Here is a 72,089-nt window from a genome sequence, read left to right on the forward strand (position 1 = left end):
CAACGGCAAAAACTACCAACATTGGAAGATGCAGATTGAAGACTATCTCTACCAGAAGGACCCTCTATTTGCCACTAGGCGGTCTTGCGAAGAAGCCCACAACAATGGCAGATGAAGCATGTATTGTCCTTGATCGAAAGGCACTGGGAGCAATCCGGTTAAGCTTGGCGTCAACGGTGGCCTTCAATGTTTCGGAGATGAAGACCACGGAGGACTTAATGAAGTCACTTGACGACTTCTACGAGAAACCATCGGCATCCAATAAGGTATTTCTTATGAAGCGCTTGTTCAATCTAAAGATGACAGAGAATGGTTCAGTTGCAGAACACCTAAATGACTTTAACACAAACAGAAGTCAACTTCGATCATGAAAATCAATATCGATGACGAAGTGAGAGCTCTCCTTATACTATCATCTCTACCGGATAGTTGGGACAGCCTTGTGATGGCTGTAAGTAATTCTATCTCTGGCACAAATACTCTTAAGTTTGATGATGTTGTGGGTGTTCTCCTAAGCAAAGAAATGCGAAGGAGAAGCACAGGAGAATCATCGAGTGCTGCACTATCAGTGGAAACAAGAGGAAGGCTTAAGGAGAGGTTCAAAAACCAAAAGGGTCGTGATCGCTCAAGGCAGAGCAAGTCACGCATAAAGTCAGTTCTTGAATGTTGGAACTGCGGCAAGAAGGGCCACGTCAAGAAGGATTGTTGGTCCAAGAAGAAGAAGGAAATAGAGTCTCAAGACAACAAGCCAACATCGGAGGCCAATGTGGCAGGTAAAGTAGAGCAAGATGCTCTAATTCTCTCATTAGACAATGTGTCTAATTCCTGGATAGTAGATTCTGGGGCTTCATTCCATGCGACACCACACAAGCAACATTTCCAAGACTACACCAAAGGTAATTTTGGGTATGTATACTTGGGAGATGATGAAGCTTGTGAGATTGTCGGCAAAGGTACAGTTTCTGTCAAAACTGCTAACGGAAATGAATGGAAGCTTAAAGATGTTAAGCATGTTCCTTCTCTTCGCAAAAATTTGATCTCTACAGGACAATTGGACGATGAAGGTCACAACATTGCATTCTGAAACAAACGGTGGAAGATCTCAAAGGGATCTTTGGTGGTTACCAAGGGTGAAAAAGTCGGTACACTTTACTTGTGTACTGTTAGCACGCAACCTTCAACTTGTGCAGCAACTACAGAAGTTGACAGTGCAGTGTGGCACTACCGACTTGGGCATATGAGTGCCAAAGGAATGCAAATCCTTCAAACAAAGAAGCTTCTACCAGGTTTGAAAGAAGTGGACTTAGAGTTCTGTGAAGATTGTGTTTATGGTAAACAAAAGAGGGTAAAATTTCAAAAATCAGGAAATGAAAGAAAAAATAAAAAACTTGAGTTGGTTCATTCTGATGTTTGGGGTCCTGCAAGTACACCATCACTTGGTGGCTCATTGTACTATGTAACATTCATAGACGATGCGACTAGAAAAACATGGGTTTATGTCATGAAGAATAAATCCGATGTATTTTCCATATTTCAAAGGTGGAAAGCCTTTGTGGAGAATGAAACAGGTACCAAGGTTAAATGCCTCAGATCCGACAATGGAGGCGAATATTGCAGCCAAGCGTTTGAAAGCTTTTGTGCTAACAATGGCATTCGGAGGCAAAGGACAACCCCAAGGACACCTCAACAAAATGGGATTTCGGAAAGGATGAACAGGACAATCATGGAACGAGCACGAAACATACGGCTACATTCAGGCCTACCGCTTGAGCTTTGGGCGGAAGCTGTAAGTACGTCTGTGTACTTAATCAATCGGTCACCCTCAATGGCATTGGATGGGGGAGTTCCAGAAGAGGCATGGACAGGTAAACCGGTGAATTATGCATTTCTCAAAGTGTTTGGGTGTGAGGCTTTCATGCACATAGATAGAAGCCTAAGATCAAAGTTAGATGCAAAGTCCAAAAAGTGTTTCTTCATTGGCTATGGAGAAGGAGACTTTGGGTATCGCCTATGGAATCCTGAAGATGGTAAAATCTTAAGGAGTAGGGATGTAATTTTTAACGAACAAAATATGTACAAAGATTACTTGGAAAGAAAACAAACAAAAGAAACAGGTGATGAGTACATGGAGCTTGAGGACGGTGAAGACTCAAGGACTGCAAACGGTGACAATGTGCAACAAAGTCAACCAAATGAGGAGCCTCAACCTATTCCCCGAAGATCTACAAGAGCAAGTAGACCTCCAGAAAGGTTTGTTCCTTCCTTCAACCATCTCTTGATCTCAGATTCTGGAGAGCCGGAATCATATGAAGAAGCTATGCAACATGAATCCAAAGAAGAATGGACGAAGAGCATGCAAGTGGACATGGACTCGCTACATCGCAACCAAACATGGGAGTTGGTTGAGTTGCCTAAAGGTAGGCGGACACTTCAAAACAAATGGGTGTACAAGCTAAAGGAAGAAGAAGGTGGGAAGAAAAGGTACAAGTCTAGGCTTGTGGTAAAAGGTTTTTCTCAAAAGAAAGGTATTGACTTCAATGAAATATTTTCTCCTGTTGTAAAAATGAACTCAATTAAGCTTGTCTTAAGCCTTGTGGCTGCTCATGATCTAAATCTCGAGCAAATGGATGTAAATACGGCATTCCCTCACGGTGACTTAGAGGAGGAAATCTACATGCTTCAACCAAAGGGGTATGAAGTAAAAGGTAAGGAGAAAATGGTTTGCAGATTAAAGAAGAGCTTGTATGGTTTAAAGCAAGCATCAAGACAATGGTACTTGAAGTTTGATCGATGGATGTTGGATCATGGATTCACAAGATGCAACTCGGATCACTGCGTCTACACGGAGAATTTGGGAGATGGGAAATTCATCATCCTAATGTTGTATGTTGATGACATGTTGATTGCAAGTGCTAACATGCAGGACATCAAAGACCTAAAAGAGGAAATGTCCAAATCTCTTTCAATGAAAGATTTAGGTGCTGCAAAGAGGATACTTGGTATGAAAATATCAAGGGACAGGACGAAGAAGACAATAAAGCTATCTCAAGAAGATTACATCAAGAAGGTACTAGAAAGGTTTGCAATGGAAAATGCAAAACCAGTTTCTACACCTTTGGCTGGTCATTTTACTAACGAAGGATATGTGTCCAAAGACACAAGAGGAGATAGCCTATATGTCTAAAGTTCCATATGCTGCAGCGGTAGGTTCTCTAATGTATGCTATGGTCTGGACAAGGCCAGACATTGCACATGCAGTGGGAGTTGTGAGTAGGTTCATGGACAACCCAGGTAAAGAGCATTGGCAAGCTGTGAAGTGGATACTTAGGTATCTAAAAGGGACAACAACAAATGCTTTGTATTTTGGAGGAACTGATATTTTTCTAGAAGGGTATGCTGATGCAAATATGGCAGGTGACAAAGATACTCGAAGGAGCACTACTGGCTATGTGTTCACGGTTAGAGGCACAGCAGTAAGCTGGGCTTCAAAGCTGCAGAAAGTGGTTTCACTTTCTACCACGGAAGCAGAGTATGTAGCAATGACGGAGGCAAGCAAAGAAATTCTGTGGCTTCACAGATTCTTAGAAGAGCTTGGATTCAAACAAGACAATTGTGTCTTGTACAATGATAGCCAAAGCGCTATCCATCTTGCGAAGAACTCAGCCTTTCATTCAAGGACAAAGCAAATTGAGGTGAGATATCACTTCATACGCACTCTTTTGGAAGAGGGACAACTAAAGCTAGGAAAGGTGCATACAAGTGAAAATCCTGCAGACATGTTTACAAAGGTGGTCAACAAGAAGAAGTTGAGCTTTTGCTCATCTTCAGTTGGCATTCAAGGATAAGAAGCCAGAATGGAAAGCAGTCACAGGTTTGGTTTGGAGATCAGTCTCCAAGTGGGAGATTGTTAAGTATGGAGCCTGATTTACCCTTGTAATTTTCGGTGGTAAAAGCGCACATTTGTAAGGCCCCCATTATGAGGAGAAGCCATCGTGCGTGAAGGAAAATCACTCACTAGAAACCAAAATTTTCACGGACAAGAATCAAGGGAAACTTTAAAGGCCTCGGGGACGAAAGCCCCCGAGGTTTTTTTTTCCGCCGGAATATTCTTTTTCGTCGGAATATTATGGCCGGACGGCGGCTGAAAAGTGGTCGGAAAACAACCGGTCGGTTGGCCGATGGCCGGTAGTCAATGGCCGATGGCCGGTGGTCGAAAGTCAATGGCCGGTGGCCGGTGGCCGAATTCAAAAGCGGACTTGTCTTCTCAAGGGCGGCCACACATGGGCGGATTGGAGGGTCCGATTTGGACTTATTCGCACAAGGGCGGCTACACATGGCTGTCTCTCATAAGAGAGGGCAGCCCTTTTGGCCTATAAAAGGAGGCCATTTCTACACACATTTCATAGTGTGAAGTTGATGCAACAAGGTGAGTGTGAGGTGGTGAGAGTGAAGCAAGGCGGGAGCTCCATTAAGGGTATAATCCTTTTGTAAACTACTTCTTGTTTTGAAGTACTAAAGCCATTGAGTGGCTGCTTTCCCGTGGACGTAGCCCACATTGGGTGAACCACGTATATCGTGTGTACTCTCTCTCTCTCTCTCTACTCTATAATCTCGTGTATATAAATCTGTCTCTCTCCATTAAGTAATCTACTCAATTATCTATTTAGATACGTCTTATTTCCTAACAGCATTGCCTGCTGCTACAGTGCTCACGGCAACGGTCGTGCAAGACGGGTCTTCCATTTAGTGTTTGGAAAAAATGTGTCTCAGCTTAATATCATACCGTTTTCAATTTCAAAAATGCCGGTTGAGGGCAAGGGGAAAAGGAGAAATCTCGCCCCAAAATAGAGAAAAATAGTGTAAAAACTTGCAAAATAAACCTAATTTCTAAATTTCCTCTTGGAAAATGAAAGGAAAGCTTTTTTTTAATGTTTGAAAAAACAATTTTCCAGAACATTGATGTGATTGCATTGGAGGATGATCATTGCAAGTCGAGGGTCTTGGCCTTGGTCTTGAAGTTAGCAATCCTTTGCTCATTTGGATACTCCTTGGTGTTGCATACCTAATGTGGGCCTTTTGCCTCCCCCTAGAAATGATGACTCCGATCTCTTATTGTAGGCTACCTCCATGTCATTTTGCTGACATTTAGAGCCTGTGCACTTTGGAACGGCTAAATAGCCTTCCAGCTTTGTTTGCAAGTCAAGAAAATCGAGGGACTTTTGAAGATAAATGCTTGATTTGACTGAGTGATGAGACAAATCTTGAGCAGGTTCTTGCTAACCAAGAGGGCATCAAAAGTCAACCATGTGAAAGGCTATGCCCGTTTCAAGGTTCTTAACTACCACGATTAGATAGGTAGAGAGAGAAGAGTCGGCTCGTGACCGGAGAAAGCAGGCTCGCTGGTACACGTGACCGGGCTCTTCGCCTCTCACATGCTTCATTTTAATACTACAAACTAGACATGCAGCCTGAGAGAGAGAGAGAGAGAGAGAGAGAGAGAGAGAGAGAGAGAGAGAGAGAGAGAGAGAGAGAGAGAGAGAGAGAGAGAGAGAGAGAGAAAGAGAGAGAGAGAGAGAGAAGAGAAGAATAAGAAGAAGAAGATCACAAGAGACCTAAAAATTGTAGCGATGAACGTTGATTCTTGAACTCAAGGGCTTGCATGCTCACATACTTATACAAGGAGAGGGGGACACAGTGACCTCAAAGGTTAAAGAGAGAGAGAGAGAGAGAGAGAGAGAGAGAGAGAGAGATCATCCTTAAATGTTAGATTGACCTACGGGACCAAGTACAACAATAATGCTTGAAGACTATGGATATAAGGGTGGCCATTGACAAGTTAAATCCAAGAGGTGGCTAGGAGAGAAAGGTATGTAGGCCATGATATGGGCTAAAATGTGGGTAAAGCAAGTTTGATGTGATCAAAAGCTAAGCACTCATGTAGGGTATTATGATCGCACTCTCAAATTGTTAAGGGATATAATTTGTGTACAAAAGGAGACTCTCCTCCATGTAGTGCCTCAATGCTCTGTCTCACATTTAAGGGAGTGGGAGCTAAGCCAAATGACTGCTATCGTATAAAATATGGGTAAGGGAAACCACGTGAATGATTGAATACAATCTGCTCTCTCAAAGAAGAACATTCATGTGTGTGTGTGTGTGTGTGTGTTTTGTAGCACGCCCTTTCGTTTAGCATGATGCCCAAAACTCTTGCAAAGAGAAACGATTGAGTGAAATTTTCTGCTTTCATTGCCCTCACATTTTAAGGTGCCAATGGAAACAATATGCACCTTATATTAATAACATGCTTATGGTCTCAATTGCAAGAGACCTCAACATCCATGCAACGAGTCTTGGTAGATGCAAGTGTACATGCTAGCAATAGCTAGATTGAGTGCAATCCAACCGGTAGATTTTGAAATTTACCCACATGTAGAGACAAAGTTGCTATAGCCATGCAATCACCCCCAGGTCACACACCCATCATGAATACTGTCTTTGAGAAGCAAACAACACACTACTCACCAATCAGTTGTGCATACAAATGGAAAAGTTTCTTCTACTACTATGTGGTGTAATGTTGGCATGTTGGATCATGGCATCCTAAGTGCCAACAAATAACAGTTGATGACTTAGTTGACAGTGATGCCCCAAATGCAAGACCAAAACTACACAAGAGAATCATATGAGAGTTGTCATCATGACCAATGCCTTGATTGGTAAGGATGGTGAGAGGGGATGCTAATGCATCTAAAGAATCGTTCAATGCAAACACTATATCCAAAGAAGGATACCAGCTCTCTATTAGTCTATTTAGAGGGCCACTACCACTCATCAGGGTCCCATATCAATTGTGTGAGGGGGATGTCTCTTGCCTAATCGCAAATTCATTGCCTCCTTAGAGAGAAACATAGAATGTTAAGACAAGACATCATGCGAAGGGAGCCCATTACTTAATTCATTCCCAAGAGACCTCAAATGGACATGGTAATTCTTGAACTTTAAAAAAAAAAAACACACACACACACACACACACATAGAGAGAGGGAGAGGGAGGGGGATGCAGGTTGGGGGGAGGGATAAGCTTTCCATGATTGGGAGGAGTATGTTGGAGCTTGGCATGACCAACTAGAAGGAGATTTGTCATGGGTCAATCCATAAGAATGTGGAGAGTAACTACACTTCATTAGTTGTTTGATCTTACACTCGGAAAGGTAGATATAGTGTTGATCCAAAAGATAGATTTGTGCTTGGTTGATATGAATGTGGAGGGCACTTAGACCTTGTGTGTTGTCATACATTGTCATCTAGAAAGTAGTTATAGTGGTGGTTGATGCACAAGTGTATTCAAGAGATATAAAATCTCACATTAGAATCATATGCATTTGTCCACATCTTCCCTCCCTATGAAGGAAAGGAGAACAATGGTTGCTTCAATTGATGCACATGTAGTCGCGGCAACGCGCGGGTCACATACTAGTAAATGATATAAATCTTAGATATAAAGTAATCCTTGGCTATATGTCCTTCTTTGTGGCACTTGAAACATGGTTTAGTTTTAAAATTAACTCCTAATGGACCTACCCTTGAATTGAATCTCTCTCTTGCTGCTTCTCTTTAGATTGTAGGAAATTAATGATACCATGCATGTCGGGGATTGTGGATCTTTCTCTTCAATAGTGGTAAAAATTTGATCTTTGTTTATTTTTAGAGAACAGGAAATGTATTTTAAAAAAAGGAGCTACAACAATGCCTCACAGGTAGGGAGAGAGGCGTCCCTTAAACAACAACAAAAAATAATACTAAAGATCAAGACATGCAAAAGCCATAATAAGTCTTTCTCTTGAGTAGGTTCTCATCATAAGTTCCTTCCAAATCTGCTATCTAAGCTCTCTTTGGATGAGATACAAAGGGCCACTACCAACTCCTTCATCTGTCCAAGACAAGAGGTAGAAATGTTCTCCTCCATCTTCTTCTTAAATATAGTCTCTATTCTCTGAGTCCAGCAGGTCCACAAATAAGTCATTCTCCACATATTCTAGAGTGGAATATCCATTCTAATACAATCTTCGATCAATAACTCTTGAGCTGAGAATTAAAGTGGATGTACCTCTTTGCAGCTTGAACCCAGAGCCAGAAGTTTGGAGGAATTGGCAGAACAACTTACAAAGAAGTTATGAGGAATTGCATCTCTGACATTTTCCATTCCCAATACCAGCTTTAGGAGCTCTCTGACCAGTCCGGATGCCCTGATGCAATATCAGCCATGCAAGCAAGTTTTGCTTTATTGGAATTGCAAAGCTCCGCAGGCATTCAAATCTATACACCCACTGTTTTGAGCGCCACTTGAGACCCCATTTGTAGTTCAATTTCTTTCTCAGTGCTTTTCTTCAAAATCTGGAATACAAGAGGACTTTTTGTAAGCCTTCCAAGCATACTATTGCACTGAGATAATCTTGCTATGTTTGAACACTGTGTTGTTTTGAAGATGAGCTTTCAGCTCCTCTAGCTTGCTTACTACTTCTGTAAGACATCCATAAAAAATATTGAATTGGTTAGATATCTGATTAGGGGATAGCCAATCTCCATTTTCTTACAGATCCCCCCCAGGTTCTGATTCCTGCTTTGAAACACTTATGGGCTTTGATTGTTAGTTTTTTTCCCAAGCTTACTTGCATTCCATCCCAACCATACAGAATCCTAAGTAAGAACAATACTATCAAACAAAAAGGGTTGAGGAAGATGGAGATACTCTTTGATTTTAAACCAGGAATCCCAAAATCTGACGAGGGAGTAAACCCATTTGAGGCTTTGAGACCAATTTTTTGATGATTAATTTGGGATCCAGTGGCAAGACAAAAAATGTTTAGGCATTCCATGAAACCATCATTTGATTCAGAATCTGCATAGGAAGGGCATTAGTGTCATCTGCAAACATTTGCAAACAGAGATCATTTGAGGAACCAGCAATTTTGATACCCTTCAACTTCCTTTCCTGCATTCTTCTCTTAACAAGACAACCCAAAGCATCTGAAGTTATGGCAAATAGTAGTGGTGTAAGAGGGAAACCCTGTCTTATAGACCTCATCAATCTGATGACTTCTGTCAATGCCCCATTTACTGAATTTCTGGCAAAAGCATTTCCAAACAACACATGAACAAATTTAATAAACCTTTTGCCTAGACCCATATCAAATAATGACTGCAGGATAAATTCCAACTCCATTCTATCATAGGCCTTGTCAAAATCAACTTTGAAGAAGAAGAAATCCTGATCATTTTCCATAGCATGTTCCATGCCCTCCCAGAGGGTGATGATAGCATCTAGAATGTATCTGCCCTTGATAAAACCCTTTTTCTCTTGTAATATGAAATTGGTCATGAGAGGACCGAGTCTCCTACCTAAGGACGGGGCAAACACTTTATATATAGAAGTCAGACAGGTAATGGGTCTCCAATTGTTGAGATCCTCCCTACCTCCTTTTTTATGGATGAGATTAACTACTCCAATGTTAACATGAGCAGGAAGAGCTCCTAGTTTAACAGCTTCTTGCCACACTAGGATCAGATAAGGTGCAACAAATTCCTTAAATTAAATGTAGAACTCATTAGGTAAACCATCAATGCCTGGGGTTTTTCCAGTCTTGAGGTTGATAATAGTTTCTTTGATTTCCTCAAGAGAGATAGCATGGTCCAATAAGTGTGCTTGATTGGGAGCAACAGTCTTCCTTCTAGACTGAGCTATAAAAGCCCTAGCCTCTTGAATAGCTCTATCTCTCTTAGGATGTCATAAAAAAAATATCTAATATCCCAAATGATTTTCTCATGTTAAACTGATAATTTAATATGGGGAAGTACCAGGGGAGTAAAAGCTAGAATATTGGTAAGGCTGCAAGACCGGTCTCTGTTAGGGATCCAAAGGGGGACAGCCTGCAAAGGAGCAATGTGATTCAATGGGGCTTTTAAGACCTAAGATTCAGCTCCATTAAGACTTCCATAGGCTAAGGTTCCAAAAATTAAATCTTTTATCCAATGGCCAAAGCAAAGGGAAATTGGATGGTCATGGGAGACTAAAAAGTCTTCCCACATCCCTAGGAAGGAGGGGGCGAGCCCATATTGTAGGGGATGAGAGAGAAACATACACACACACACACACTCCAAGGCTCCCCCTTTACACAAAGGGAATACTGGACACATGTCAAGCTCCTAGGCGAGTTGCCCCCAACCTGCCCTCAAATCCTATTGGATGGCCATAGAGGTGGACCAATGAGAATTAGGCTAGAGTAAATTTAGTCTAATTAATTTAAAAATTCTTGATAAAAGAACTAATAGAAACTAAGCTCCCTAGAAGATTATTGGACAGTCTACCAAGGGGTCCAATGAGCATCCGACAGCCCAATGGCTTGCCTGATTCCTATTGGCCAGAAGACAAAAAGATCCAATGAGAGTTTAGATTGATTATTTAAATACCTAAAGCTCTCACAAAAGGGGAAAGGGGGACACTTGTCAAAAGGCTATCAACTATGCTTCTAATTTGTGATTGGCTAAGTTTTATAGGAGCCAATGGGAGGCCAACATGAGCATTTAGCAAGAGGGGTCAACCTAGATGAGAGAAGGGGATGCATTTTACTCGAACAATGCTACACATACACACACACAACCCATGTGTGCAAAAATAACTCCATATCCTTCTCCAAGCATTGAGAAGTAGAGGCCTACACCAACAACTATTGGCTATGGAATGCAAATCCAACCAAGAGCCAAGCTTCAATGGCATGCTCATCTCCTCTATCATGCTAATTACTAAGCTAAGCTATGCTATTGGAGTGATTATGTGAGGAGAATACTTCTTTCTTGTTAGATACCTCTTCTTCCTCTCAATTTATCCTCATTCCCTGCTAGCTCCCACCATTATTGAAGGTGTGTGAGATCTTGGGACTGAGGCTAGGGACACTAGGTGTGTTTTTCAAGCATAATTTGGTGTATGAAGCTTCTATCTTCATTACACCAACTAGTTTTATCAAGGAACACAAAGATTGTATTGTAAAAAAGTCTCCTTTGATGGGAGAAGCTATAATACAAAGCCTTTATGGAGGGGGGACCGGCTCCATGTAAATCCGGTCCTCAACTGTAATGTACCCAACATTTTTCAATAAAAGTAATTTATGCACTTTGCAAATATTTAAGGTTCGCATTTTGTTAAGTCATAATGCGTTCAAACGGAACGATCGGATTGAAAATTGGACTTTAGAACTATTACTGATGGTCTTTATTCACTTGAAAACTATAGGTTGATGGGAAACTTAAGCCTCAAGACTGTATCTAGAGATAAGAGTTGACTCTTGGGAAAGAAGGAGCAATTTTAGGAAAGAGAGAGCAATTTTAGGAAAGGAGGAGTATGTTTAGGAAAGAAAGAGGAGGGAGTTAAGTTTAGAGTTCTTATCTTGGAGCCCAAGCTTCTTCTAAAATTGGAGAACCGAAATCATGCATCGGAATCCGTGTGCGATTTTTTAAATTTTTTTATTGGAGCCGCGAACGTACGCGAACTTATTCCTCTATTCTTAGCACCCCCTAGGGCCTATATAAAGGACCCTTCTCCTCTCACTTTACACAAAGACACATCTACAGAAGCGGAAGCTCTCTTGCAACGATGCGCTGGAGGAAACCTCTCCCCCTTAACCTCTCACCTTCAAGCCATCTCCATCTCCAATCGTCAACGTGCCGTCTCCCGGTTTGTGAACACACTCTCTCTCTCTCTTCAACAACGCACTTTTCTTTTCTCTATTACGAAGCTATGGCTCCGAAGCGTGTAACGCGAAGTTCTAAGGACGCCTATGCCGTTGCACCACCAAGAAAGGTGAGAAGAAAGGTGTCTACTTCGAACATATCTCATACGGAAGCATCAACCGAAGAAGAAGTCGAAGTCGCCCAACCTCCAACACAGGAGTTAGCCGCACGCGCTCCAAATCTGATAAGACGAATTTATAATTCTGCATTGCTATTCATGATGACTTGGAAAGTTAAGCATAGGGAACCCCTTAAACCATCCGAAAAACGTGATTTATCACAAGAAACAAGCATATGTTTTCATAGATTAGTGAAAGGACTGTTTGATAAATTATCACTGTTTGTTGAATTGTTATTGCTTAACAAATTGTTATTGTTTGATAAGTGGATTCTGATTGATATGAAGAATTGGTTGATCATGTTTGAAGAATCATTTAAAAAGAAGAGTTTTTGAAAGGATATCTTTTATTCCTCGCGGTTAGCGAAATGATTCTGCGGTTAGCGGAGGTTAGGCTGAGGTTATCGGCTCTCTTTTGTTCCTCGCGGTTAGCGGGATTCCTCGCGGGTAGCGGGATGCCTAGCGGTTAGCAAGTTGCCTAGCGGGTAGCGGGATGCCTCGCGATTAGCGAGATGGGAAGGTTTTACAATTCGCGGTTAGCGAATAAATCCTTTGCAAAGGCTCTGTTGATTAGAAAGAGAAAGTCTGCTAGTAGCGGCAACTCATGAGAATTGGAAAAGTTATGTTTGTTGAATAATAGGACTGTCTTCATTAGGCCTTGTTTGAATTGTTTTGGTATTGTTTGAAGGGCTGTCCAAAAGAACCTGTGTTTGGAATTAATTAAGAAACACTGTTTGTATATGTAAAACAGTGTGGTAAAAAGTGTGAGTGTGGGGTGGAAAGTGGGGGCTGCTTTAGGTTGCCAGTCAAGGATGGGTGGTCTCGATTAGTCAAGAAACTCTCCACTCCCTTTTATTAAGAGAAGTGAAATTAGAGACTCATTGTGCCAAGAGTCGAGATGGCCCAAATCTACGTGACATAAAATTACTATTTAGTTTAGACTAAGTTTCATATTATATTTATGGTTTATGGATGGCGGCCATGCTTTTTAAACCTGGGAAAAAAGGCGTTGTTTATGGATTCTAAATATGTCAATGGAATTTCATCCTTATGTTAGGAAACAACTTCATTAGAATCCTAGATTTATCGACCTGTCTTGTGATGTATGACCCTTATAACCACGTAAACGATGGATAGAGGACTTCCTCTCTTCTGTTGTTCGTATCTTTACTTTATGGAAACAGAGTAGGGTGTCATTAATAGAAAAGGAGAATAAAGGAAGGCCATCTATCAAAGTCGCCCCAATCTTCTCGGGGTTGGAGACCTCACAATTGTTATCAGAGCCTAGGTTAAAAAGATTTAATTGGCGACTTCAAGCTTCCTCATGTGTATGGTTACTATACCCATTATCCGACTTTTAGAGATATTATGCTATGTCGATTGACGTGTACCATAGTTATGGTTGAAACCTCTATTATGTTTTCTCATGGAGAGATCATTTGTAGACCCCTATATGACATTTTGATGACTTTATGATTAGAAGATTGAGTTGATTTCTACAAAGAAATTGTTTGACTGGTTAAGTCATGTAAGTGAGTTTTTTTGTGTGGATTGAATGAGCCATGACTGGTTAAGTCATGTGATTGGATGACCCATGACTGGTTAAGTTATGTGATCGAGATAATCATGACTGGTTAAGTCATATAATTGAGTTTTGACGGACTGGATAAGTCATGACTGGTTAAGTCATGGGGCTAATTTTTGATGGAGTGGTTAAGTCAAGATTGGTTAGGTCATGTGATTGAGTTTTAATGAATCGGATAAGTAATGATTGGTTAAGTCTTACGATTGAGCTTTAAGTGGACTAGATAAGTCTAAGTTTGGAAAGTACCCTATTGATTTGGGTTATTATAAATATTGATGTACACTCAGGGAAATCCTCAAATCACTTCTACGTTAGAAAACCCTCATAACGATGCTATCTATACGGAGATTCAGGAGAAGAAGTTGTTGCTCAAACAAATGCAACCACCTTCTTTTAAAGGAGAGGATGATGATATTGAGAAAGATACAGAAGTATGGATTGAAGCTGTGGATGATTATTTCTTTGCTGCAAGGACCACACCTGCAAATCAAGCGATATTAGGGATGTTTCTTCTCTCAGGAGAAGCAAAATTATGGTGGAAACAACATTGTCGTGACATGGGAGTGTTGGAGAACTCTCAGAGTTGGTGGGAAATAAAATAAGCGGTGAAGGAAAGATACTTACATCATGCCCATGAAGCGATAAAGATGAATGAGTTCTTCAGCTTGAAACAATACAATTTATCCTTGAAGAGTACTATTCAAAGTTTGTAAGGCTTAGACGTTACGCACCATCAACCATAGAGCAGCAGGTAGCTCGCTTTTGCCAAGGTTTAAGAGAACCAATTAGCTCGCGTTTGGAAGCCCTGAAACCTACCACTGTACAAGATTCTTTACTCCGAGCTAAACCTTTGATGAAGAAACAAGGGATTACAAGAAGAATCGAACAGAATCAAAGATTCAACAATAGACAACCACAAAGGGTTTATGCCGCTACTATGCAAGATTATCGACGCTTGAATGTTCGATGCTTTGAATGTGGAGAGTTGGGACATTATCGGAACACTTGTCCACAACTGACTAATGGGGCAACAGTAGAAAGTGAAGCAGACGAAAGAAATCACCCTTTTTGACATAATGATGGTTGCTAGTAATTAAAGTAGGAGTATTCTCACTTTTTCTCGAGATGAAGACATCTTGAATCCCTAAGTTGGGGAGATTGTAATGTATCCAAAATTTTTCAATAAAAGTATTTTATGCACTTTGTAAATATTTAAGGTTCGCATTTTGTTAAGTCATAATGCATTCAAACGGAACGATCGAATTGAAAGTCGGACTTTAGAACTATTACTTATGGTCTTTATTCACTTGAAAACTATAGGTTGATGGGAAACTTAAGTCTCAAGACTCTATCTAGAGATAAGAGTTGACTCTTGGGAAAGAAGGAGCAATTTTAGGAAAGAGAGAGCAATTTTAGGAAAGGAGGAGTATTTTTAGGAAAGAAAGAGGAGGGAGTTAAGTTTATAGTTCTTGTCTTGGAGCCCAAGCTTCTTCTAAAATTGGAGAACCGAAATTGTGCATCGGAATCTGTGTACGCAACCAAAATTTAAAAAAAATGGGAAGCCGTGAATGTACGCAAACCTATCCCTCTATTCTTAGCACCCCCCTAGGGCCTATATAAAGGACCCTTCTCCTCTCACTTTACACAGACACACATCTACAGAAGAGGAAGCTCTCTTGCAACGACACGCTGGAGAGAGCCTCTCTCCCTTAACCTCTCACCTTCAAGCCATCTCCATCTCTAATCGTCGACGTGCCGTCTCCCGGTTTGTGAACTCTCTCTCTCTCTCTCTCTCTCTCTCTCTCTTCAACAACGCGCTTTTCTTTTCTCTATATCCGAAGCTATGGCTCTGAAGCGTGTAACGCAAAGTTCTAAGGACTCCCATGCCGTTGCACCACCAAGGAAGGTGGAAAGAAAGGTGTCTACTCCGAACGTATCTCATACGGAAGCATCAACTGAAGAAGAAGTCGAAGCCGCCCAACCTTTAGCACAGGAGTTAGCCACACACGCTCCAAATCTGATAAGACGAATTTATAACTCTGCATTGCTATTCATGATGACTTGGGAAGTTAAGCATAGGGAACCCCTTAAACCCTCCGAGAAATGTGATTTATCACAAGAAACAAGCATATGTATTTATAGATTAGTGAAAGAACTGTTTGATAAATTATCATTGTTTGTTGAATTGTTATTGCTTAACAAATTGTTATTGTTTGATAAGTGGATTCTGATTGATATGAAGAATTGGTTGATCATGTTTGAAGAATCATTTAAAAAGAAGAGTTGTTGAAAGGATATCTTTTATTCCTCGCGGTTAGCGAAATGATTCCACGATTAGCGGAGGTTAAGTTGAGGTTATCGGCTCTCTTTTGTTCCTCGTGGTTAGTGGGATGCCTCGAGGGTAGCGGGATGCCTGGTGGTTAGCAAGATGCCTCGCGAGTAGCGGGATGCCTCGCGGTTAGCGGGATGGGAAGGTTACGCAATTCGCGGTTAGTGAATAAATCCTTTTCAAAGGCTCTGTTGGTTAGACAGAGAAAGTCTGCGGGTAGCAGGAACTCATGAGAAATTGGAAAAGTTATGTTTGTTGAATAATAGGGTTGTCTCCATTAAGACTTGTTTGAATTGTTTTGGTATTGTTTGAAGGGCTGTATAACAGTCAAGGATGGGTGGTCTCGATTAGTCGAGAAACTCTCCACTCCCTCTTATTAAGAGAAGTGAAATTAGAGACTCATTGTGCCAAGAGTCGAGATGGCCCAAATCTACGTGACATAAAATTACTATTTAGTTTGGACTAAGTTTCATATCATATTTATGGTTTATGGATGGCGGCCGTGCCTTTTAAACGTGGGGAAAAAGGCGTTGTTTATGGATTCTAAATATGTCAATGGAATTTCATCCTTATGTTAAGAAACAACTTCATTAGAATCCTAGATTTATCGACCTGTCTTGTGGCGTATGACCCTTATAACCACGTAAATGATGGATAGAGGACTTCCTCTCTTCTGTTTCTCATATCTCTACTTTGTAGAAACAGAGTAGGGTGTCGTCAATAGAAAAGGAGAATAAAGGAAGGCCATCTATCAAAGTCGCCCCAATCTTCTCGGGGTTGGGGACCTCACATCAACTGTTGTTCTATTTCTCTCTCTTTTCAAGTATCGTCAATGCCAAATTAGCTAGGTGTAAATTGCTATGTTGCTTTCTCAAATTAAGTACTCTATCTATGCTCATTAGGCACTTGTTCTTAATGAAATGCTTGCTATGTTATCAATTTCTGCTACACACGAGTTACTAGTGTATTAAATGTTACATTGGTATCAGAGCCATGGGTTTCTCTTTTCTTGCTCAAGAAGAGAGGTCCTCAAGCTTACTACAAATGTTTGGTGTTATTAATTGCAAAAGAGTAAGTAGAATAGGGATTTTTCATCGTTGAAGCACGCTTGCTTTATGCAATTAACGGGGACACCGTCGAGAGCTATGGTCTTAATAATGGAGTCCTATGGGGCTTGCTTATGGCTTAATCATTATTGAGCTCTTAGAAGCTTGGCAGGAACCGGTGCTCTCTTGGCTCTGTTGAACCCTCTCTTCTATTCCTTGCAATTAATAATATTAAAGCCACAGGTATAGATGCTTAAGTGCTTATCTTTGAAGGTAAAGAGGAGTAGCAACTAGGGCTTGAAGTGCCAAAGTACATGTAAAAGTTTACACCTAAAAATTGCTAGTGTGGCTGACAAAGGAAAAGAGATTGAAATGAATGTTGATAGCTTTGATTTTGCTAATGAAAGAGAAACTAATGATGCCCCTATGCTTGTAAACTATCTTGTTTCTAGGCTACAACAAGCCCTGGGCAACCCATCCCTCCAAGGTGAAGTGCTACATCAATTGCGCATCCATGGTATTCTCCAAACTCCCCACCAAGAAGAGAGAGTACCTAGGAAGCCTCCTAGTGAGACTTCCAAAAGAGGACTCTCTCCGATAAGGGAAGAAGTAGAGGATCCATACAAAGGGCTCAAAAATCTTTTACTCGATGACAATGATGCCCCAATACCCCGCCTATGCTTAGTTTTTGATTTGGAAGTGTAAATTCCTACTTATGATGAAATTAGGCCGCGGGTCGGCAACACCAAAAGCTACAAAATACTGTGATGTGTTTACGTCAATGTGTACAGCTCTTACCTGCGGTTGCAATGCAACAACGCGACTACAATGTGACAACTGGGGAGTGACTAGAAAGCACGAGAAGGAGAGAAGTGAGTGTCATTAACTCATGTTGTGTATTTCATTATCCAAAACTTACAAATAACTTACAAAAATTGGCTTTTATACCTTAGCCAAGGTTTTTGGTGGTCAAAACTAATAATCTAAGAGCTCTAACTAAAGATAGGTAATGACAGGTTGATATAATCTGAAAGCTTGTAGCCCCGGCTCGACTATTACAAGGTTTACTAAAAAAATAGGAGTTACAATATTCCCGATGTATCAAAAATAATAAGTGTTTTTACATGGGAGCTCCGAAAAATGGTATTTGTGTTAGCTTGCTGCTAACATTCCCCCCTCCTCGCCTGTGTCGTCCCTTGACACAGCTTTATGGGCTGAAGTAGTCTTTGGGTTGACAGCTGGCGAGGCGGTCTTTAAGCGCATTTAGTGCGTTTTGGTATTTGATCTTCCTCTCTTTATCTGGCACTTACAAGAACTGCATAGTGACTCTGTTTTTCAGCTCCACCGTTGGGTAGCCTACAAACCTTGATGTGAGGTTGCTGATCACTGGCCCAATTATTTTCGTTCACCAAGTGAAGAACCCTGTGTAGAACGCTTCCTCGAATACCATCATATTGTGAGAAGGTAAAAACATGCACCTTACGTAGAATCCATAGAGAACTTCTTCAGACGGTTGACCACTAAGGTCGTAGCATAATCCTTTACTACCCTCGAGGAATGACATCCAAGGGGCGCCTGCTTGCTCTAGCTCATGGAACACTTCAATGCAGGTGAGCAGCATTCGATATATTTTGTATAACATTGCACATGATAGATTTGGTAGACTTTTGAAGAAGGACATGGCGCCCGTTAGGGTTTTCACCATGTACTCTTGAGTCAAGGGTCCCTTTTCTAGAGTAGGAAATCTGGGGTAATTCAGCCAAGTTGGCCGCTTCTTTGTTAATGCCTCCTGTTCTTGCCAGGTCCTTACTCTTGGTACAGGACAGAAAGTAGGATCCTTTTGTATGACCGTAGGTGCTCTTGTGAACAAAATCAAATACCTTGGATTCTTGTTCAACCAGCTGAGCCTCCACTTTGGGTGGTCTTGATCTACGCTTTCTTCTTGCATATCTTTGTACAGCCTTTCCTTTACGTGGAGCAACTCCACCTTTGTCAGAGGATAAGGCAGGGATTGTTGGTGCCATTGCTCATTGATTTGATTGGGAGTGAGTTTTGTAATGTTGACGAAGTTAAGAACTCTCAGCTCCCAATCCATTGCTGCCTTCCACTGCTCATCTACCTCTTGTGTCAGCCTTTGAGAGCTGGACCATTAGCACTGTATCCGTTTCATTTATGTGTACTTGAAATTTCTCCTCACCACCTAGCTCTTCAGCTGGCTGTGTCTCCATCTCAACAAAACTAACTGAGGGGATCTCTATCTGTGGTTGCTCGGAAGTTCCTGCCTCTTCTTGTGTTTCTAGCCGTCCCTCTTGCAACAGTTGGTTGACTCTTTTAAGTTCAGCTATTTCTTTCAGCAGCTCGTCTTCTCTTTGCACCCGCATTAAATCCAGGTCTCTGCGCTGAAACTGCTCCAATTTTAGCTCCAGCTCGAGGTCCTTGTTCTTTTTCTCTAATGCTTTGTAGACCTTGTCTGTTTCTTTGATCGAGGCTACGATTGGATTTTCTCTGATTTGCCGCAGGAAAATTGCCTGATCATTTATTCTTTGCTTTGAGTACGATAGGGAGGCATTGGCTACATCTAACTGAACCTGAATCTTATGAACTGACAGGGTTGTAGTTAGAAGTTAATTTGTGACTTTTGTCAGCTATTCATCCTTTGCTTTGTATGCATCTGACAATTTCATAAGCAATTCACCAAGCTCCTCCATCTCTTTTTGCTGCTTATCCCTTGCGAGTTGATGTTGTTCAGCTTCCGCTTTCAACTCCTGCACTTGCCTTTGTAGATCAGTGATGACGTTTAGTCGATCGTCTAACTCCCCTTGGAGTGCGTCAATCACCATTGCTAATTCTTTGGCCCTTGTGCTACGGCTAAGTGCGGCTGTTCGAAGTCTTTCCGTCATGTCCTGCATTTGCTTGGCATACTCGTTGACTTGCAGGATCACTTCATCGTTTGATTGCCACTCTTCGTTTTTGGCTAGCTACCTTGGTGTTCTGCTGGTTGTTGTTGTTCTTGAGGCTGTGGTTGATAATTTTCCGCTTTGTCATCCTGAGGCTTCGTGGATGCCTCGGCCTTTTCTTGCTGTGTTGAGGTGGAAGGTGTTTCCTCGGCCTCCTACTCTCTTGGTTCCTCAAACTTTGGGTTGTCCTCTAGTTCAGGACTTGCTATCCTTTCGGGCTCTGGCTCTTGCTCTTTGTGTTGCTCTTGTGTAGATTCAGCTGCGTGTTGTGCCGGTTCAGCTGCTTCTCTTTGTTCAGGCTCTGTTTCCTTGGTGGGCTCAGGTTCTGTGGCTTGGCATGGGGTGATCACTCTGTTCTGAGGCAGGTGAAGAAGGTCGTGGAGATACATCACCTTGATCATGTTGTGCTTCTCCTTGTTTCGTTGCTTCACTGCTTGCTTTTGCTGTTCTGCCGCCTCTTTCGCTTTCCTTGCTGCTTCTTGGGCTTCTCTCAGCTTCAAGGCTTCTGCTTCTTGATACATCTTTTCCAGTGATTCCGTGGTATTTTCAGCCTGTTTCCTGGTATGATGCTTAGTTCTTGGTCCTTTAAGCTCAATGGGTACCCACTTTGTTGGGTCCTTGCCTTGTGCTTGGTGGCTGTGTTCGTATGATTGTTGTTCTCTTTCAAATCGGGCATGTTTTTGTACAGGTTCCTCCTGGTGTGCTGCCACAGCTTTTCTCTTCATTTCTTCTCGTCGTGCTCTTTTTTCCTCGTTATCATAGCGTTCATTGCTGTGCCATTATGGCGAGCTGTCGGCAGACTCTTCATGTGACTTGTATGTTCTCTTGGCAGATCTTGTAGCTCGAGGGGAAGGTTGTGCTGAAACTATCCAAGTGTTATGATGTGGGGCAGGCGGCAAGTTGTCAGCCATGCCAATGGCATGGTACGCAATCCTGGTCAGAACCTCTGGTGCACCCATATATGTGATTTTTCCTTCTTTCTTTGTCCCTTTCAATGCGTATAAAACATACTGTGCATGGTCAATCGGTTGCGGGTTGTTGATTTGAGAACTTGTGTAAAGGTTGTGGCAACCACATGATTTGGTGTTGTATACCTTGGTGGTCTCTTGGTAAGGAAGTGGAAGTGCTGGTGGTACAACCTTGCGGGCTCTTCCACCTGTTTGTGAATGAGATCTGTAAATGTGGCCGCGACGGTTTCCTTGATGAAAGTTTCGGCCGTCTTTCTATCTCTTGTCCTCATTGTCATTCTTTCTGTTGGCAGTTTGAGTGCTTTTGCCACTATCTCCTTGGTAATCACTACTTTAACCTTATTCCCTTGTGGGTCAAAGATTTGAGCGGTTCCCATCTTCTTTGATCGTGGACAAAAGCTCATAGGCTTTTTGGAAGTCCACTCCACACGGCTCTTGTTCACAGAAACCTCTGAGTCCTAGCCTTCGGTTGGCTTCTTTGGTCTCGGGCTTTATGGTGACATCATACACTTTTTTGGTAGAAGTTGCAGCTCTACCTGATGTCCTTCCTCGCTCTTGAATCTGCCGGTGAACATTGTGGTGTTGTGCTTTTCAAGCTATTCCTTTGAGACATAGGTCACTTTGGCATTCTTCACTGAATCGGGGTCTAGTTGATATGGTGGTAGCTCTTGCAGCTTCTCCTTTTGCGAGAGCTTCTTCTTGGCCCTCTCTGCAGCTTGCATGGCTCCTGTTGAGTAAATAAAGTGTCAAAGTTAGCAGATTTGACAGAGTTTCTCTAAAATGTCCTTCAGTCAAAAATGCTGCCAAATTTGGTCCAATTTGCTTCAAATCAATTTTTGAACAAGCATAGATGCATAAAAACATGTAAAGAACAAAATTATGAAGTCCAAACAAAAAATTATAACAAAAGAAAATAATCGCAATTATTTACAACTGAGTAATTTTTTCAACTTTTTGCAAATTTGGCATTCCAGGCTTGAAGTATATACCAAATTGATACTCTGAGTGAAATATGGCCTCATTTGAGTGCATTGGGTGAAAATGGTGCCAGATTTAGGCTTTAGGTCTCTGAAACAGTAGATGTAAAGAGATTTTGAGATTTTGAGATTCAAATTTGTTCAAACTTGGCTAGTGGGCTTAGGGCATCATGTATTTTGGATCTATGATGGCAAAGTTGTAAATTTCTCCCATTTTGGACAAAAAGTAAATAATCGTGATTATTATCTTTTCTACCAGAATAAACATTTTTTTGTACAACTTGGTTCTAGGCATTGTATAGACCTTGTGTATGGGATATGGGGTGATTTGGATCAAAAAATGTGGCTCATAACTCAGAAATTGGCTTGTAAGGACATCTTTACGTTTTTTGGCAATTTCCCAAGTTATAGTTGATCATTTTGGCTCATACTTGAAATTTCGCATGTAATAGGTGTGTACAAGTGATAGGTGAGGTGGTGATGCAACTTTCAAGCTAAATTAGTGCAAAGGTAAATAATCACGATTATTTACATCAGTCACATTTTTCTTGCAAAACTTAAAAGTTTTGACCTAAACACATTCTATACACCTAAAACAAGTCCTAAATTGAATTTGGTAAAGTTTGGTCTTGCCAACATCACTTTGTGCTTTGTCGACTCTAAAATCACCGATTTCTGTGACTACCCTGCCTGTTGAGTTGGTCAGTCACTTTTAAGGCTATGGACTTGTCCGCAACATAGTTGTAAAGCAACTCATTTAATTTTGGCTCATTTGGAGTCAGTTTGACCTCGTATATCGAATTTGACGCTTTGTAACCTTCGAGCCGTTTTCTGCTTTTCGAGGGCTTTGCTTGATTGATTTCACGAAACCAATCATATACATTGTATATAGACCTCGTAGGTAAGCTGTCTTTGGAGTCAGAATGCAATTCTGGCATTTGTCAAAAACCTAGCTTTTCTACTTGGGACCCCCTCGACCCTTGCCGAATGGTCAACTAGTGATATAGAAGTGTTATATTATGTTGGGGCATGCTACAGTTCAAATCTCATCCGATTTGGTTGAGCTGACGGGGTGCTATGGTCTACGGAGGCGTTAGACCACCCATAAAGACAGACTACAAATTAAGCATTGCCAAAGCGGTACAGAGAACTGAGATTTTTACACCATTGTAAAGAAAAATACATGCAAGAGTTTGAATCATCTTGCCCTCTTTATCATTGCTATCATGCCGTCAATATGGACAGGATGACCGAGGTTGGTTTGCATCATTTCCTTGAATGTTTTCGTCTTCTATGTTTTCAATGAGTAAAGAACTTATCCCTCGTGTCTCGTGTGAGACGGCGCTGAAAACGGGTGACTGTAGACTCCGAAAAAGACGGGCAAAAGAGGTTGAAAAGCTCTCTCTCCAAAGGCAACAAGTGGAAATGAGGTGGTTTTAGCCTACCTGGGATATCTATACACGGACTTTCTGGACCATTTTTTCCCAGATTCCCCTGTTAGTCCTACTAGGCCGTGAATTCTATGTTAGACTCAGAAATTTTCCCAATCGGATTCCTGTAGCTCATTCTGCAAGAATTTTGTAAAAGTAGGTCTGGCTGCCTAATTTAGGCTTCCCGCTTCCATCTTTCGATTTCATTGAAATTTTTTGTGCTTGTCCGCCTTGTCTTTTTGATCAGCATCATATCTTCAGTTTTTTCATTGAGCTCCTTGGCTATTTATTATTAATTTTTGACCTGTTTATTGAAAAATCAAAGAAAATAACAGAATGCACTAAAAAAAGCAAAGTGAAAAGCCATTGAAAAACATAGCTTTATTGTTTTTTGCTGGATTTATCCATTTTTAAGTCTCAATATCAAGAAAAATGATGAAAAATAATTGACAGGAGTATTTTTTGATGATTTTCTAATAGTATATATATTATTTACACTCATCGAGAAGATATTAGCAATTGAATTCCCCTCTTGATGATTCATAAGGGCATTATTAGGTAATTTTGTAAAAAAATCACATGTTAACATCAAACTTTTCCTCCCTCTTCAAACATTGCCCTTAATTACTTAGTACTCTTCCACCCCTCCCAGATGGCGTACTCCAGGACGATTGTGTGCATGGGTTGAACAATTGTGTCTATGCATAGCTTTGGTTGGCTCTACCATGCTTTGAAGATCAATACAATTCAAACCATTATGCTATGTAAGAGTTGGGTCTTGAGTAATTAACTCAACGGGTTCTGATGTCGAGGCTTGCTGATGCTGTCTGCCAAAGAGCAATTCTTGTAGCTTGTGTGCTCTTTACTTGATTGTTCCATCAAGATGCTTTAGCACGCTGATTTTCTGAGCTGTTGATATCACTTTTGACTGTTGTCGATCTTTTACTCGCCATTGATACCTTGGTTTGCTTGGTGTAGAACGGTATGGTTGAGGTTTCTGAAGCTTAACTCTCTATTGCTTGATTGGTTTTCTCGTTTGTGGAGAAGATAATTGCTCTTTTTTATGCCAAATCCATTTCGTGTTAGGTTCCCTGCTCGTAGATGTTCGTCTCTGTGTTTTGACCTTTGGAACCATCTTTGGTATTGTCGATGATGTTTTGGGCATTCAGATTTGAATCGGCTTGTCCTTAAGATGTGCTTTCGGTACCCAAATTTTCCTGACTCCTTGCATGCTACCTATAGCATTTGCTTGTCGATAGGATGGAGACGATTGATTACTTCATGGTTTGGTCTGCTGATTGCTTCCTTTCCATTCCTCCTTGCTTGGTGCAATTGGAACAATGAGTTGTCCGTCTTTAGGTGATAGCTTGAGTTGATTCGTATCCCAATCTATTACTGCCTTGTATGTCCGCATCCACAGAATTCCAAGAATCATCGTCTCATTCATGTGTTCATCTGGTAAGCATATAAACTTATGAGGGCATGAACATCTATGTACTATCACGTTTAAGTTGACTACTCTCAATGTTGGTCTTGGGTTCTTGTTACATCCTTTTATTGTCGCTATTCCTGTTGTCAAAGACTGACTTGTTGCTTTCTTGTATGTGGAATAACTGACTGCATTTACTCGAGATCTTGTATCGACCAATGCATTCGTGCTATGGTTGTTGAGTAGCACTTTGATACGAAGGTCCATTCCATCTAACCATTTATCGTCTGTTGACACTGCATCTTTCTGCAACTCCCATTGTCGGTCATCTATTTCCAACGTGTTGATGGGAATAGGTATTTGTTGATTCTTGAGAGCAGCTTTTCTTTTGAGTACCGGAAGTCGAGCTTCTGCTTGGGCTTTATCAATAACCTGCTGTCTTTTTGTCTTCCTTTGCTTAGCTGCATGCATTCGTTCTAGCAATTCATTGGTTAGTGGCAAATTGTAATTCTTTAAATGACATCCACTAATCAAATTAGCCATTGGTTCACCATCTAGGGTGGATAGCTTAATTGCTCCACTTGGAGATACATCTTCAATTATAAACGGTCCATTTTCCTTTTTCTTAAACTTGGGAATGTGTTGCTTAGTCCCCTTTTTTAAAGATTTTTATAATTAGATGGGAATCAAAAAATTATTTTTGTTTCCGCTTTTGTGCGTAGATGTGAGCTACAGCTGTTAGCCTTTGCTCATCTAGCTTCTCTAAACCTTCAAGTCTTTCTGACAATTCATGTCCAGTCCACTCAAGATCCTTTGCTACCCTTACTGTCAGCAATAGAAATTCTATTGGCAGTATGGCATCAAAACCATAAACAAGGTTAAAGGGTGTAACATTTAAAGCTGTTTTGAATGAAACTCGATAAGCCCATATAGCTACATGGAGATTCATTTCCCAGTTTGTTCTTCCTGAACTAACCACTTTAGTCAATACCGAGCTAAGAATCTTATTCGTATGCTCAGCTTGTCCGTTTACTTGTGGGTGATAGGGAGCTAATTTGTTATGGATGACCATAAATTCATTAAGCAAATACTCGATTACCTCATTGAGGAAATGAGTTCCCCTATCACTGACAATTTCTATTGGCAGCCCATATCTTGTGAACACATACTCATATAAGAATGCAACAGTGGTTCTGGCATCATTCTTTTGGGTTGCTTTAGCCTCTGTCCACTTAGTCAAATAGTCCGTAGCTACAATGATATATTGAGCTTGGGTTTTATAAGCAGGTGGCTGTATTGGCCAACAAAGTCTATACCCCATTTTGCAAAAACTCTAGCTCCCATCATTGGTCTTAAGGGCATGCTATCTACTCGTGTTGGCATTTTAGCTCGTTGACAAGCATCACATATTTGAACACATTCTTTGGCATGTGCAAAAAGTGTTGACCACCATATGCCTACCATTAAGATTACTCTTTCGGTCGTCTCACTAGAAAAGTGACCTCCAGCTAATCCAACATGTGCTTGTTCTATAATCGGAACATATTCGTCTTCATTTACACAAAGATGCAAATGTTGATCCTTACCTCTTCGATACAATTGGTTTCCAATAAGAGCATAGTCTCTTGCTTTTGTTTCAATTGCTCTTTGACGGCGTTTACTCATATCCTCAAGAAATGTTTGGCTCAATGAGTAAGTGACTAGATAGTTACTCCACTTAGGAACATGCGACATTTGAAACAATGTTACATGAGGTATGGGTGTTTGTTTTTTACATTGAGGAAAATCCTTTACGAAAGAGCAAACATCACTCCTCATATTTGGCCAAAATACTTCAAGTCTCAAGATCCTTTGTATAGTTTGGTCTTCCGCAAAGTGAAGTCCTACTATGGTAATATGTGCTTGACTTAGGTATTGGTTTTTCTCTTCAGGATTAATGCATAAGAGCAATGCTCCATCTTGGTTTCTTTTGTAGAGCATACCAACTAGTAATTGATACATAGATAGCCGATTGCTCGATTAATCCGACTGTAATAGGAAGTGGTATTTGTGAATCCACTTGAGCTATGGTCATCAATGATACCATATTTTCCGACCATTGAGGTATCATTTCCACGGAGAACAAATAGGCATCTGGTAGATCATCATCTACCCCTTTAGGTGATTCCCCTGAAACAATCCTTGACAAATGATTTGCTCTTTGATGAGTAGTGCCCTTTTTTACAACCACAGTGAAATCAAATTCCAGAAGAATGATGAACCATCTCACTATTCTTCCTGTGCTGCATGGCTTGTTGACCAAGTACAATAAGGCTTGGTGGTCCACGAAGAACACAAATTTGTTTGCTAATAGGTAATGTCTATACTTTTTTACGGCATAGATCATTCCTAATCCTTCCCTTTCAGTGGTGGTATAATTCTTTTTTGCCATGTTCAACTGCCGGCTAGCATAAGAAATAGGAAAATCAATTTTCCCGTCTTCTGGTTGAGCTAGTATACACCCTATGGTAAAAGTGGAAGCATCTACATGTATGTGGAATATCTTATTCCAATCTGGTGCTTTCAATATTGGAGCTGAAGTGGGAGCTTGCTTAAGCTTCATGAAGGATTCTTCACACTCATCAGTCCATTCAAAGCATGTAATCAAGCTATCACATGGGTTTTGCAATTATAGTGTACATGTAAATGAACCGTCTGTAATATCCACAATGTCCCATGAAGGCTTGAACCCCCTTGACTGTTGTTGGTCTAGGAAAATCATCAATAACATGAATTTTATCCATATCAGTAGCTATGCCATTTTTAGACACTATATGTCCAAGAATTTTTCCTTGTCTACCCATGAATGTGCACTTTTCAGGATTTAAGCAAATCCCATAAAGTCTACATTTTTTGAATACCTTTTTGAGGTGTTCAAAATGATCAGCCTTGATTGATGAATGTACGCATAGATCATACATATATGCGTGACTCATCAATATTTGAAATGTGGAAGGAGCATTAGTTAACCGAAAAGGCATAATCCGATAGGCAAAAATACCCCATTTCATTGCAAAAGCAGTTTTATGCTGATCTTTTGGGTCAACCAAAAGTTGATTGTATCTCGAAAAGCCATCTAAGAAGCTGTAAGATTCTTTACCTGCAACTCGTTCTAACACATGGTCAGTGATTGGAAGAGGAAAGTTGTCTCTAACGGTAGCTACATTCAATTTTTTGAGATTGACACACACTCGTAATTTTCCATTCTTCTTGGATACTACCACAATTGAAGACACCCAATCTGTGTGTTCAATTTCATAAATGAATTCGGCTTCCTTTAGTTTTTCAATCTCTTCTTTAATTTTCTTGGCAAATGTTTCATTATATGTGTATGGTCTTTGTCTACTTGGTTTTGCATCATCTCTCATGGGTATGGTATGTTGACAGATTTTTGGATCAACACCCTTGAGATCCTTGTAAGACCAAGCAAAGATATCTCGGTATTCTTTTAGCAAGCTTAACAAAAGCTCCTCTTCTTCTTCTGTTAGGTCCTTTGCAATGTAGGCAGGCCTAGGCTCTTCTCCTGGCTCAACCAAATCTATCTTTTTCACGTTTTCAGGCCCTTTGTAGGACTCTCCCTGTTTTTGTAGTTCTCTAACAGGTTGTTTGACTATGATTATTTGATCTTGGAGAGTATATTTTTGTAATGGGATGAAACACTCATTACATCTTTACCATCCTCTTCTGTTGTTTCCATTTCGGTTGTATACATCTCCTTTAGAGCTTTTTTCAACTCTTGATACTTCTTTTTCCGCTCAACTCGTGTCATGGTTGACTCCTTTTCCTATTTTTTCGGTTATGCTTGGGTATCAATCCTCGTTTTTCTTGATGTTTTTGACATTTCTAGGTTTTTGTTTGAAGGATATGTGCTAGTGATTTTGTCCTTGACACAATCATGTGTATCTATTTGCATCAGGAAGTGTGTTCTATTGGAGATTGATGGCATAGGTCTAGCTTTCATGTTTCTGGTGTCCCTTTTTCGTTTATACCATTTTTGTCTACTTGGTTTCTGGTTAGGAAAGTCAAAAAACTTTTCCTCCCTTCCTTTCATGAGTAGCTTAGCTCCCACATGTTCTTTTTCTGGACCTGAATCTTCTGAGGTAGATGAGTGTTTGGCTAACTCATCTGTTGCATCGTAGTAGAGGTCTGAAAAGACTAGTTGAGCTTTCATCAAGTCCTTGGGTTCCTCAATTTCATCTTCAATGTGGAGGATTGAAATCATTTGGATGGGAATTGTGTCATAGCCGTCCTCATTGCAAAATTGAGTAGGCATAGACGTATTCACATATACATCCATTGTCGCTAAAATTTGAGTCCACTTAAATGGCTCAAATAAATGCTTTGGAAAGGATTCACGCACAAAGGCTTTGTCGGTGCAATTCCTTTCTAAAATACATTCTTCTCTTTTTAAACTCCCATTTTCCGAAGCTCCACACATCCAAATAGGAGTGTCTTTGTTTAACCACGATGGAAGTTTAATTTTAGTCGAAGAGACTGAATCAAACTCTTGTATGGACGTTTTCATGGCATCTCTAGAAGTGTGATCTTTTAGATTAACTGTTGTTATAGATCCCACTTGCTTCAAGTACAAATAATTATTTTTTCAATCTTGGATAAGCTGTACATGTCGCATGAAAGGTCTTCCCAATATGATTTTGTAATTGAGTTTTTTTCCAAAGTCTACTATAGCAAAAGTGTGTTGCTATTCAATCCCACAGGAATTGACTATCACTTTTTCAAGCAGTCCTAATGGTCTTTCAATGTGTCCATCAGCCAATTGCACTTTCATTCGAGTTTGTCTAATGGCTGGCTGTCCCGAGGATTCCCATACTGCTTTCGTGGCTATGGCTATACCTATCCAACTATCCAGTATTGCCATGGTTTCAATGTCATTATATTTCATTGGAAGGGTTGTGTTTCCTTCTTCCCCTTCGTAATATTCTTCGACTTTGTTCATTGGAACATATCGAATTTCTTTGTTGTCCATTTCGTTTTTTGAATTTTTTATTTTTTTTGAGATTAGCCCCGTTATCCCCACCTTCTCTAGGGTTTTTTGTAGATCCTTCTATAAATATGGTCTGAGTTTTAACAGTTCTCCCAAAGTAAGAGTGCATTGGATGGGTGTAGACATGATTGAATGAATGTTGTCTACTTCTAGGGTCTGTTCTGCTCTTTTTAATTGAGTGGTCTTGCACACTATGGATTCATCTTTGTTATCTCCCAAGTAAGAGGGTAATGTTTTCAAGGTCAATTGTTTTGACATTTCTGAAGCTTCAGATCCGCAATCCCCATACAAGTATTGTACATCCATATCCATTTCAGGAGGTAGGTTGTCTAACCAAACTTCCTCTATAGAGAGGCAATTTTTGTATTCTCTGAATCATCAGAGGAGTTATGTTTCTTTTTCTTAGCCTCGGCTCTGGTGATTACCTTGATTGGAACAATCGGTTCACTCTCAGATGACCTACTAGGTATCACTTGGACTACATTTACTACTGTTTTACCCATGTTTAAAGGATTTTTTGGACAATCTTTCGGAAAGTGTCCTCCCTTTTTGCAACATTGTATGCAATAAGCTTCAACCATCTTGAGGTTTTTGTTAGGCTCTGGGCATTCATTCCGATGATCATCTGCACCACATTTATGAAAGTTTCCCGTTCTTGGCTTAACCATGGGTCTTACCATAGGAGGTCTAACACCTTGATTAGCTACATAATACATTGATGCAAGCTCTGGTGGAGCATAAGTCATAGGTTCTTCCATTGGTGGTGGATGTGAATTATACCAATCTCCTTCTACCATTACTGTAGATGGACTAGTCTTAGCATAGGGTGTAACAGGCACTAGTGCTTGTTCATCTATGACTCCTTCTAAATGCATATACTTTACATACGCTACATTATGTCCTAGATACAGAGGTTGTTGGCCCAACACGGTTTGAGGTCTTTCCATACCCATCGGTGGTCTTTGATGTTGTGCCATGTTAGGCTGGTATCTGTACATGGGTCATCCTTGTGGCCTCATGGTGACCATTCCCATCATACTTTGGTTGGAAATAGCACTCATTGGTCTCATGGTTGGTCCATTTACCCTCGATTGCACACCATTTCTGCAGTCTAATTGGTTGTCCCTGTTGAGATATCCCTTGTCCTGGTCCTCTCATAGGTGCTTTTTGCATGTTATTCATCATGTCGTTCATTCTTTTGAGCATGCCTTCTATGGCTGAAAGTGGTGCTGCAGCAGCTGTTTTCACTTGAGCTAGTTTAGTGGATGCTGTTTTCTCCCTTTGGTTATCCTTGGGGACATCTTCTTTGTTGATATCACAATTGTCTCCCAAGTCAATAGCATCTGACACGCACTCTTCTAGAGTTGTATGTTTCTTGCTATACAGTATAGCATGAAGTTCTTTGTTTAGTAGTCCCTCTATAAACAATGACACTAGTCGTGCTTCTGCAGGTATTGCTAGCTTGGGCATCTGCCAATATATTGTTTCATTGGAGTTGCACAATCCCTAACTGACTCACCATGTTTCTATTTAAAGCTGTAGATTTGAGCTACTGTATTGTGTTTGATCCCCTTTTTAGAACAACCAGCTACAAATCCTTGAGCTAATGTGTTCAGGTCCATGATTGACCTCGGTGGAATGTTTTGGAACCATGTTAATGCTTTTCCTTCTAATGTCATTCCAAACCCCTCGATTTGAGTATGGAAATCAAATATGCGTTCGGCTCTTAGCACTTGCTTAAAGCTTGCTAAGTGGTCGTATGGATCCCCAGATCCACTGTATTCTCTGACCCATTTTTGAAAATCAGCTGGTCTGACGTGTCGGCTTGGTTTGACTCCCGATCTCCTGGCAGTTGATCCTGTTCCGAGTCCTTCAAACCAGTCTGTTGGAAATAGTGACTCATGTAGCCCTGGACTGGCCTTAGTGTCACCCGGTTTTCTTCGTGATGAGGTGGTTTCTTAACATTACTCTCACATGATCTCTCACGATGTTCATCTCTTGGAATTGCTTTTGGTCCTTGTCCCAATATCCAATCCCTTATGGAATACCCTTGGTATTTGGTTTGCTCTACCTCCTCAGGAGTCATCATAACAAAGTTGTTGTTATAACAATCCCTAAACAGGTAGGTTGGTAGGTCTGCTGATCCCTTATCCTTGATCTTGAAGATATAAATGATCTTCATGGTCGTCAGTTGTCCTGATTTGGCATGCGAAGTCCACAGAAGGTCTTTTACGTTTCTATCCTCCCAACAATAGACTCCGATCCTAGGATTATCAATACTAAGCTGTTTCAAAGGCTTCAAATCAACGTGATTGTATCCCTTGAATTCTAAAGTTGGTGGTCCTTCTTTTGCGACCATATCTAGAATTATGGTGTTTACTTTAAACCCCATTTGTCTATCACGTCAGGGTCTTCGACTTGTAAATACTGAGTTTCGTTTCTATCCTTGTACATTTTTCCTTGTTTGTTTGCCCTGATCTCTTCTTTGAACTCAATACCATGGTCATCAATGCGAATAGCATACTCTTCGTTAGGATCCAAGTATACCTAAGCTCCACGGCGATTAGTCTTATAAAAAGAGAGTATATGCTTATAACGCATTGTCGTTCCGGTTTTTGAGTGAGTCGAATAGGAAGAAATTTCAGATGTTGAATCTGAAAAAGTGTCTGAGACTTCTTCAAGAATAGTGTGCAAGGAATTGCCTTGATTGATGCTTTCTTCAGTGGATACTTGACTGGAGGTTTCTCCAAGTATGCCCTGATTTCCTAGTACACGACTAGATCTAAGGTTCATAAAGACTTATGAAGCCCTGGATAGAGTACTTACCTTTAGATTGACTTGTTGTCAATTTCTTCCACTTGACTCGATCGCACTTTTTGTCTGAGCTACCGATTCCTTGTCTGCAACCTGATTCTTGTATAAATTTGATCAAGTTATCTATTCTTCTATAAAGACAATATAGTTTTTGGAAGCTGTAGTGTCAGTAAATATCTAATATCTAACCAACCCAAATGATTTTCTCATATTAAATTGATCATTTAATATGGGATAATAAATGAGAACAAGCGTTAGAATATAGACATGTGCTCATGGATCTATCTCAACATGGGGCCAATGGTAAAGGGATCCAAATGAGAGATGGTCTGTCAAAGAGCAAGGTTAACTAACGAAGCTTAAAAGACCTTAGGGTTAGCTTCATTAAAGACCTCCAATGGTTAGTGTTAAAAGTCCTTTGACCTTAAGCAAGCTAGGGCTGAGCTTGAGGTGGGAACCCGACCTAAACTTAAGCAAGCTAGGGCTGTGCTTGGGGTGGGAACCCGACCTAAATTTAAGCAAGCTAGGGTTGTGCTTGAGGTTGGGAACCCGACCGAAACTTAAACAAGCTAGGGCTGTGCTTGAGGTGGGAACTCCACCTAAGGTGCTTGTCATGCTTGATGACTAAGGTACTTGTCACATTTAATGAGGAAGTTGCTTGAGAAGCTTCCTATGCATGGGGGTAAGATGCTTGAGTCAAAAAGAGAACCTACACACTTAATGAGGAAGTTGCTTGAGAAACTTCTTATGCATAAAAATCTCAAAGTTAGGGGAATTCTAAAAGAGCACATGGGACACATGTCAGACTCTACTAAGCTTAACCACATGGTGTGCTTGAATGCTATTGGCTGAGGTAAAGAGGGGTCCAATGAGCTTCTACTTCCATCTAACAAATATCTAGATATTTTCAAGCTCTCTCTCTCTAAGGGTAAGGAGGACACTTGTCAAAAGACTACCCATGTGCTTGACTGCATGCCGCATGTGATTGGCTAAGGGGAGAGGGGTCCAATGAGCTTGTAGCATGTAGAAATTTCGCCCAAAGCAAGGAAGGGGGGTGCTAGGGGGATATACTCCACACAGAAACCCATTTGCAAGGCCATTCTCACTGGGTGAAAGTTGAGGAACACCACCTCCTTCTCCAAGCTTGTGAGAGTGAAAGCCTACACCAACACTCTTGGCTATGGAATGCAAATCCAACCAAGAGTCATGCTTCAATGCTTAAGCTTGCCATCATCTCTATCTTCATTACTATGCTATATGTATGCTAGCAAGAAGAGTAATGATAAATGAGGAACTATTTATTTCTCCTATGTTCCCTATCCTCATTCCCCGCTATCCCTCTCCACCTTCAAAGGTGTTTGAGGCCTTGGGACTGAGGCTTGGGATAGTTAATGCTTTCTACTAATTTATATTATGCTTGTGATGCATGAAGCTTTCCATCTTCATTGCATCACGTAGGTCACAAGCAACACAAAGATTGTATTGTACCAAGTCTCTCTTGATGGGAGAAACTATAATACAAATGCCTACAAGTTTATGTTATGCTTGTGATGCATGAAGCTTTCCATCTTCATTGCACCACGTAGGTCACGAGGAACACAAAGATTTTATTGTACCAAGTCTCTCTTGATGGGAGAAACTATAAAACAAATGCCTATTGGAGGGGGGACCGGCTCCATATGAATCCGGTCCTCAACTATTGTCACGTTCCCTAAACTCTCACTCTTGCAAAATTATTGTTGATGCCAAGTTAACTAAGTACCATGTTTATGTTGCTACCATCAATTAAGTTCACCCGCTATGCTCACAAAGTAATCTCTCAAAAGTGCTTCACCTAATTTCCTAATTCCGCTACTCTCAAAGTTCATGGGCCATTTCCATTACATTGGTATCAGAGCATTTGGTTTCTCTTTTCTTGTTTAAGAAGAGAGGTCCTTAAGTAGCCTATTAATGGTTGAATTTGTTTTATATTAGGGTAAGTGGGACTGTGATCTATTATCGGTTTTGTTGAGCCCACTATGTGGGATATGGTGCACACCTCGGGAGCTTTGGTCTTAATAATGGAGTCTTTTTAGACTTGCCTACGGCTTTACCATTATTGAGCCATAAGAAGTCCGAAAGGAGCTATCCCTCGGCAACTTTTCTATGTTAGACTCACTCCACTACTCTCTATAATCAAACAATTCGACCCGTGTGTGTAGATACTAAAGTGCCTATTTTCAAAGGCTAAGAGGAGTAGCAACTAAGGTTTTGAATTGCCAAAGCATACACTAAGTAAATACATAAGTTCAATTAACATGGCTGACAATAACCAAGAAAGTAGAATGAACATTGATAACTTTGATTTTGCACATGAAGGTGCTAATGATGATGCCCCCATGTTTGTTAATTATCTTGTTACTAGGTTGCAACAAGCTATGGGCAACCCCTCTTTGCAAGCCAAAGTTACTCAACAACTTCGTGCTCATGGGATTTTCTTTCCTCTCAAAGAGGAGAGAGAGCTTAGGAGGCCTCTTGGTGAGACCCCCAAAAAGAAGACACTCTCCTATGCAAGAGGAGGAATCCAAAGAACGAGAGAGTAATGACTCCCTAGGTTCCTCAAAAGATGTGGCTCCATGAAGATGGCGGTCTAGACAATCGCCAACTCCTCCCAAGAGGAAACGATTAACCCATAGTCCTTCTTCTCGTCACTCCAAAAGGGAAGAGAGGAAACAAAGGGCAAGAAAGAGGCCACCCTCTTCTCCTTCTTCTTCACCTTCCTCCTCTACTGATGAAAGCTATGGCTATTCTCCTAGAGAATACAAGAGGGGAGGACATCACAAATCTTACCCTACATGGTGAAGGTCACAAAAGCTAAAGAAGTTCAAAGAGGGAGAAAGAGTATCTCTTTTCTCACCTATGATGGCACCTTTAGTGCTACCGACAAAGTACTGGCCTTCATCCAACAATTTGATGGGCCTTTGGAGACGAGGGCTTCACGAAGTTCTCCAAGGTACACCATGTAGCTATGCACTTCCAAAAATTGACTCGTCAATGGTGGGCTAGCCTTTGTGGCAACGGTGAAGCCCCAAAGACATGGAAAACTCTACGAGTTTCCATCATGAAGCAATTCCTTGCAAGTGATTCAAAGGAAAAAGTGCTTACTAAATGGTGAAGTTTAAAGCTTCTCTCTCATGAGTCTATCCACAAATATGTGGACAAGTTTTGGGATTTACATCTCAAGGTTACTATCTTTCAAAAGATAGACTTTGTCAAGCAAAAGCAACAATTCTGTGCGGGATTACCCAAAGAGATGGCCGAGTATGTCAACTCTCAACGGCCTGGTTCTATCATCAAAGTAATCCACCACACCGTGGTTGCTTCGCGTATCAATTTTCGACAAGGGGCTAGACGGAATGTCAAGCCCATGGAAAATAAAGACAAAAATGATGCCAAGGGGGAAACCAATGCCCAAAATTCTTACCAAGGCTATTCCAACAACAACAACAATTGGTCCAAGGAGAAGGGAGTTTACAAAGGTAAATATAAACTCTCTCCTAAAGAGCTAGAAGCTTTTAGTAAGGACCACAAATGTTTTAAGTGTGGGGAGAAAGGCTGTGGTTATCGTCCTTGCCCCAAGAGAATTGCCTGCAATGAGACTCCTAGAGTCTCTATGTTTGAAGCTCCAAAAGAGGATGCTCATTGCCAAGGATTTCTCCTTTCCTATGCTTGGGGAAAGATGCAAGAGCATGATGCCTTTATTTTGTTTGACCCTAGTTCAACTCACAACGTCATATCCACGGAGTTGACCACTAAGCTAGGCATACAAGCCCACAAGATGGGAGATGCATTGAAAGCCAATGGAGCTATCAAGGGGCAAGACGTCTCAGTTACCTCTTTCATTGGAAAATTAAGGCTTCATGTCCAAATCTATTTGGACAAAGAGGATTTCTTCATCTCCCCTCTCAAACATGAGAATGTTATCGTTGAGGCACCATGGTTTAACCGCATGGCTTCCCACATGAATTTCCTTGAAAGGAGAATCTACTTCACCTACGGGGAAAAATGCATGTACATAGATGCTAATGAGTCGGGGAACACCATATCCTTGCAATAAAGGGAATCAAGGGGAATTAGAGTTTTCTAATTTTGTAAATGGATTCCAAGATGTTTTCATTGATGACATCCCTAATGAGCTATCTCTAAAATGAGGGATGATGACTATGCGATTGAGCTCCTATCAAGAAGCTCACCACCTAACAAGCCTCCTTATCGAGTTTCACAAGCTCAACAAGAGGAGATCATGAGGCAAGTGCATGTATTGGTGAAAAAAAAAGGATGGTGAGGTCTAGCTCCTCTCCATTTTTTTCACCATTGCATTTAGTGCAAAAGAAAGACGGAACATATCACATGTGTGTCGACTATAGAGCAGTAAATAAGATCACTATCAAAAATAGATTTCCCGTGCCGCAGGTAGAAGATCTATTTGATAATTTACAAGTTTTGGCCTGACAAATGCTCTAGACGCATTCAAACTCATGATGGACAAAAATCTTCAGGCCACTCAAAATCTCTTGAGGAGTACAAGCGACACCTCGAGGTAATTTTTCAAGTTGTGTGAGAGAATAAGCTTTTCATTAATCAAAAGAAAAGTGAAATTTTTTCCTACAAGAGATTCAATAGTTAGGTCACATTATCCCTAAGGATGGCACCCGTATGGATCCAACAAAGTTAGAGATAATAAGAGGATGGCCTAATCCAAGCAATCTACATGAGGTACGAAGATTCATAGGTATGTGTGCATCTATAGATGCTTCATAGAAAAAATTCTCTCTAATAGAAAGTCCATTACATGACTTAACAAAAAAAGAATGTTAAGTATTCATGGACTGCAAAAGTGCAAGAAGCTTTTGAGAAGTACATCTCCTTATGCGGGGCAAAGAGGAAATCCATAATCTACTCTTCAAGGAGTAGAAATGTATTTCTGTTGGTCTACCATGAAAAGTCGACAGGCTTAACAAGAAAACACACTCTATGCCTGTCAAAAAGACTATTGAGGCACATCAAATGGCAACCCTCTTCAGATCTCAAATTTTCAAGCATCATGGATTTCCAACATCCATAGTGTCGGACAAAAATCCTAGAATGACCAGTAATTTCTAGAAGGGTCTCTTTGAGACTCTAGGAAGTAGATTAAATTTCTCTTTCGGCCTATCATCCACAAACGGATGACCAAAGTGAAATAACTAATCTAACAATTTTTGATCTACTAAAAGCCTATGTCATGGAAGTAGATCAATGTTCTCAATGATAGAAGTACCTACCTCTTATAGAGTATGCGTACAATGATATTGTACATGCTTCTATGGAGAAAGTACCTTTTGAGGTTAAAGAAGGAAGATCCAAAAGTCCCTTACTACTTAAAGTACATGGGAAGATCTTCGCTGCTGATGAATATAGCCGAGACCTACAAGAATCTTTTTCCAAAGATTAAAGGGGCTATATCCATCTCACAAGAAAGGCAAAAAGGGTTGCTGCTAATAAGCACAGAAGAGTCTTAGCCTTTAAGGAAAATGATTGGGTCTTGCTAAAGTTCCTCAAGGCTCATCTGAGGCATACTACGGGCAAGAGTCCTATGGACCACCAAGAAAATGATGCTAAACTAGCAAAAAGATATTATGGTCCTTCATTAAATTCTTAAGCTAATCAATGAGATAGCTTATCAATTAAAGTTGCCCAACCATTGGCTCATGCACCATGTTTTCCATGAGAGCCTAAGTAAGCCTCACAAAGGAGCGCCATCAAAAGAAGCAAAAGTTGTTGCAGGCCCACCAAAATCGAAGATCAAGAAGAAGTACTTCAATCTAAGTCCATTTTATGACATGAAGACAAGGTATTAAGAAACGGTAAGATTATTTGATGATATCTTATTAAGTTAAAGAATTATCCTTTTTAAGATGCTAAATGGATGCAAGGAACCTAGCTTAAGGATAATATGAACCTTGTGAATGCTTACAATGCTGCACTAGAGTAAGCATATGAAAATGCATTTTAAATGAAAAATGTTTTTGTCTTATAGACTAGTTCTCTTTTTATTGTGCACAAATTTAAGAAGTATGCATGCTTAAAATCATGTTTGGGATGTCAACGTCTCTCAAACACCATGTAGAATTTGTCACTCTACTTGGGAGGATGAAACGGACTAAAGAGCAGACATGCTTGCGGCAGCTATGTCTCCTAAGCACCAAATGAATTAGTCATCCATCTTGGAATGATGTTGTAGGTTAAAAAGGGATCCTCTACTCGCTAAGACAAATTGACTAGTGATTATGACTTTATCTCTTTTACCTCATAGTCGAGGACGACTATGATTTCAAGAGAGAGGTAATGTCATTAAATGTCTAACATCTAACCAACCCAAATGATTTTCTCATATTAAATTGATCATTTAATATGGGATAATAAACTGGAACAAGGGTTAGAATATAGACATGTGCTTACGGGTCTATCTCAACACGGGGCCAATGGTAAAGGGGCCCAAATGAGAGATGGTCTGTCAAAGAGCAAGGTTAACTAATGAAGCTTAAAAGACCTTAGGGTTAGATTCATTAAAGACCTCCAATGATTAGTGTTAAAAGTCCTTTGACCTTAAGCAAGCTAGGGCTGAGCTTGAGGTGGGAACCCGACCTAAACTTAAGCAAGGTAGGGCTCTGCTTGAGGTGGGAACCTGATCTAAACTTAAGCAAGCTAAGGCTGTGCTTGAGGTGGGAACTCGACCTAAACTTAAACAAGCTAGGGTTGTGCTTGAGGTGGGAACTCCACCTAAGGTGCTTGTCATGCTTGATGACTAAGGTACTTGTCACATTTAATGAGGAAGTTGCTTGAGAAGCTTCCTATGCATGGGGGTAAGATGCTTGAGTCAAAAAGAGAACCTACACACTTAATGAGGAAGTTGCTTGAGAAACTTCTTATGCATAAAAATCTCAAAGTTAGGGGAATTCTAAAAGAGCACATGGGACACATGTCAGACTCTACTAAGCTTAACCACATGGTGTGCTTGAATGCTATTGGCTGAGGTAAAAAGGGGTCCAATGAGCTTCTACTTCCATCTAACAAATATCTAGATATTTTCAAGCTCTCTCTCTCTAAGGGTAAGGAGGACACTTGTCAAAAGACTACCCATGTGCTTGACTGCATGCCGCATGTGATTGGCTGAGGGGAGAGGGGTCCAATGAGCTTGTAGCATGTAGAAATTTCGCCCAAAGCAAGGAAGGGGGGTGCTAGGGGGATATACTCCACACAGACACCCATTTGCAAGGCCATTCTCACTGGGTGAAAGTTGAGGAACACCACCTCCTTCTCCAAGCTTGTGAGAGTGAAAGCCTACACCAACACTCTTGGCTATGGAATGCAAATCCAACCAAGAGTCATGCTTCAATGCTTAAGCTTGCCATCATCTCTATCTTCATTACTATGCTATATGTATGCTAGCAAGAAGAGTAATGATAAATGAGGAACTATTTATTTCTCCTATGTTCCCTATCCTCATTCCCCGCTATCTCTTTCCACCTTCGAAGGTGTTTGAGGCCTTGGGACTGAGGCTTGGGATAGTTAATGCTTTCTACAAGTTTATGTTATGCTTGTGATGCATGAAGCTTTCCATCTTCATTGCATCACGTAGGTCACAAGCAACACAAAGATTGTATTGTACCAAGTCTCTCTTGATGGGAGAAACTATAATACAAATGCCTACAAGTTTATGTTATGCTTGTGATGCATGAAGCTTTCCATCTTCATTGCATCACATAGGTCACAAGGAACACAAAGATTGTATTGTACCAAGTCTCTCTTGATGGGAGAAACTATGATACAAATGCCTATTGGAGGGGGGACTGGCTCCATATGAATCCGGTCCTCAACTATTGTCATGTTCTCTAAACTTTCTCTCTTGCAAAAGTATTGTTCATGCCAAGTTAACTAAGTAGCATGTTTATGTTCCTACCATCAATTAAGTTCACCCGCTATGCTCACAAAGTAATCTCTCAAAAGTGCTTCACCTAATTTCCTAATTCCGCTACTCTCAAAGTTCATAGGTCATTTCCATTACATGTTGTGATTGGTCTATGTGTATCACTACAAATCGAGATAATTTAGTCAACCGTTGAGATTTTCAAACTCGAATTTGGCAAAACTCAAAGGATTAATCTGCAACTTGGAAACTAAGTGAACATGTACCAATTTGGATTCGATTGAACCCAAAATTTCCCGGTGGCCTTGTATTATGTTGGTCTAACACTATACAAGCTCAAAAGTCAAAATGGGTGGCTCTGTGTAGCAATAGTAAATAATCGTGATTATTTACTTTTGTCAGCTTTGACTTTTTGGCTTGATTTGCCAAGTGTACAACATGTTAAGGTCCTTGGACAAGTTTCAACAAGTTTGGAAAAAATCTGTTCAAGTTTATCAACTGTTTCATGTCCGCAAACTCTGATTTCAAGAATCTGGCTTAAGTCTCACTTTTATGATCCAAATTTCACCAAAATTGATTTTTGTGGTCTACATGATATGCTTGACCTTGTGGTATATTCAAATGTGCAAGATTGTCAATTTTTGAAGCAGATGTAAATACTTGTGATTATTTATTCTGGCTAATTTTTTGCAAGTTTTTGCCCCAATCTTGACATAGATCTGTTAAGCACTTCAACTTAAGGTCTCTAGCCAAGATTCATCAAGTTTGGACTATTTTTTGTCAAATGGTCATTAGTTTTTTGTCTGCGGATTGACTTTGCAAATTTGGGCACAATTTTCAATCCAATGATATAAATCTTACCAAATTTGGTTTGCGGGCGTATTACAACATGGTAAAACTAGTAGTATGCTAACTTGGTCAAAATAGTTGAAAAATGGGGCTTATGTAAATAATCACGATTATTTACTTCTGGCAAAGTTTTGCATCTTTTTGGTCAACTGAGCATGTACACATGTCTATCACATCAATACAAGCCTATGGATCAAATTTCATCAACTTTGGACTATTTTTTTCCCATTTGTACTCAAGTCTTCAAAAGTCAGTACAAACTTTAGTTTTTCCCAATTTGTACTCAAGTCTTCAAAAGTCAGTACAAACTTTAGTTTTTATCCAGTTTGGTGATCCAAATCTTTTGTGACTTTACAAAAGTTGTTTATACACATGCAATGAGTCACTGGCATAAAACTTGGTCAAATTAGAGGTGAAAGTAAATAATCGCGATTATTTACTTTATGCCCAAAATGAACAATTTTTTGCACTTTTTTCATGGACAGTCTTTTCATGAGTTATTTTAAGCCTATGAATCGAGTCAAAACTTAATTTGGCCTAAAATGTCAAGAAAAAGTAAATAATCTAAGTTTTTGCAAACTCTTGAAATATTGACCTCAAAGTGTCCTTGAACTTACCCATTGGTACATACAACTTTTAAGCATACTCTCCAGTCGGATTGAGTGGTTTGGAGTCTTTTCGTGCTATTTCTAGCCGTAGACCTGAAATTCTGCAACTTCAAATACAACTCACAATGATTCTTTTGGAGAGAGCAATGCTCTGAAATCCACCTCAGATCCTACTTACCCTACTCCTAGGTTCTCATGCAATGGAATTGTGGAAAGTGTCCACAAACACTCATTTTCTTGTTTTTATGGTTTCCTGAGCATTGATCTTAAGACTTGTCTCGTCTATCAACCATTCTCAAAATCCTAATCTAAATCTACAATCCTACAATCCTAAAGGCACTCAATAAGTACGATTACTTCCAAGCTACCTCTACACACAACAAAAGACGACAATTTTAAGCTATGCGGTTTCTAAGAGAAAGTTGTTACTCTAAGAGATCCTAAAGGAAGTTAAAGGATAACTTCACAAGACGCTCGTGTTTTTCCCTAGTTTAGGTCTGTTTGATCTCCAGTAGTGGTGCCACATGTGGGACGTGTGTCTAACCTCACTATCCTATCTTATTGCAATTTTAGCGAGAATCACGATTAAATTGTCGATCCATGGGATGAAGCTGACTTCACTAGTGCATAGAGGCTACAAGAGGTTGTCAATCTCTCGGAAAAAAACAAACAACTTGAATCTAACTCAAGCTACACTCAAGTGACACCAAAAGCCAATCGCTCACATCAACAAACAAATCACATCCGTTACGACATCAAATGACATCCAAACGTAATGAAACTTCTAGGACAAGTTTATAAGACCTAAGCACATATGCTTATGGTCTCAAACCCCACTTTATGTTAAGTGCCAAAATCGCGATTATTAACAGCAGTGGATTTTTGACCTAGTGGTTTTCGACCCAGAATGCACCTAAATGCTTAGCAATGATGCCCCAATACCTAAAATTAGGCTGCGGATCGGCGACGCCAAAAGCTACGAAATATTGTGATGTGTTTACGTCAATGCGTTGAGCTCTTATCTGCGGTTGCACTGCAACAAAGGCGACTGCAATGTGACAACCGAGAAGGGAGTAGGAAGCGTGAGAAGGAGAGAAGTGAGCGCCGTTAGCTCACACAGTGTATTTCATTATCCAAAACTTACAAATAACTTACAAAAATTGGCTTTTATACCTTATCCAAGGTTTTTGGTGGTCAAAACTAATAATCTGGGAGCTGTAACTAAAGATAGGTAATGACAGGTTGATACAATCTGGAAGCTTGTAGCCTCGACTCAACTATTACAAGGTTTAATAAAAAAATAGGAGTTACAATATTCTCAATTTATAAAAACAAATAAGTATTTTTACATGGAAGCTCCGAAAAATGGTATCCGTGTTAGCTTGCTGCTAACAAGGATGCTCATCACAAAGGATCTCCTCTATGCCATGCTTGGGGAAAGGTAAGAGAACATGGTGCTTTTATTCTCTTTGACCCTGGTTCTACTGAGAATTTCATATCCACAGAGTTGGCCACCAAGCTGCTAGGCATCCAAGCCTATGAGATGAGAGATGTCCTACCTGCCGATGGTGCTTTCAAGGGGCAAGAAGCCTCAGTCACTCCCTTAATTGGGAAATTGAGGTTCCATGTCCAAATCTATGTGGACAAGGAGGATTTCTTTATCTCTCCTCTCAAGCACGAGGATGTAATCCTAGGGGCACCATAGCTTGATTGCATGGCTATCAATGTTAAATTCCCTGAAAGGCAAATCTACTTTAGGTTCAAGAAAAATGATATGTACATAGGTGCTAAGGAGTCGGGTAGTACCATACCTCTTTTATATAAGAAAGCTTTCAAAAAGTCAATAAAGAGCTCTATTTTCGTGTACATGATTTTTGTTACAGATTCTCAAAATGAACCTAATGCTTTAGCAAAAGAAAATATAAACAATGCTTTAGCAAATATAAAAAATCAAAAGGAATTAGAGTTATCCAATTTTCTCAAGGGGTTTCAAGATGCTTTTATTGACGATATTCCTTGTGAACTACCTCCCAAACAAGGTAATGACGACCATGCAATTTCTTAGAGCTGTTTTGCTCCAAGAAGGGCATGCCATAGACTATGAAAGTCGAAGGCTCAACCCTGTTGAGCAAGCTCTAGGAATATATGAGAAGGAACTCTTAGCAGTTCTACATGCTCTAGACTCGTGGAAGCGCTATTTATTGGGGACTCCTTTCATTCTACGGACGGATCACCAAAGCCTTAAGTACTTCATGACGCAGACCGAGCTCTCCAACAAACAAATGAGGTGGGAAAATTTCCTTTCACAATTTCATTTTCATATTGCTCACATTGCTGGCAAGCATAATCAAGTAGCCAATGCACTCTCAAGACGACCAAGAGTGAATGCGGTTTCCATAGAAACTCACAATGATCTATCTTCTATGATAGATGAGTATGCTATTGATCCCGATTTTAGAGATGTGATTTCAGCCCTTGCACTAGTGAAGAAAGAAGAACCATTCACCCTACAAAATGGTTATCTTCTCTATGGCAATAGACTATGCGTTACTAACTTACTACGTGAGAAAGTAATGTATGAATCTCATGCTCCTCCTTATGTGGGGCATAGAGGGATTGAATCTACCCTAAAAGGGATAGAAACATATTTCTATTGGCCTACATGAAAGAAAACATACAAGAGTGTGTTTCAAAACGTGTGGTATGCCAAAAGATGAAGTTTGATAGAGGGAAGCAACTTGGATTGCTTCAACCTTTGCCAATCCCTAATTCACCGTGGGAGAGCATATCCATGGATCTTATCTTCGGATTTCCCAAGTCTATCCACAAGAATACGGGAATATGGACGATAGTAGACATGTTTAGCAAACAAGCACATTTCATACCCGTCAAAAAGACTATCAAAGCCCATCAAATGGCAACCCTCTTTATATCACAAATCTTCAAGTACCATGGCTTGCCAATGTGGCGGATAGAGATCTTAGAATGACTAGTAATTTTTGGAAGGGTCTCTTTGAGAATTTAGATACAAGGTTAAACTTCTCTTTGGCCTATCATCCCCAAACGGATGGCCAAAGTGAAATAGCTAACCTAACCATTCTTGATCTACTAAAAGCTTATGTCATAGAAGTAGATCAAAAGTCCCAATGGGAGAAGTACTTACCGTTAGTGGAGTATGCTTACAATAACACTGTACATACTTCCACGGGAAAAGCACCTCTTGAGGTGATAGAGGGAAGATCAAAAAGTCCCTTGCTACTCAAGGTACATGGGAAGATCTTCGCTGCAGATGAATATAGCCAAGACCTGCAAGAATCTTTCCAAAAGATTAAGGATACTATATCCGTCTCTCAGCAAAGGCAAAAGGCTACTGCTGATAAGCACAGAAGAGCCTTAGTCTTTAAACAAAATGATTAGGTCTTGCTTAAGTTTTCCAAGGCTCGATTAAGGCACACAACGGGCAAGAAGACACCAAAAGTACTATGCTAAGTTAGCAAAAAGGTACTATGGTCCCTCCCAGATTCTTAGAGCAATCAATGAGATGGCCTATCAACTCAAGTTGCACTCATATACAATGCTTTCCACGTGAGCCTACTAAAGCCTTATAAAGAAGAGCCACCTCAAGAAGCCATTATTGAAGACCCACTGGAGATCAAGGACCAAGAAGAGGTGTTGCAGCTTGAGTCTATTCTCCGACACGAAGACAAGGTATTATGAGGCGGTAAGACTATCTGACGATATCCTATCAAGTTTATCCTTTTGAAGATGCTAGATGGATGCAAGGCATGCAATTAAAGGATAACCCAAACCTTGTCAATGCTTACAATGATTCCCTAGAGTAAGCAAATGTAAATATATATAAATGAACAACTTATAAGACTCTCTTTTTCTTTATTGTGCACAAATTTTAATAAATATGCATGCTTAGGATCATGTTTCTGGAGACGACGTCTCCCGAACACCAAGTAAAGCTTGTCACTCTACAATGGAAGATTGATACAGACTAATGTACAGACATGCTTGCGGCAGCTAACGCTCTCAAGCACCAAATGAACTAGTCATCCATTCTGGGACGATGTCGTAGGGTAAAATAGGGTCCTCTACCCGCTAGCAAACGGACTAATGACTAGGCTTTATCTTCTCTACCTCATAGTCGAGGACGACTATGATTTCAAGAGAGAGGTAATGTCATAAAAACTAATATCTAATACTCCCAAATGATTTTCTCATGTTAAATTGATCATTTAATATGGGGAAGTACCAGGGGAGTAAAAGCTAGAATATTGGTAAGGCTGCCAGACCGGTCTCTATTAGGGGTCCAAAGGGGGACAGCTTGCAAAAGAGCAATGTGCTTCAATGGGGCTTTTAAGACCTAAGGTTCAACTCCATTAAGACTTCCATAGGCTAAGGTTCCAAAAGTTAAATCTTTTATCCAATGGCCAAAGCAAAGGGAAATTGGATGGTCATGGGAAGACTAAAAAGTCTTCCCACATCCCTAGGAAGGAGGGGGCGACCCCATATTGTAGGGGATGAGAGAGAAACACACACACACACACACACACACACACACACACACACACACACACACACACACACACACACACACACACACACACACTCCAAGGCTCCCCCTTTACACAAAGGGAATACTGGACACATGTCAAGCTCCTAGGCGAGTTGCCCCCAACCTCCCCTCAAATCCTATTGGATGGCCATAGAGGTGGACCAATCAGAATTAGGTTAGAGTAAATTTAGTCTCATCAATTTAAAAATTATTGATAAAAGAACCAATAGAAATTAATCTCCCTAGAAGACTATTCGACAGTCTACCAAGGGGTCCAATGAGCATCCGACAGCCCAATGGCTTGTGTGATTCCTATTGGCCAGAAGACAAAAAGATCTAATGAGAGTTTAGATAAATTATTTAAATACCTAAAGCTCTCACAAAAGGGGCTATCAACTATGCTTCTAATTTGTTATTGGCTAAGCTTGGTAGGAGCCAATGGGAGGTCAACATGAGAATTTAGCAAGAGGGGTCAATTAAGATGAGAGAAGGGGTTGCGTTTTACTATAACACTGCTACACACACACACACACACACACACACACACACACACACACACACACACACACACACACACACACACACACACACACACACACACACACACACACACACACACACACGTGCGCGCGCATAAGATACCTCTTCTTCCTCTCAATCTATCCTCATTCCTTGCTAGCTCTCAAAAGTGTGTGAGGTCTTGGGACTGAGGCTAGGGACACTAGGTGTGTTTTTCAAGCATAATTTGGTGTATGAAGCTTCCATCTTCATTACACCAACTAGTTTTATCAAGGAACACAAAGATTGTATTGTACAAAAGTCTCCTTTGATGGGAGAAGACATAATACAAAGCCTTTATGGAGGGGGTACCGGATCCATGTAAATCCGAGTCCTCAACTGTTGTCAATTGTTCTATTTCTCTCTCTTTTCAAGTATTGTCAATGCTAAATTAGCTAGGTTTAACTTTCTATGTTGCTTTCTCAAATTAAGTACTCTATCTATGCTCATTAGGAACTTGTTCTTAATGAAATGCTCACGATGTTATCAATTTCTGCTACACACAAGTTGCTAGTGCATTAAATGTTACATAGGAAGACCATAGAAAATATTAGCAAAGAACTTATGGATCAAAGTGACATTGTCCTTATGTGACTTAGTAAAAGTCCCATCCTTACTTCTCAGCAAAGGTATGAAATAATAGAATTTTTCTTTTTCAATAGATTAAACATGTTTTTAGAGGGCCCGTCAAATTTTCTTGCCCAAAACTCTCTAGTGAAAGCAAGGGAACTGCTAGCATCAAGGAGCTTGAAGAGACACTCCAGAAGCCTAGGAGGGGGAGGATCAGCTTTGGAGAGAGATTCTTCAAGTTGAAGAATTTCCTTTGAATTCATCATCCTTCTATGAGCCCTAATGTCCTTAGCTACTTTTTTATACTTGGTCAAAACCCTCTGTAATCCCTTTACTGCAACCTCCCAAGCCTTGGCAGGAGAGGGGTAAAGAGCAAAGGACTCCTTCATAATGTCTTGCACCTTTTTTTTGATGAAGTCAATTTCAAACAAAGAGTGGTCAAGGTGAGGCCAACCAGTTTTAAAGCTATTCTCAGCTCTCATTAACTCAAACAAGATAGGCTTGCCGCATATCAATGTTAGCTCAATTGGAAGAGTAATCAATTTGATCATAAATTGATGGAAAAGCACCCATTAGGATAGTTGTCTTGTCCTCTTCAGGCACATTACACTTCACGTAGGTGAGTTGTGTGATTGCACTCTTGATGCACTTGAAAAAACTTGTTATGTCTTCCTTGGGTTGCATCTTCAACATGTAGAGGTCATTTTTAAGGATTACCCTGCTCTTTTTCCTCCTAGCTCCAAAATTCTCTTCTAAAACCTCCCATGCAGATGTTAAAGTCTCACATTCATTTGTAAAGTGTACATAGTTGTCATGCAATGATGTGATGATAATACCTAGAACTTGCAAAAACTATCTCCATTAAATCTCTCAATGCCCTTTTCACGCATAGTGCTAATGGAGCGATCTTAGTGGCCAAATAGTGCTAGCTTCTAAACTTTACAAGACCAAAATCACTAAATCATCCCCAAATGAAATAATGACATAAATTTCCATTATTGTGCTAGGATGCCAAGTTTTTAAGAGAGAGAGAGAGAGAGAGAGAGAGAGAGAGAGAGAGGGGGGGGGGGGAGTGGGAGTTAGGAAAATTTTCCTTTAATCTTGAAACATTGTCATGTTAAAATTATTTTGCTTGAATTTGTTACCATATACATGTGGTAGTGATGTGTGTGAACACACTAGGACCGTCGGGGCATTTTTTCCCTCTTAGGAGGTTTTTTCCCCCGTGCATTGTATATACGCCCATCACTCTAGGGCTATCTATCTTTCCATTGCACACTAAGTAACACACTCTCTATTGTGTGCCTTGAGCTTCCTTCGTCTTCTCCAAGCTGTGTGTGTTTCTCTGCAACCCTAATTCCAACAATTGGTATCAGAGCAGGTCACGTCCTCCCGGGGTTAGTCGCCAGCTGCTCCAGCACACGCCTGCTCACTTTCTCCGATTTCAGTGAGCTTTGGCTAGCATTCGCAGGTCGACAAATTTTTTGGGCAAGCTCGAAGAGCTTGGGCTGCTCAGAATTTTGATTTGGGCTCATTTCGGCCTCCGTTTCCACTACAGGCAGTACTGCACAGGCGATTTCGTCATTTTGTGCAGAATTTCTGTCAGTGCCGTTTTCTGCATAACAGGTGCCTTATAGTCTTCTACGGTTTGTGCTATATAGCACAAGTTGTTCCTGCTCCGTTTCTCCTATTTTCGGGCAGTTTTCACATCAGGTGCAGCATTTACCATGGCTGACAACAACAACACAGATGTGTTCAAGATGTTTGCTGTTGAGGTCAGGTTGGATGGGGACAACTACCCTATGTGGGCTTATATGATGCAACATGTTCTTGTGTCAAAGGGTGTCTGGAACATTGTGCAGGGCATTGATGTACGTCCTGGTTCTGAGGATGTAGGCGATGTTGAGGATGTTGCAGGTCTTGCTGCAAGGATTGCAGCTGTTAGAGTTGTTTTGCCTACGGTAGAACAAGCTCGTTGGGATGTTAAGGATGCGCAGGCTCATGCATTGATTGCGTTGTCTGTGAAGCGCACCATTGTTCCTCACATCCGTTCAGCAAAATCTGCAAAACAGGCTTGGGATATTTTAGCAGGTCTTTATGAAAGCCGCAATGAGGCTAAAATTGCTTTGCTACGTAAAGAGCTGGAGTCAAAGATTATGCATGAGGAAGATGATATGGACACTTTCCTTGCTAGTGTCAAGGATATCAATGAGCAGCTTATTTCTGCAGGTGAAGTCATTTCAGACAGTTCCCTAGTGCAGACTGTTCTTGATGCCTTACCAGATTCCTACCAGACTTTTGCTAGTGCTTGGAGACTGATGACCCAAGGAAATCCAGAAGTTGTCAAGTTTGATGCATTATGCACATTACTGTTGCAAGAGTCACTGTCCAGAAAAAACAGGACTAGACAGCGTGCAGTTGAACAGGCTTTTATTGCTTCTCAAAGAAAGGGTGGTAACAGCAATGCAACCACTTCTTATGGTTCTGCTGTGAGTGGCAAAAATTATGTTCCTAATGCTTCTGCTGGCAGTACTTCATCTGGCAATTCTGGTGATAAGGGCAAAAAGAAGATGCGTTGCCATTATTGTAAAGCCAATGATCACTTGATCAAGTCGTGTCCTAAGTTGAAGGCCAAAGAGGCTAAGAAGAAAGAGGGTGGTTCCACTGCAAATGCTGGTTCCACTACAAATGCAGCCATTGTTGAGTCTTCTGTGAAAGGAGACTGTGTTGCTGATGTTGATGCAGAATGGGCTTTTAGCGCAGAGTGCACTTACAATCCTGCTGTCCATGATGCATGCTTGTCAGTTGCTGCAGATTTACATGTGTGGTATTTCGACAGTGGTGCTACAAAGCACATTACCTCACATCGTGAATTGTTTACCTCTCTCGAGTCTGTCCCTCATGGGAATTCTGTCACTTGTGCCAACAATGCCTCTTATCCAGTTCAAGGAGTTGGAAAGATTGTGCTTACTGCTGCTAATGGCAGTTCTTTCACACTTGTTGATGCACTTTATGTACCTGGGATCAAGAAGAATCTCTTGTCTGTATCCGCACTTGCTAGACTTGGACTTGTAGTCAAATTTGTGGATGACAGATGTACAGTTCATGATCTCAGTTTTGGTGATGAAATTGTTGCATCTGGGCTTTTGTGTCGTGGGCTGTATAAGCTCACTTTGTATGACAAGTGTGGACAAAATTTTGCAAATGCTGTTGCAGATTCAAGGGCTATTTCAGATGCAAAACTTTGGCATGCACGTTTTGGTCATCTGATTTTTGCCAGTTTGCTGCATTTGCAGAAATCTGACATCGTTGCTTCTTTGCCACCTCTTGAAGCACTTGTCAAACATGTTTGTGAAGGCTGTATTTTGGGTAAGATGCAGCGTTCTAAGTTTCCAAAGGATGGTTCAGTTCGGGCCACAAGCAGGTTGCAGCTTGTGCATAGTGATGTTTGTGGGCCCATGCAAACTCTGTCCTTGGGCAATTACCTGTACTTCGTGACTTTCATTGATGATTACTCCAGGCATGCATGGGTATTTCTGCTTAAAGCGAAGTTCGAAGTTTTTATGTGCTTCAAACAATTTCTGGCTATGGTTGAAAATGTCTCGAAATGTACTATGGGCACCCTCCGTTCCGATCGAGGGGGGGAGTATATGTCTCATGAATTTAATGCATTTCTGGCTAGTCGTGGGATAAAACACCAATGTACAGTGCCTTATACGCCTCAGCAAAATGGTGTTGCTGAGAGGAAAAACAGGTCACTAACGGAAATGGCACGATGTATGGTCAAAAGTCAAGCTTTACCTCATTCTTTTTGGCTTGAGGCCATCATGTGTGCCACTTATGTACTTAACAGGTGTCCTACGAAAGCTTTGCAGTCTATTACTCCATATGAAGCGTGGCATGATAGAAAGCCTTCTATTGAGCACATGCGTGTTTTTGGCTATTTGGCATATGCTTTGGTGCCACAAGTGCAGGGCAGAAAATTGGATGATAAGGCTGTCAAATGTATTTTTGTTGGTTATAGTGCTGAAAGCAAAGGTTACAGGTTGTATCATCCGCAAAAAAAACGTATTCTCGTTTCTCGGGATATAGTGTTTGTGGAAGATTCTGTTCAGCCCTTGCTGTCATGTACTAGAGACAGTAATGTAAGCTCACAGGACATTTATGACACTTTGTTGCCTCTTTTCAGTGGTGGAAATACGAATGTAAGTTCCAATGAGGCAAATGTACAACCTATAGGGGTTTCTGAAAATGTTTTAGATCAGCCTATTATTGATGCAGATGTACATGATGTACTTGATGAGGAAAGGGCTGAAAATGAGCAGGCTAGAGGTATGCCAAAATGGCTGGTGCACACTTTGCATGACAGTAAATTGGATGCACCTTTGTCTAGTCGTACTCGTTCAGGCTCTCGCCATGCATCTTATGCATCAGATTGTTATGCTTTGGCTGTGTCTAGCTTACATGATGTTGAGGAGCCTCTGACTTTTGATGAAGCACATAATTCAAAAAATTGGATGGCTGCCATGCAATCAGAATATGATGCACTTATAGAGAATGACACGTGGACTTTATGTGATTTGCCTCTTGGCAAAAAGGCCATTGGTACGAAGTGGGTTTACAAGTTGAAACGCAAGCCGGATGGTGAGATTGATCGCCATAAGGCTCGACTTGTTGCAAAGGGTTATGCACAGCAAAAAGGCATAGATTATGAAGAAACTTTTGCTCCCACTTGTCATATGACTACTATGCGTTTTCTATGTGCATTGGCAGCTCATTTTTGTTGGGATGTACATCAATCAGACATTGTTACTGCTTACTTGAATGGTGACATATTTGAAGAAGTTTATGTAATGCAGCCTCGCGGTTTGTCATAAAAGGACAAGAGGACAAAGTGTGCAAATGTAACAAGGCTTTGCATGGGTTGAAGAAATCTCCTCGTGCTTGGTATGAGAAAGCTGACACTCATTTGGTCAAACAAGGCTTTTGTAACAGTGCAACAGAAAGCACATTGTATGTAAAGCGTGAGGGTGATGTATTTCTCATCGTGGTTCTTTATGTTGATGATTTGCTGATCACTGGACCAAATGAGAGACATATTGCTGAATTCAAGGCTGATTTGAATGCTACTTTCAAGATGAAAGATTTGGGGCTGTTGCATCATTACTTCGGTATACAGTTTAAGCAGTGTGATGGTGGTATTGCCTTGTGTCAGAAAGTTACATAGAGACATTGCTATGTAAGTTTGGACTTGAGGATTGCAAACCTATTGCCACTCCCATGGAAACAGGTTTGAAGTTGAGTCTACATGATGCTGGCGATCCTGCTGATGTCACTCTTTACCAAACTGATGTTGGCTGCCTCATTTATGTATGCAACACGAGGCCAGATATTCAGTTTGTAGTCTCACAGGTCAGCAGATTTATGCATAGCCCATGGTCTAAGCATTGGCAGGCAGTCAAGAGGATTTTCCGCTACCTTAGTGGCACTTTACATCTTGGCTTGTTTTATCCCAAGGGGGGATCATTGCCGCCATACTTACATGCTTTTTCGGACTCAGATTGGGCTGGTTGTTTTGACACGCGAGTGTCCACATAAGGTTTTTGTTTCATGCTTGGAAGTTCATGTATATCATGGTTGAGCAAGAAGCAACCTACTGTGGCCACTTCGAGTTGTGAGGCTGAGTACAGGGCAGTCTTCACAGCTACGGTTGAGTGTGTATGGCTCAGACGCCTTATGGATGATTTGGGTGTTGGACAGGACACTGCCAACACTATCTACACTGACAGTCAGAGCGCATTGGCAGTTACGAGGAATCCTGTTTTTCATGCTCGCACAAAGCACATTGAGGTGCATTACCACTATGTCAGGGAGAGGCTCTCAGCAAGAGAAATCAGCTTGGCTTATGTGCCAACACAGGACAACCTTGCAGATCTTTTCACAAAGGTATTGTCTCGTGAGAAGCTTGAAGCTTTCCGCAAAGCTTTGGGCTTACTCCCCTTTGTGGACTGATCCTGTCCTCAGGGCATGGCACTTCGCTTTACTCATGTGCCAGCTCTCGTTCACCGCATCACTCCAGGGGGGATTTGTTACCATATACATGTGGTAGTGATGTGTGTGAACACACTAGGACCGCCGGGGCATTTTTTCCCTCTTTAGGAGGTTTTTTCCCCCGTGCATTGTATATACGCACATCACTCTAGGGCTATCTATGTTTCCATTGCACACTAAGTAACACACTCTCTATTGTGTGCCTTGAGCTTCCTTCGTCTTCTCCAAGCTGTGTGTTTCTCTGCAACCCTAATTCCAACAGAATTTTAGAAGATTCTTTGTAAGCCTTGAGGTATATGCCCACCATTGTATGGGAGGTAGCTCTATAAAAAGTCTTGCTCTATTTTTGGCATCGTGAGAATGCTCTTTCAAGAGGAGAAGGCTTGTGCTTTAGGTGTGTGAGGGCCTCCGCTTAAAAGGGGCTTGGAGCTCCTCGAGAGAAATACTTTCTCGCGGGAATACTCTCTAGTGACCTAAAACACAAAATAAGCTCAAATATAGATCGATGGTGTATGGGGTTCTTTCAAAAGGTTTGGACGCATGAATAATAGCCAATGACCAGCTAGGTTTTGTCAAGTAGATTGAATTTTGGCCTTGGAGTCTTCCAACAAAAGCCAAGCTTAAAATCATTCAATTGAACCCACGACCTCACAATCCAAATATGGCAACCAAGGGTCCATGAGCCCTTGTGTGCTTGAACACTAACATAGGATTTTTTTCAGGAAGTTACAAAAGGATATACACACATGAGACCTTAGATTGGGGCTTGAGAGACCAAGTGAGGTGCAAAGGAAGCTTAAATAGGCTCAATAGAAAGGTGTTTAAAAAAACTATCCACTCACACAAAATTCAAAAGGATTGGCCTTTTGGAATGCAAGTAATCAGAGAAATAAACTAAGCTAAAATTGACACAAAAGCATAGAAGAAGTTCTAATTAACCTTGCTTTAATCCATTGAATCAAATCATTGGCTTGATCATTGTGATGCTTTAATGAGGTCCAATTGAATGAGTAAAGAAGGATTGTTATTTTGCAAGTTAAGGGAAATCAAAAAACACAATTGAAACGACCTAAATGAACTCACACACACCTAAATGCAAATGCATAAAGCCTACCCTAATCCTTCTACGGATCAATGGAAAAGATACTAAGGAGAGTAATGGCTGAATGGAATCCCATGAACTTTCTCTCACTTAGCACAATACACAATGATTAGTGAAGTGTCTAGCATTAATGATAAGACTAGCGATTAAGTAACCTACTAAGAGGAATAATTCCCTTCAAGCTTTGATACCACTTGTTCGCTATGGTGGGTAGACCATAGTGGCATTCATCACTTGAGCATAATGGAGATTAGAGACTTAATACACACTTAATGCATGCACCAAGAGAAAGAATAAACAAAAATTAAAGCTTGATTATTGAACTAGATGAAAACTCTACATGATGACAACTTTACATAGGGCTAGAGGAGGTAGTACAAATGAGTAGTAAAAGTGCATAAGTGTCTTGGAATGCCCTCAAATAAGCCCTTAAAAGTAGGATGCAACCCTAGAAGCTAGGGAGCTCATATTCCACTCACATGGGCTAATTTGGACTCATATACACATCACCTATCTCTAATACACCTCCTAGGACTAAGCTGCTAGCACATGACTCCATGCTAGGTGGGATCCAAGTAGACTAGAAGTGGTATGCACCAAGAGGGTACAATACATATGACATACTCAATAGGATAGGGGTGAGAGAGTCTTCCAAGGATATGCACTTGGGGAGTCCGCTGGTGAATGAACTCAACACATACCATATATTAGATTTGACAAGTGAAGGAGGCAATGTATAAGTGGGCAAAGTGATTACCTCCTCTATGGTAGTTTTGTTTTTGTCATTTATTGTGAGAAAAGAGGTAGCACCTATTTCTAATCATGCACATCCTTTGACTCGGGTATTACCTTTGTACTCCAAGCAATGAATATGTTACTATACTCCCCATCGCTTTTGTTGCTAAAGGGTTCACTTTAGCATGAAGATTTGACACGCACATCACTAGCAGAAAGCCATGTACATGGGGCAATAAAGCATGAGTGTGGTTGCCAAAAGTGTTGCATCCTAGGAAACAACACGTTGAAATGGGATGTTGCTCACAGTGTTAAGTACAAGTGTGTGCGGTGCACCTCTCTCATGATTGAAATGAAGAGGCAAAGGGGAAAGAGATGAGTTTCCATATCATTTGAAGTAAACTCATCCAACAAGGTTTATATGACACTTTGATGATGCAAAGTATTCAAAGATATTCACAAGCAGTGCTATAAGACTGTTAGTCAATTAACATAAAGGTTTGGGATTTATACCTTGTCTGCATTTTGAAATAAGCTACTTGATTTTGGACTCTTATGTGATCCCCTGTGATCCTAGGTTTAGAGATGAAACTTCAACAAAATTCCACATTATAATGGTAGGGCCTCGGTAGGGCTTAACAACATACTTAGTATATCTTTAGAGTTAAACGCTATTTGTTTTAAGTGGATCTCTTTAGAGTTAAAATCCTCTCTATGATGACTTCTGTATCTACTTGAGAGAGAGAGAGAGAGAGAGAGAGAGAGAGAGAGAGAGAGAGAGAGAGAGAGAGAGAGGTGTTTTAAAAAAAAAAACTATCAAAGAGGATCCGCGCCTAACTTTGATAGTTTTTTGATCTGCGCTAACTTTGATAGTTTTTTTTAAAAAAACTTCTCTCTCTCTCTCTCTCTCTCTCTCTCTCTACTTTGATAGTTTTTATTAAAAAAACTCTCTCTCTCTCTCTCTCTCTCTCTCTCTCTCTACTTTGATAGTTTTTTTAAAAAAAAACCTCTCTCTCTCTCTCTCTGGCGCAGATAAGAAAACTATCAAGGTTAGGCCCAGATCCTCTTTGATAGTTTTTATTTTTAAAACCTCTCTCTCTCTCTCTGTATCTCTCTATGTGTGTGTCTCTCTCTCTCTATCTCTCTTTCTCTCTCTATTTTGACACATGCACGAGGAGGGGGTCGAAAGACGATGATGGTGAGAAAAGCAGTAGCATAGAGCTGTCAAATATGAGCTGCAAGACAGAGGAGGGGCAAAAGCAGGGCGATTAATATCTGATCTACAACATCAATTGTTGATTAGGCAGAGGCCTTTGACCAGGTGCTACAAAGAATTAGCAGCTGTAGCAAAGACTCTACGTCAAATTGTATCCACTCCAAGGTGTTGCAAGGATGCGCCTTGACCACCAGACCACCAACATCAAAGCTATCAAAGATCCCCATTCCTGCATCCCCAAGCGATGCCCGCTTGCTCCCTCACAATACCACAACAGTAGAATCAGACCCATCATCATCCACACTTACTCTCTTAAGGTCATTCACACCAGCCCCTCCAAATTCATGTGGCTCATGGGCTTCCCAGAGAGCCGTATTTGTTGCTTGTAATTGTAGCAGAGCAATCGTCCCACTCAGCTTGACCATCCTCTCCATCATCCTCATCCTTGTCACCATCTTCCTTTCCTTATAGCTCCCATAGAAGCTTTGCAAACGCTGTAATCACCCCTACTCCAATATATCCCTCTCCACCTCTTAATAGTCATCAAATTTGTAGCCCTAAGTATACTGGTAGCCAACCCCTTGTACATAACATTTATACACCCACAAAGCTAATCAACACTAATGACCTCGATTATCAACAGAGTAATCCTAGCATTTCCCTGGACAAATGTAGGACAGCTAGCTCTAGCAAGGAGAAATCATCAAGATGCACGCCCATTTTGCAATGTTCAGGCGCCCAAAGCTAGTGGTGTAGTGACAGGAGAGCAGTGAAGTAGAAAAGCGGCGGTTGAGGTTGTCTTGCATTTCCCTCGACAAATACACGACAACTAATTTTAGCAATGAAAAATAATCATTATGCCTGCCCATTTTGCAATGTTAGGCGCACAAAGCTAGTGGAAAATTGACTGGAGAGCAGTGAAGTAGCAAAGCGGTTGTTGAGGTTGGGGGTTATAATATAATATGGGGAGGTTTGCCTCTCGCGTTTTGAGAAGGCACATAGCTGCTCCTCTCAAATGGTGGGAAGCCAATACGTCTACAATCCAGCTGCAAAAAGAAAGCTCTCAACTTGTGGGATAGAGCACTAGTAGCCAGAGTGGTTGCTGGCGTGGCTCAAGTGCTCTCAGGTCGAACATAGCTGAAGAGAGTTGGTGGAGGGGTTCTCAAAAGAGAGGGGAGGGGAAATTCTGCCATGTGGAAGGTTTTGCTTTTCTCTTTTATATAGTATAAAAATATCGCTCAATAGTTAGTCTTCTAACACATGGCACTTCTCAAGCCCTCATTCTCCCTCTTCTTAGTGCCCTCGTTACTTGTCTCTCTCAATTATAAGAGCTAGATACTATACATATTATAAAGAGTCTCTCCCCCTCATTGTTTTTGTTAACAAATAGCCCTCACCCACTTGTACACCTTGCCTAGCCTGTGTAGCACTACACGTTGGGCCTTGCCCTGCTCCCCTAGTAGCCATTCTTGAGCACATGTGCAGTATGAGAGAGAGAGAGAGAGAGAGAGAGAGAGAGAGAGAGAGAGAGAGAGAGAGAGAGAGAGAGAGAGAGAGAGAGAGAGAGAGAAGAGACACAACCTTGTGCGCTATGACCAAAGAGAGAAAGAGAGTGCATTTGCAGTGGGAGACAAAGAGCGAGGGCATGTGAGAGGAGAGACAAAGAGCATTTGTCATGTTTGTGCCCTATAGCTCTTAGAGTCTTACCATACACCAAGCGACATTTTTTGAGAAAACCAACATTCTCTCTCTCTCTCTCTCTCTCTCTCTCTCTCTCTCTCTCTCTCTCTCCATAGCATATGTAAATCCACCTTCAAAGCCTAATAGAGTAGTGATCTATGTGTGCCAATTCTTATCTTCATGTCCTTATTCGAGAGATGTGACTCATGAGTCTTTGAATCGAAGAGCTAGAGGAACCCAAACACCGAGCGAACTTTTTTGAGTGATGGTAAAATTGAGTGAGTTAATAAAAACCACATAATGAAAACACACATGGCAAAGAGTACATGTAAGTCACTTTTTTCTTCACTTGAGAGACTAAATAAATTGGCCATAGACCTCCTAAATATGTCAGGGGATAAGTGTTTGCCAAGGGAGCTGAGAAGGCACAGGGCCTCTGGCTATAGGAGTTGCTAGAAAGAAGAAGAGTAGAAACAGCTAGATAAAAGCCAACGAGAACCCAAAATAATCATGATACCATATAAACTAGAATAAATTGTACAAGTATGGTCCACTCAATCTCTAACAATCACTTAGATGATCAAAAACCTTGGGTAAACTCACTAGATCCAACATTGATAGTCAACCAAGAACCACTGCATAGCTTCCAATCCCTTTGTTGCCATGATACCTCTATTTTGATGCCATATGTTGGGGGCAATTGTAGCGTAGCCTAATCAACCCAAGACCAACAATTTTATCAATCCTAGGATCGGCAACCCGGCTAGGGCATGGAAGCACAAGCATCGGATGTATCGAATGAGAGGATTCAAGAGAATGCTCATCCAATGCAATATAGATTAGCCATGAATCACTAACTCTAATCACATCATCAATCAAGAATCACCTACACACATTAAGTTCACCAGAGTCCGACTTGCCATAGACTAGAATCTCAAAGCACACTCTTGATAAGCACACACTAATTGCATTGGTGTTGGCCTCTCCCATCACCACATGCCAATCAAGGTACTTCATCAAAAGCTACACACACAAGGTGAATGGTGCTAGAGTTTCATAAAACCCATCCACACACAAGCAAACAATAGGGCACATACACTAATCACAAGATTAAGAACCAACTTAATCAACCTAATTAGAGATGTTAAATATCACAAATTGAGTGCTCATAGAAGGATAGGAGTGGTCAATAAGCAAGAAGTCATGACACACACTCAAATTTAGAATAAAGAGAAGGTAAAACTACTTCATGACATAATGGAATAGAAGAATTAAGACTAATGAAGAAAGGAGAGATTAGGTTAAGAAAAGCTTCTCTAATTACGATGGATTAGCACTAGCCTCTTAAGCATGGGCATTAAGCTCAAGGCTAGGCCATCCATAGCGTGGACACTCAAGAGAGAGAGAGAGAGAGAGAGCTCTCAAGAATGGATCCTCAAGAGTGGATATTCAAGAATGAAGCCTCCTTGCATAAAGGCTTGAACCACAATCCTTTATACTATGGGTTTAAGTTTCAGCCTCCTAGCTAGCATATACAACTTGGAATTCATAATGAGCCCAAAACCTTATACAAATGTGGATAGGAAATATTGTGCACATCCATAGCATATCTCCTGCTTGATGCATAATCAGTGTAGCCTGTGTTAGCTGCTGCTAACATTCCCCCCTTCCTAATTTGGCGCACGTCCTCGTGTGCTGGTGAAGCAAAACACGGTGACATGGTAGAAAGAAAGTCCATGGAAGAAATGTCAAGCTGTAAAAGATAAGAACAAATAATGAGCATCAAAGGTCAACAAGGATAAAAAACATGAAGGACAATGAGCAATCATGCAAAGTGAATATTTTCTTCTCAAAGATAGTAAATCATAGTAAAAAACTAAACAACATAAAGCAAAAAACACACCTAAACTATTGTGAAGAGTAAACCACTTGAAATTTCAGTTTTATATGCATGAAACACAAGCAATCAATTATGACCCTAATGTAATGGAATTGGCCTATTAACTTGAGAGTAGCAGAAATTAATGAGAGTACTTTTGAGAAATTACTTTGTGAGCATAGCGGGTGAACATAATTGAAGATAACAACATAGACATAGCAATTAGTTAACTTGGCATGAAAAATACTTTTGCAAGAGAGAGTTAAGAGAACTTGACAACAGTTGAGAACCAGATTTATGTGGAGCCGGTCCCCCCTCCAATAGGCATTTGTATTATGATTTCTCCCATTAAGAGAGACTTGTTACAATACAATCCTTGTGTTCCTTGTGACCTAGGTGATGCAATGAAGATGGAAAGCTTCATGCATCATAAGAATTAACCATACCAAGCCTCAGTCCCAATACCTCAAACACCTTCAAAGGTGGAGAGAGCTAGTAGGGAATGAGGGTAGGGAAGAGGAAGAAGAAACATTTCATAGGAGAAAGAATTAGTTCCTCACTTATCATCACTCTTCTTGCTAGCATACATAATAGCATAGTAATGAAGATGGAAAAGACGACAAGCTTAAGCATTGAAGCATGGCTCTTGGTTGAATTTGCACTCCATAACCAAGAGTGTTGGTGTAGGCTCTCAACCTCTACTTGCTTGGAGAAGGAGAGGGAGCTCTTGTACTTTGCACAATGCACCATGAGAGTGTGTGTGAGTGTGTGTGGGAGAGTATACCCCCTAAGCAACCCCCTAGCTCGCTTTGGTCGACCCCTTCTTGTAGCTCATGCTTGAAGGTCATGGGACCCCTCCAAGCCTTGCCAATCACAAGCAAGAGGCATTACAAGCAACAAGGGTATCCTTGGGACAAGTGTCTCCCTTTCCCCTTTGAGAGAGAGGACTTGATCAATGCAAAGACAATTAATAAAATCTCCTAAATTATCATTGGACCCCTTGGATGGCCAACCAATAGGCTTTGGGGCACACCATGAGGGCAACATGAGGAGGAACTTGACAAGTGTCCCTTTTGCTTTCTTTGTACCAAGCATGCCTTGTATGAGTGTGTGGATGTTCTCTCTCATCCACCCTCATTTAGGGCTTGCCCCCTCCTTGTAGGGATTGAATCTTGACTTTTGACACCTCAAGTCCCACATTCAATGATCAGTTTAATATGAGAAAATCATTTGGGTTGGTTAGATATTAGATTTTATGATATTACCTCTCCAATCTAACTTAGCGGGTAGAGGATCCCTTTCTACCCTACGACATCTTTCCAAGATGGATGACTAATCCATTTGGTGCTTGGGAGACATAGCTGCCGCAAGCATGTCTGCTCTTTAGTCCATTTCATTCTCCCAAATTACAGTGACGAATTCTACTTGGTGTTTGAGAGATGTCATCACAAACATGATTCTAAGCATGCATATTACTTAAATTTGTGCACAATTAAAAAGAGAACTAGTCTTATAAGACAAAAACATGGGTCATTTAAAAGAAATTTTTACATTTTCTTACTCTAATGTAGCAATGTAAGCATTGACAAGGTTCATACTATCCTTAAGCTGTATTCCTTGCATCCATCTAGCATCTTCAAAAGGATAATTTTTGAACTTAATAAGATACCGTCGGATAATCTTACCATGTCATAGTACCTTGTCTTCATGCCGAAGGATAGCTTTAGGTTGTAGCACCTCTTCTTGGTCTTCAACTTTGGGAGGGTCTTCAATAATTGGTTCACTTGGTGGATCTCCTTTGTAGGGCTTGAGTACGCTCACATCAAAAGCATTGTGTATGAGCCAATGGTTGGGCAACCTGAGTTGGTAAGCCGTCTCATTGATGGGCTTCAAGATTTGGAAAGGACAATAGTATCTTTTTGCTAGCTTAGCATAATACTTTTGATGGCCCGTAGGATTTTTTCCTGTGGTTTGTCTTGATCGAGCCTTAGGAAACTTAAGCAATACCCAATCATTTTCTTTGAATGTTAAGGCCCTTCTATGCTTGTCAGCAATAGCTTTTTGCCTTTGTTGAGAGATGGATATAGCCTCCTTAATCTTTTGAAAAGATTCTTGTAGGTCACAACTATACTCATGGGCGACGAAGATCTTCCCATGTACTTTGAGTAGCAAGGGACTTTTAGGTCTTCCCTCAATGATCTCAAAAGGTGCTTTTCCTGTAGAAGTATGTACAGTATTATTGTAGGCATACTCTACAAGAGGTAAGTACTTTTCCCATTGTGAGTGTTGATCTACTTCAGTAACATAAGTTTTGAGTAGATCGAGTATTGTAGGATTGGCTATCTCACTTTGGCCATCCGTTTGTGGGTGATAGGCCGAAGAGAAATTCAATCTTATTCCTAGATTTTTAAAGAGACCTTTCCAAAAATTACTGGTCATTCTAGGATCTCTATCTGACACGATGGATGTTGGTAATCCATGGTGTTTGAAAATTTGAGATATGAAGAGAGTTGCCATTTGGTGTGCCTTAATAGTCTTTTTGACAGGAATAAAGTGTGCTTGCTTGCTAAACCGGTCGACTATTGTCCATATTCTCATATTCCCATGGATAGACTTGGGAAATCCAAAGATGAAATCCATGGATATACTCTCCCATGGTGAATTTGGGATAGGCAGGAGTAATAAAGGCTGGTTCCCTCTATCATATTTTGTCTTTTGGCATACTACGCATTTTGAAACATACTCTTGTATGTCCAATTTCATGGTAGGCCAATATAAATACGTCTCTACTCCTCAAAGAGTAGGTTGAATACCTCTATGCCCTGCATAGGGAGGAGCATGGGATTCATACATAACTTTCTCATGAAGAGAATGGGTAACACATAGCCTATTTTCGTGGAGAAGATAACCATCCTGCAAGGTGAATGGTTCCTCTTTCTTCCCCAAAGCAAGGGCTGACATTATGTCTCTAAAGTCAGGGTCAGTAGCATACTCATCTATCATAGAGGATAGATCATTGTGAGTAGCTATAGACACCGCATTAACTTTTGGTCGTCGTGAAAGTGCATCAGCCACTTGATTGTGCTTACCAACAACGTGAGAAATATGGAAATTAAATTGCGAAATAAAATTTGCCCACCTCATTTGTTTGTCAGAAAGCTTGGTTTGTGTCATGAAATACTTGAGACTTTGGTGATCAATGCATAGAATGAATTGAGTCTAAAAGATCTTTCTCATAAATGCCCAAGACTCGTTCATCCGTATTGAGCCTTCAGCTCTCATATGCTATGACATGCCCTTCTTGAAGCAAAACTACTCCAAGGCAATCATCACAAGCATCACATTGGACCTCAAATGGCTTTGGAGATTCGGAAGCATGAAGACTGGTTGGGAGGTAAGCTTCTCCTTGAGCTTATCAAAAGCATTTTGCTCCTTAGCAGTCCATACATACTTAACATTCTTCTTAGTTAATTCATGTAGTGGTCATGCTATTTGAGAGAATTTTGCTATGAAGCATCTATAGTATGCGCACATACCAATAAAGCTTTTTAGCTCATGTAGATTCCTTGGATTAGGCCATGATTTTATTACCTCTAACTTTGATGGATCCATACGGATACCATCTTGAGAGATTATATGACCTAGGTATTGAATCTCTTGAAGGAAAAATTCACTTTTCTTTTGGTTGAGAAAAAGGATGTTCTCCCTCAATGTTTGAAAAAACACTTAGAGATGTTGCTTATGTTCCTCCAAAGACTTGGAGTAGATGATGATATCATCAAAGAACACTCCAATGAATTTGCAATAAGGTCTAAAAATTTTCTCCATTAGAAGATTGAACGTACCTGCTACATTAGTCAAGCCAAAAGGCATGACTAGATATTCATAAAGACCAAACGTTGTGCAAAACGCGGTCTTTAGGATATCTTCATCCACTATCCTTATTTGATGATAGCCACTTTTAAGGTCAATGTTACTGAAGTAGGTAGAGCCTTGTAGCTTATCAAATATATCTTCTACCCGAGGCATGGGAAATCTGTTTTTGATGGTGATATGGTTTAGTGCTCAATAGTCCACACACATACGGTATGTACCATCTTTCTTTTGCACTAAAAGGACTAGAGAACAAAAGGGAGAGGAACTAGGTCTCACCATCCCTTTGTCTACCGATTCCTGTACTTGCCTCATGATCTCCTCTTGTTGAGCTTGAGAGTCTCGATAAGGAGGCTTGTTAGGCGGTGAGATTTCTGGAAGGAGCTCAATTTGATGGTCATCATCCCCTCGTTTTGGAGGTAAGTCCATAGAGATATCATCGATGAACACATCTTGGAATCCTTTTAGAAAATTAGACAAGTCTAACTCTTCTTGATTCCTATCATTTACATTTGATGAAACATTAGGATCTTTTAGAGACTCTTTGACAAAAATCATGTACGCAGAAATTGAGCTCTTCATTGACTTATCAAAATAGGAGGATTTACAAGTGGAATAGTGCAACCACACTCACTAGCATCTATATACATGTTCTTTTCCCTGTAGATGAAGTAGATTCTCCTTTCGGGGAACTTCATATTGGCAGCCATGCGATTAAACCATGGCACCCCTAGGATGACATCCTCATGTTGGAGAGGAGAGATGAAAAAGTCTTCTTTGTCAACATAGCTTTGGACATGAAGCCTCAACTTCCTAATCAAGGGAGTAACGGAGGCTTGTTGTTGTCCCTTGAAAGCTGTGTCAGCCATTACCCTATCTCCCATCTTGAAAGCTTGAATGCCCAGCTTGGTGGCCAACTCCGTTGATATGAAGTTGTGAGTAGAGCCGGGGTCAAGCAGATGAAGGCATCATGCTCTCTTACCTTTCCCCAAGCATAGGAAAGTGATGATCCTTTGCAATGAGCATCCTCTTTTGGAGCTTTGATAGTGGAATCTAGGAGTCTCTTTGTGAGAATTCTTCTTGGGGCAAGAATGATAGCCATGTCCTTGCTCCCCACACTTGAAACACTTATGGTCCTTGCGAAAAGCTTCAAGCTCTTCAGGAGAGAGTTTGTTTTTGCCTTTGTAAACTCCCTTCTCCTTGTTGTTGTTATTGTTGTTGTTGAAAGTGCCTTGGGAAGAATCTTGAACATTGGTTTTTCCCTTTGCATCATTTTTGTCTTTGTTTTCCATGGGCTTCACATTCCGTCTAGCCCCTTGATGGACATTGATGCGTAAAGCAACCATAGTGTGATGGATTACTTCGGTGATAGAACCAGGCTATTGAGAGTTGATGTATTTGGCCATCTCTTCAGTTAATCCCACATAGAATTACTGCTTTTGCTCGACAAAGTCTATCTTTTGAAAGACAGTAGCCTTGAGATGTAAATCCCAAAACTTGTCTACATACTTGTGGATAGACTCATGAGAGAGAAGATTCAGACTGCGCCATTCAGGAAGCACTTTGTCCTTTGCATCGCTTTCAAGTAATTGCTTCATGATGGAAACTCGTAGAGTTTTCCATGTCTTTGGGGCTTCGCCATTGCCACGAAGGCTATCCCACCATTGACGAGCTGATTTTTGGAAGTGCATAGCTACATGGCATAGCTTGGAGGACTCTGTGATGCCCTCGTCTCCAAAGGCAAGGATCAAATTCCTGGATGAAGGCCAACACTTTGTCAGTAGCACCAAAGGTGCCATCATAGGTGAGAAAGAGATACTCTTTCCTCCCTCCTTGAACTTCTTTAGCTTTTGTGACCTTCGCCACATGCAGGGTATGATCTACAATGTTCTCCCCTCTTGTATTCTCTAGGAGAAAAGCCATAGCTTTCGTCGAAAGAGGAGGAAGGTGAAGAAGAAGGAGAAGAGGGTGACCTCTTTCTAGCCCTTTTCTTCCTTTGTTTCCTCTCTTCCCTTTCAGAATGACAAGGAGAAGGACTATGTGTTGATCTTCTCCTCTTGGGAGGAGTGGGAGATCAACTAGACCGCTGTCTTTGTGGAGCCACATCTTCAGAGGAACTTAAAGTTTTATTGCTTTCTTGCTCTTTGGATTCCTCCTCTCGTATGGGAGAGAGTCTTCTTTTGGGGGTCTCTTCAAGAGGCCTCCTAAGCTCTCTCTCCTCTTGGAGAGGAAGGGAAATTCCATAAGCACGAAGTTTTTGAGTAACTTCGGCTTGCAAAGCAGGGTTGCCCATAGCTTGCTGCAACCTAGTAATGAGATAATTGACAAACATGGGGGCCATCATCATTAGCACCTTCATGTGCAAAATCAAAGCTATCAATGTTCATTCCACTTTCTTGATTATTGTCAACCATGTTAACAAAAGTCATGTATGTACTTAGTGTATGCTTTGGAAATTCAAAACCTTAGTTGCCACTCCTCTTAGCCCTTGAAAATTGGCTCTTAAGTATCTACACCCACGGCTTGAAGTGGTTAATCATAGAGAGTAGTGGAGTAGGTCTAACAAAGCAAAGAGTTGCTGAGGGCTAGCTCCTTTTGGACTTCTTATGGCTCAATAATGGTAAAGCTGTAGGCAAGTCTAAAAAGACTCCATTATTAAGTCCAAAGCTCCCGAGGTGTGCACCATATCCCACATAGTGCGCTCAACAAAACCGATAATAGATCCCAGTTTCACTTACCCTAATATAATTAACAAAATCAACCATTTATAGGTTACTTAAGGAACTCTCTTCTTAAGCAAGAAAAGAGAAACCAAATGCTCTGATACCAATGTAATGGAATTGTCCTATTAACTTGAGAGTAGCGAAAATTAACGAGAGTACTTTTGAGAAATTACTTTGTGAGAATAGCGAGTGAACATAATTACCTTGGCATGAACAATACTTTTGCAAGAGAGAGAATTTAGAGAACATGACAACTGTTGAGGCCAGGATTTATGTGGAGCCGGTCCCCCCTCCAATAGGCATTTGTATTATGATTTCTCCCATTAAGAGAGACTTGTTACAATACAATATTTGTGTTCCTTGTGACCTAGGTGATGCAATGAAGATGGAAAACTTCATGCATCACAAGCTTAACATAAACTTTGTGGAAAGCTTTAACTATCCCAAGCCTCATTCCCAAGACCTCAAACACCTTCAAAGGTGGAGAGAGCTAGCAAGGTATGAGGGTAGGGAATAGGAAGAAGAAACATTTCATGGGAGAAAGAATTAGTTCTTCACTTATCATCACTCTTCTTGCTAGCATACATAATAGCATAGTAATGAAGATGGAGAAGATGGAAATCTTAAGCATTGAATCATGGCTCTTGGTTGGATTTGCACTCCATAGCCAAGAGTGTTGGTGTAGGCTCTCAACCTCTACTTGCTTGGAGAAGGAGAGGCAGATCTTGCACTTTGCACAATGCACCATGAGAGTGTGTGTGAGTGTGTGTGGGAGATTATACCCCCTAGCTCGCTTTGGTCGACCCCCCCTTGTAGCTCATGCTTAAAGGTCATGGGACCCCTCCAGGCCTAGCCAATCACAAGCAAGAGGCATTACAAGAAACAAGGGTAGCCTTGGAACAAGTGTCCCCCTTTCCCCTTTGAGAGAGAGGACTTGATAAATGCAAAGACAATTAATCAAATCTCCTAAATCATTGGACCCCTTGGGTGGCCAACCAATAGGCTTGGGGCACACCATGAGGAGGAACTTGACAAGTGTCCCTTTTTCTTTCTTTGTACCAAGCATGCCTTGTGTGAGTGTATGGGTGTTCTCTCTCATCCCCCCTCATGTAGGGCTCCCCCCCTCCTTGTAGGGATTGAATCTTGAATTTTGACACCTCAAGTCCCTCAAGATTAGGCCCAATGCCCACCACAAGCTTGGCCCTTAAGCACTTCAAGCTTGGGCTGGGTTCTCACCTCAAGTGCAGCCCTAGCATCTCAAGCATGCAAGCACCTCAAGCATCTCAATCGTCAAGCACCTCAAGCATCTCAAGCACCTCAATCATTAAGCACCTTAGTCATCAAGCATGGCAAGCACCTCAAGTACCTTAGGCTTGGGCCGGGTTTCCACCTCAAGCTCACCCCTAGCTTACCTAAGGTCAAAGGACTTTTACACTAACTATTAGAGATCTTCAATGAAGCTAACCCTAAGGTCTTATGCTCCATTGGTTAGCCTTGATCTTTGATAGACCATCTCTTATTTGGGCCCCTTTACCGTTGGCCCCGTGTTGAGATAGATCTATAAGCACATGTCTATATCTTAACCCTTGTTCCCGTATATTCTCCCATATTAAATGATCAGTTTAATATGAGAAAATCATTTGGGTTCTTAGATATTAGATTTTATGACACTAATCTAATACAAGTTTATAAAACTATTAGCCTAAAAACTAAGTGACCAATCCTTAATAAAGCATTCAAGTATATCATGTCTATGGGCTATAAAAAAGCTCATAATCTATTTATACATTGTCACAGCTTTTTGAAGCTCATGGAAGTTTTTTTTTTTCATTCATAGGAAAAAGTCAAGCACAATACAACGCTACCACCCCAAGGAAAGTCTAGGTACGACTCTCGGCTCCTTGAACCCTCAAGAAGGTGTTCCAAAAGCCTACAAGCCTACCAAGGCCATGGCAACAAGAAGAGTGGCCTCTAAGCACCCTTCTAGGCTCCCGTGCTGCTCAATTGGGTTGGGGTTGGAAAAAACAACAAACACACACCTATATACAGTGAAATGGTAGGGATAGCCACAGTGTTTGGATGATTTTGGTAGGGTGGGTTAACTCACTATGGCAATTACGGAGAGCCAAAAAATGGCTATCATTAGCCCTCCCCCAGGATGATGGTATATTCATGTACCATCATAGAGCATCTTTTCCAAAGAGAGTGCTTCAGAGTCCTTGACGAGGTCTTCATTGTTTGGCCCCTCAGAATTTTGGTTTGAGTTACACTCATGCTTCACGGAACAATACCTACATGAGATAGCTGCCTTTTGACAGATCTTTGGTAGATCCTTTGGTAGAAGGCGACTCAAATAAGGCTTCAAGCGATACCCGTTTACCTTCCTGGAGTGCTCTTTCCCATTCAACTCCATAAGTTGATAGTAACTTGAATTGAAAGCCTTCTTAACTATGTATGGCCCTTGCCATCTAGTTTCAAATTTGGCATCAAAACGATTGTCGAGTCGATTGTCATACCTTAGCACAAGATCTCCTTCATTGATACCTTTGTCCTTTAGTTTCTTGTCAAGCTTCTCCTTTGCCTGCGTAGCTTTCCTCTTGTAGCACTCGTATGCTGCTTCTCTTTTCCAATCAAGCTCAGCTAAGGTAAGAACTCGATCCATCCATGCTTCTTGATCATCTTGTGCTGCTTTGCCATGAAGTCGTATTGTTGGGATGTTGAGCTCAATTGGTTGTAAAGCCTCTTGACCATAGACCAAGTGAAATGGTGTAAACTCTGTGGCTTCCCTATATGTGGTTCGATACGCCCACAAGGCACCATCCAAGAAGTCATCCCACAACTTTGTCTTGTTTCTCACCATCTTTCTAATGATTCCTGCAATGACACCATTAGCTTTTTCTACCAGACCAATGGATTGGGGATAGTAGGGTGTACTATGACGATGTAGAATGTGAAGTTCTTCACAGACCTTTGTGAGCAAGCCCTTTCTAAACCCTGGACCATTATCAGAAACAATCTCCAAAGGTGTGCCAAATCTACAACAACTGTGAGTGTAGACAAATTTGCTCACTGTCCTCTCAGTTACCTTTGCCACACTTTGTGCTTCCACCCACCTAGTCATATAGTCTATGGCCACCAAGATATACGATTTCCCATTTTTAGTCCTAGGCAATGGACCCATAGCATCAATGCCCCATTTTTCAAACGGACCATTTGCAAGGACTAGCTGACGTGGACCATGTAACAGACGCTTGTTTCCATTAATCTGACAATTGTGGCAGCTTTTACACCAATGTTGAACATCAATGTGCAAGCTTGGCCAAACATATCCGGCAAGCAAAATCTTTTTTGCAGTGAGTTCCTGTGCAAAATGACCACCACACGCTTCCTCATGCAAACCTTTTAGAATGGTTGGGATTTCCTCAATAGTTGGTACTCTTCTGCACACTTGATCCTTCCCTCTTTGATAGAGGGATCCTTCTAGGAAGAGATATGTGCTTGCTTTCTTCATGAGTATCCTCTTTTGAGCCTTCGTGAAGTCTTGTGGAAACTCACCCTCCAAAATGTAGCTAATAATGGGAGTCAATGACTCCAATCCCTGGTATCTCAGTTGCTTGACAGTTGCTGCCACCATGATGACGTGCACTTCTTTCTCAACACATGTAACTGCTTGTTGTGCAAGTAAATCGGCATCTTCATTTTGTTTCCTAGGAATATGATATAGTTGCACTTCTTCAAACTGATTAAACATCCTACAAATGGCATGAACTTTTGTCCTTAGGCTTTCATTCTTGCATGCCCAAATGCCTAAAATTTGCTTCACAATGAGAAGTGCATCCTCTTTTACCATGAGACGTTGTATACCTTGGCCAATGCATATCTTTAAACCATGAAGTAGTGTGTCGCATTCTGCTTCATTGTTGCTAGTTGAACTTGGTAGATTGACCTTCTCTTTCATGACCACCTCTCCACTTGGGTTGAGCAATACTAGCCCTCCCCCTGCTTTTCCTGTGACTCGTCGAAAAGCTCCATCAAAGAACAAGGTAAAAGCATTAGGAATACTTTTAGGTGGTGGCAATGGTAGGGTCTTTACTTCAGGCACCTTAATCTCCTTCTCATGTACCCTATAAGTAAGGATCCCTGCCAATTGTGCACGCACACTATCTTCTACCTTGAAAGAGTATTGAAACTCTTGCAAATCCATAATCCACTTTGAGATCCTAGTACTAAGATTCATCTGAGATGACACCCAAGGAAACAAATTTTTTGCAGTGACAATTACAAAAGGTTTTGGTAGCAAGTAGGATATAAAATTTCTCACTGCAAACATGAGAGAAAGCATCATGAGTTCTGCCTCCGTGTAGCTTCTCTCCAAAGCATTCATGACCCTACTAGCAAAGTAGATGGGTCGCATTCTGGTACTGTGGAGATCTTGTTGTAGCAAAACCGCACCAATTGTTTCTTTCCCAACACTAGAGCTAACAAAGAATGTGTACTCCCAACAAGGAGGCATGAGTGTTGGTAGCTATGAAAAAATGACTTTAATGTTACAAAAGTACTCTTCAAGCTCATCAGACCATGCAAATTCTACTTGTTGTGTCAACTTTTGCAAAGGGTGAAGTAACTCCAAGGCTAAGTGAATGAAGCGTGACATATACTTCACCTTTTGAATGAATGAGATGACCTCTTTGAGATTCTTGGGTGATGGGAGCTCAATAAGAGCCTTTGCCTTTGAAGGATCCACCTCAATGCCTTTATAGGAAACCTTGTGACCAAGCAAGATCACTTCATCCTCACCTATGTGACATTTGTCAAGGTTGAGTTGACCTCCCATGTCATAGAGCTTCTTTAAACCTTCTTCTACCCTTTGTAGATGCAATGATTTTGAGCTATAAATGCAGAAATCATCAATGAACACCCTAATTGACTTTCCAAAGAATGCTTGAAACACCATGTTCATGAAACGTTGGAATGTTGCAGGAGCATTTGTCAGACCAAATGGCATGACTCTAAAAGCATAACAACCCCAAGGAGTGATGAAGGTTGTTTTTAACTGATCTTTCAATGCGATACCTATTTGAAAGTAACCCGAGTAGCCATCACACACAGTGTACTTCTCATGACTAGCTACCTCATTTAGTATCTCATCTTGAAATGGGAGGGGAAAGTGATCTCTTTTTGTTGCCTCATTGAGTGGACGATAATCCACACACACCCTCCACTTGCCATTTTTCTTAGGAGTGAAAACAACG

The 72,089-nt window shown here is 40.9% G+C and overlaps 1 pseudogene; it reads left to right on the forward strand.

Moving 5' to 3' along the window:
• The first annotated feature begins 20,700 nt into the window (after positions 1–20,700).
• Positions 20,701–57,430, forward strand: LOC147461988 (uncharacterized; annotated as a pseudogene).
• The last annotated feature ends 14,659 nt before the right edge of the window (positions 57,431–72,089 follow it).

Source organism: Adiantum capillus-veneris, chromosome 3 (assembly GCF_014529385.1).
Source record: "Adiantum capillus-veneris isolate H3 chromosome 3, ASM1452938v2, whole genome shotgun sequence".
In the NCBI taxonomy this organism is placed as follows: Eukaryota; Viridiplantae; Streptophyta; class Polypodiopsida; order Polypodiales; family Pteridaceae; genus Adiantum; species Adiantum capillus-veneris.